Source organism: Rhamphochromis sp. 'chilingali', assembly GCF_963969265.1.
Source record: "Rhamphochromis sp. 'chilingali' genome assembly, chromosome: 2".
NCBI lineage: Eukaryota > Metazoa > Chordata > Actinopteri > Cichliformes > Cichlidae > Rhamphochromis > Rhamphochromis sp. 'chilingali'.
In genome coordinates, this window is record NC_137930.1 from 26,650,766 (window position 1) to 26,707,532 (window position 56,767).

Genomic DNA, 56,767 nt, shown 5'->3' on the forward strand with positions numbered 1-56,767 from the left:
TAGAAAAGCTGGTTCTTCAACCCAAAACCCCATCTGTAACTGGTTTTGCAATAGCTTATAAAACGTTTGACCTCTGTTAAACTCACATCAACACAGTAACCTTGAATGGCTGCTTCTTTTAGCTCAGTCTCGATGCCCTGCAGTCTGAAGATTAAATGCACAGATGACACAACCACCCTTGACCTAATCGGTGGTTGATGAGTTGCTACACAAGGAACTAGTGAACAAAACCTGTGATCTTGTTCTTTGCGCAGGCGAAACAAAAAGAAAAGTAATTATGGCCCGAGAGGCCCCCTCTCCACCCAGCTTATTTTTCGGCTGCAGAAGACGTTGCGTCTTCTGCAGCCGAAAAATACACTAAGACACTGCAGAGAGCATCGCCACAGTTTAATTTCAGGGAGTCAGATTGTGTGTAAGCTATTAGTCTGCAAATAAATGCCCCTTCCCCCCGATTCATTCACACCACTAACACTTAAGACTTCATAAGAAACCTACACATTTTACAAACCATCTACTGCTTGTGCCTAACTATGTATCCTGTGAGAAAGTTAAAGGAATTCCAGTGTAGTGATGCAAACTGCAGTTAATTATAATTTAAATCAAGTTTTGAAGAGGATGATTACACGATGCAGGATTAGACCTGTGTCGGAAAGGTCAGTTTCTCTGAGACTAAACCTTGCTTAAAAAAAGCTTCTTATTTTATTTTAATTTTGAATAAATTATAGATACTAAAGCTCCTGAGCACAGTTGCAACCTTGCTCTCATGTGCCAGAACACAAACACAGAGTTTACCTTGACAAATCCTGCCCAGGGTCACACATACAGACATACAGGAACAAGATCCTCTTAAGTTTTTACCATATATTATAAAATCTCTGTATCCTCTATCCATGCAGTCTCTGGAAGTGTGGCGAACCCCCTCCCAGCCTTCACTTCTGAAATACTTAGCCTCTCCTATATTTTATTTTAACATCCTATCACGTTCCTGATCGTTATCACCGGCATTCAATTCAAAGTTGAGCATGCTTTGATGTGAAGACTGACAACAGACAAGCAGTACACTGGTAATTATGGCACGAGATGCTGCTGTTAAAGTGTCAGTGCATTTTTAGACCAGTGTAAGGGTTTATATAGATGAGCGACTCACTGTTACAGCCTCCATGGCATGAGTCACCTTTCACCTCTCAGCCTGGTTTCCTAGAATATCCAGTCAGGTTTCTGTAAAGGTGTAAAGGGAAACCTGTTTACATGCTACTAAATGGACAGATAGATAGATATCCATAGATATCTTTAAATACTTCTAGATTTCTACAGGTACACCAGGTTCACAATAAAGGCTTCAGACAAAGAATTTTCACCCACTTCATTACTTCCTCATGTTTCAGTTTGTTGTTGCTTTGGTTCACATGTTTTTAAACAAGCCACTTCCTCATAGCATTTCTAAAACTTTAAGAAACCACACTTTTCTCTTGTTTCTTACAATATCACATAACATTACCTGTGACAACTGCATGCTCATAGTCTTACCTTAACTTTCTAAACTTTTTTGTTCTCACTAATTATTTTTTCATTCAGTTAGTGAAGAGTTAATACAAGACCATGGCCTAATTTAGCAGAACTGACAACGTTGCTGTAGCCAGGCCTGTCGAGTGGCCAATTCTCCTTTTGGTTATTTTAACTTCCTTGTTTTCAGCGCAGCATTCATATGACAAGCAAGTTCAATAAAAAGGCACACCACGGCTTGTTTATTTTATTCTGTTTCAACTTTATGCAGTGTTTATACTATAAATACATGTCCAATATAGATGTTATGCATGAATCAGCAACTAAAGGAGCCTGTGAGGGTTCTTCTAGAGAGAAGGAATAAAGGGATCGCAGCCTGTGAAGCACAAAATGACTCATAAACCATGTAAAGAGGACCGCAGTTGGGCTTAATTAAACACAAGTAATGCTCCACATAAACAAAGAAATCAAAGCTTTAAATACATTTCTTAATATATCTAATTATCGCCGTAAACTGCGCACTTTGGCAAATCTTCAGCGATCAAAACCTAAGTGACATTTCACTTCTCTTAAACTGACAAATCCAGTGTTTGCAGTGGTGTATGACCTTAGAAACCAGTGCTAACATAACAATAGGACATTTATTTAAGGCAGGATCACCTGTTGCCTATTTTGTGTCATTATATCTCAAATACGACACTCAGCATGCAAATAACTCTCCACACGATTGGTCCACTAAAAGGAACAGTATCCCGAAGAGTCAGGCGCAAAGGGAAAAATTTAAAAGAACAGCACTGTCTTGTGCAGAGGACATTTATACCCTTTCATCCTTATGCTTAAACTCAAATTGTAAATGATTAAATACTAATGCTTGGCCAGTAAAAATCATTAAACTGCTCTTTAGCACACTGAATGACAAAAAAAAGTGGCTTTATGAAAAACAAAGTGTGCTTTTATGCTTGCTTTTTTGTGAAGTGACAACAAGCCACAAATGTCCTGAAACTCAATGGTTGAAAAAAAAAAAATTCCCAGTGAAAAGCTGAAATCAGTCCTTCTGCTATGTAGAAAAACTAAAAAAAATCCAGGCCTTATAGAGCATTATTTGTGTTATCTGTCCATCTTACACATCATTATGAGCAATAATTGTCAATAAACGTGACGTGTCTGTATAGGGTTTTTTTCCCGAGCAGCAGACATTTTGACATGCCATGACAGGAAGCACACAGGTGTGTTAATGATGGTTGCATTCCACTTAAGGGAGGCGCTTCCGTACGGCATGCTGCTTCACACTGGCAAGGCTTACTGGAAGAGGTAATCCAACTGGGCCGTCATTGACTAAGTGTTGTGCGATTCCTGCTGCGACCACTCTATCCTGCTCAACTTTATGACATCATAAAACATCATCAATCAGAAATGCTTTATTTCATTATATACCACAGAAATATGCTCTGGTATTTGTGTTCCTGTCACTGAACAGCCCTTCTCAAACGGTCTCTCTGCACAGCACGGGACCTCTTCTGTCTATCTGCAATGTTGTAGCCAAGGCTCTGTTTGAGGGCAGGGAAGACAACCCCAGACTGAGATGTTCCACACCTGGGAAATGATATGTGGATTTAACTCTGGGTGACTAACATGCTTGGCTTTTTTTTCTTTTTGACTCAGAAACCTCGATCTCTCTTGCAAAAGGCAGCTCTGGGCTATTATGCAACCAAGTTTTGTGAAAATTAGCACAACAGGGCTTTGAGGAATCTGTTTTGTGCACTGTGACAGAATACAAAATCAGACAAAATTACATACTGTTTTTCTGGGAATGACTGAAGGCCAAGTTTTGGTAATTTGTTTTCTTCTAAAGACCCGCTGAAACACACAAAGAAAATTAGAAACTGTTATCATAATTTTGCTGCTTTGAAGGCTTTTGTATGTCGCTGATGATGAAAATGATAATGCCACTTCACCGAGTTCCATCTGAAAGGTAGGCCTTAGCCATGATGTAGTTTTCTGGGGTGATTTTCTTGTTTGAAACGATGTCTCTGAGCAGTGCTTTCACACGCACGATCTAGATGACACAGGGTTGTACTTTAAGTAACTATTTTAAAAGCCACAACAAACAGAGCTACTAAAACACTGAATAGCTAAGCGTTGCCCTTCAGGCACTTACCTCCTGAGACTGTAAGCTGTTAGCATTATATAGCTGTCGGATGATGATCTCACACTCCTGTAGTGTGGGGGCCCGTGGGGGCTGGGAGGAACTGCTGTTAATTCGGAGAGGCTGCAGTGAAGTGATGAGGCGCCCATTGGCCTCCGTGCCATGGTCCTGCCTGGCTGAATCCAGAATTTCAGTGCTTGCTCCAATGCTACTGCAAGTCAATGAGATAATGTCATTGAGGGCGATGTATAACATGTATAAGGCAGTTTAGGTTGAGAATACCTGGTTGTTAACTCCCCCCACCCCCACCCCCTCACAGACAGGGGACTAGGTTCAATTCACTAGCCCACTTTGCTTCCAGCAGGATAATTCATGATGTCTCAAAGCTCAGATCATTTGAAACTGCTTTCTTGAACCTGACAGTGGATTCCTGTACTCAAATGGCCTCCACAGTCACCAGATCAAAAGCCAACCTGGTACTAACAGGTCAAGAAGTTTATAGACATGTAAAAAGGCACATATTCCAGAAATCAAAGGGCTCAGACTGCAGACCAGACCAACAAATAACTAATTACATACTGGCTTTTGCTTCTTTACATGCTTCACGTTCATATCCTCATGCTGTTTTATAGTGTTAATTTAACATGCACTATAATACTTGTGCACCTACATCACTACCTAATATGAGACAGCTGACATCTTGTTTTTCTGTAAAGTGATTAAAACACAGAGCTTGAATTAGTGTTCTCCTGCTTTTGATGGTTGCCTTACAGTAGCCTGTTATCTGAGCTTATCTGAGTATCTGCTTAGTAAGTTATTAATGAATGGCTGTTGTGCCATCATATCCATATTACTGCATCTGAATCTAATTTATCCATCAGTTCTTGTGTGCATAGCTTTGAAAAAAAAAAAGGGGGGGGGGGGGAGCTAAGATCATTTATGAAATATAACCACACCTTGTAAATACTGAGCTAGATAAGTAGCTGAAAAAGGCCCACCACTCACCCGAGAGCCTGGTCCTGCAAGAGTCTCGTGTCCTGCAGTGGCTCCTCCATGTACAGTCCAGTATGGGCTTGACTGCCCTGAGTGGGTGGTCTACAGTTTTGTCGACTGTGTGCAACTCGTAGAAGAAGAAGGATCAGACATTAAGTTTAGGTGGCACATTGAAATTCACCTAAATGAAAACCTAATAAGTCATTACATGTGCTTAAACATGTTACCTTTTCTACTTGACTTAGGAGGCTCCATTATCACCTTATACTTCAACTCTGCAACATCCATAACAACAGAACTTTAATGTACTGTACACTGCAGGTGGGCTTAAACAACCAGTAAGCAACCCATGAGTCAAAACAGGCCTTGCTGCAGCAAGGATGCAACGACGAATGACCGGGGAGTCTCCTGGTGGGTGGTGACATGTTGTTATATGGAACAGCATGCGGCTCGCTCTGCAAAGTGACACCGGATATCTGCCCACCTCCCACTGAGAAATCATTAAAACTAAACCCTGGAGTTGCCATGCGTCCACCATACCTAGCCTGACCTTGTCTTGCCGCACCTTGTCAGGAGACAGGAGTCACAGACTCTGTGAATTCTTTAGATAATTATTTGACTTTGTGAGCCATGAAATAGGGTGGTTTCTTGAATGCCACAACCCTTCAAAATTCCCCACAGGGAATAATTGAGTGCTCTATCTGTCTAACTATCCACTATTAAAAAATCTCAGAAAGGCCAAATTACAGCATTAATTAAAGGCATGTGAAAACTTACTTTTGCTTACTTCATTCATTCCACAAAGCATTCTGCTTTTACTGCTTTTAAAAAGACCTATGGCAGGACTGCTGTCACTGACTTCTATGCTTTTACAAATAATTAACTTACACATACAAGAGTTATGAATGCACTGTTTCTTCACCTTTATTCTCCCGTCTGAGGTTCTCTATCTCTGCGTGGAGCTTCTTCAGTGTTTCCTTGTGCTGTTCTTGTAGGAACTGGACGTTTCTTTGCAGTGAAGCAACCCGGAGGTCCGTGCTGCCGCTCTGACAGGACGTCTCTGCCGCTGCTCTGCCCGCTGGCTTGATAACAGGTAGCGGGAGCCGCTGTTCAGGGTTAGCCGGTAAGCGTCGTAGCGAGCAAGGCTTCTCTAGCCGCCCTACTCTGGTCCAGTGTGGCAAATGGCGCGCCGGTGGCAGGTTATGACTTGACATCGCTCTCCGCTTTAGTACTTCAGGCCTCCCCTGACTGAAATAGCTCGCTGTTTCACCCTTCCCATTGTTTTCCAGTGAAGAAAAGTTAGCTATAGGTACTCCTACTTATAACTATTTTCACGCTCATTTGGCACGCGCTCAATCATACACAACGTTGCCGTGACAACCAAGATTCCTTTTTTTTTCTTTTTCAGCCCTGACGTCGATCTTTCAGGCCAGCTGCGCATCCTTTCTTTTATCTTATTTCCTCTTCTAATATGTATTTTAACTAGTTTCAATTTGTTTTTGCTCAAATTAAATGTAGAAGTCCTACATAATATTCAAGACTGTTTGTAAAACTGTATTTATTATCTTTAACTTAAAAAATGGTGTTTTGCTATTATGTATCCCCCAATGATTTGTTTTCGGTTTTCTTGTACTTTAAATGTATTTAGGCAGTTTATGTTAATATCGGTCCTTGCTATAAATAAAGTTTTTTTTGTTTTGTTTTTTTAATAGAAGCTCGGTCTCCTTGGCTACAACGCTTGGCCAAGGCAGATCTTACGTCCAACCGGAAGTTTATAAAAAATTTAAAATTTACGGAAGCGTAGAGCTGCCACCCAGGCAAAAGAAAAATACAAGTGTATCACGTTATAAGGTGAAAGGTTTATTGTTCTAACAAGATACTTTTCCTGTTTGTACAATATACTATCATGTTTGTACAATATACTTTTCACGTTTGAACAACATAATATCACGTTATTACAATATACATAATTATCACGTTCGTACAATATAGGATCACGTTCGTACAATATAATATTTATATTGTACGAACGTGATCCTATATTGTACGAACGTGATAATTATGTATATTGTAATAACGTGATATTATGTTGTTCAAACGTGAAAAGTATATTGTACAAACATGATAGTATATTGTACAAACAGGAAAAGTATCTTGTTAGAACAATAAACCTTTCACGTTATAACGTGATACACTTGTATTTTTCTTTTGCCTGGGTGGCAGCTCTATGCTTCCGTAAAAATTCGCTGTTTAGTTGTCTTTACTTAAAAATCTACCTAAAAGATTAGACTGATATTTTTGTGATTAGCATGTGTACTTGCCGATTTTCTTTGCCTTACCATTTTATATTGTATATTTACATATGTCAAAACTCACTGTATTGTTTGCTATTTTTATTTATAAATATAACTGAGTTGCATTGAAACTTTGTTCAACTATTAATAAACAAATGATAATTTTTTTTGAAGGTGGTTGTCACCTTCTCATAACCACCCCCAGTTTTTGAAAGCCTGATTGAGTTCAAGATAAAATTATTTATTTTATAATTGAACCACCTATAGACAGTTTGCAAGTTTTAAGCATGTGTATGATTCTGAGCTAAAGATGAAAAATCACATGTATTTAGTTCCAAGGAGAAGAAGGAGTGATAGGTATCCGGGGCATCATCAACCCCAAATTCATGATGTGTAGAGCACATGTTTTAGGCGACTATTAAACCAGATATTACTAACTTTGGGTTAGGTCTGTTTAGAAGAACCTACCCATGTTTTTCTTCCTGATAAATGTCCTTAAAGGTGGGTTAAATTTTCACAAAGGTGGTTCTCAAGCTTTTTTTTTTTTAATTTTTATTTTAACTGAGAGCACTCACACATGACTGAAAGCTGCAAAGGAAAAAGGTGCCATCATGCATTTCTGGTAGCACCAGTTTCTGTTAAGAGGATCGTGGTTTATGATGGTTTACGTCACTGTGTTTGTGGTTTATAGACTCAACCATTAGTGAGGTGGCTGTTTTCATTTCTGTAAAGCTGCAGTAGCTGTCACTGTGAAGGTGGTTAACTCTGCTGTTATCACTACAAGGGAAGCATTGAAATAAAACTGAGATGTTCCCATGGTTTTATTCTGTGCTGGTAAATTCTAGCAAAATACAAAAAAAAAAAATTTTGTTTCCTTTCATGTTTACGGGTTGCATAAGATGCTACTGGGGGGCACTTACTGAGAAATAGGTCAAAAGCCACAGAGTCCCTCTTGCACTGCCAGCCTCTTAAACACAGGGGGCCTTCTAATAAAAGTAGTCTTGAAAAGCAAGTAAAGAATGCCAAGTTTTTAAACCCGAATCGATTTAGTTGAAGAATACAAATGTAAAGCTTCAGGTCAAGTAAACCAAGTCACCACAACAGTTAATGATCTTTCCTTTCACTTTATTCATGATGTAGCTTCCAAACAGTAAATATTACATCACACACACAGGGACACTGAGCTAGTGTCTGTTATGGATATGACAACATTTAAATGCTTTTGCAACATTAAACAGACATTGTGGATGACTGAGCTGAAGGCCTTGTCTTTGGGAATGTATAGGTGGTATGGTGCTGTTCTCTCCATGCCAACAACAATAACTTAAATTACAATATTTACAAGTTTTACAGAATTAGTAACGTAAAAGTTTAAAAAGAAATCATTTGGGTACGTTGTTTAGCAAACATACAAAACAAATTAACCAAATAAGTGACAGGTTTCCTGATCGAGTGCACCAAAGTAAAAATTACTCTTCACTTGCACTCTCTTAGGCATCTCGAGTTTTGCACCCGTCGTCTTCATGGTGCTTTTGAGTCCTACTGGAGACAAACATCTTTATGATTGTATGGGACAGTAAAAAGTGACACATGCTTGAGGTTTTGTTTTTGTTTTTAAATTACGAGGGATCTGAACAGAGCAGCAAGTGCAGAGACAGGGAGCCCGTAGATGATTTGATTTGTGGAATGTACACTTAAACATCTGCATACATGTAGAGCAAAATCTGCATTTCACAGAAACTTGACAAAGGGCAACAAAGAAAATGCACACAAAGGATATGTTGATGAATCTCTCCTCCATTCTTTTCTGCTGACAGGCGTCACTGTAAACGGTCTTCAGACGTGACCACACAACCCCACCTTCATTAACTTGTAAAAGCTCGAGAAATTACACGTTAGGGGAAAGAAAGTACTACAGGTCCTAGATGTGCCACTTTTTATTCCTCAAAGTGGTATTTTACTTTTAGCTAACCACATCCACGCATTCAGTTGGAGTCAAAATTAAAATATTTCCCATGTTACGGAGCTGTCACAGCTTCATCCGCTGCACCACAAACAGCACTGCTTCACAAAACCAAAGCATGCAAACAAACTCTTCTTTAAAAACTTTTGTTTTTAAAGCAGCTGAAGGAGATTTTTCAGCTGGACAGCATTTTAGGTTGTTGGGATGAATGTCAAAAAGCTCAATGTAAAAAAACAAATAAAAAAAAAAAAACCCCACACAAATCTTAGCACTTCAACATGTCACTTTTCAGAAGTCAAACAAAAGGTAAAAAAAAAAAACCTTACCCACTACAATAAAATAAAGCACAAACACAATCAATGCATTTTTTTTTTTGTTTTCAGTGTAAAGAAATCTCTTTTCCATTTTCTTCAAATAGAACTCTCTCATAGCTTATATCATCTCTTTGTCAACACTCCCACATCTAACATTACATTTTGACAGTAAATGTATTACAACTAAAACTGCATTAAAAACGTATATAAGCAGATCTCCTGTCATAAACAAGTCAAAGTATCTACAAAAACTGGACACATTTACCATATTCCACTCACGGTCTTTCTGTACAGTACTTTAACAGTGCAAAAACATTCAGACTTCAGCCCCAAGATCAGCCTAAATGTTAAATATCTAACATTCAGTCTAATATTTATGCTGTTTCTCTCCAGACAGCCCCTACATTCAGATTTGATTATACTTGCTAAATGAGTTGACAGATAAAAGATTAAAAGACAGAAAAAAAAAAGTGGAATTCATGTGAAGGCATAACCAGCCCCAGCAGCACCTAAGCTTCTGTATACCTGAAGAATATAGTCCAGGTTATTGCAGCATTTTAAACATGATTGTGATCAAAGATGCTAAGAGACCACGTTCAGCCCCTTCTGAATTAAAAGCTATACCCACGCTTTAGCGCTGGGTAACGAGTGTTTTCTGGACCCATTCTCTGCCTTAATACCAGCCACCTTTTAGAAAACTAATCAAATTAATCCCTTCGACACCGCACGTTGCAAGCAAAAAGGCATGGTCTTTGATATTAAGCAAGTATAGAATCATTAAAGTGTCAGATAGTTTTTTCTTCTTCTATATAGCAGTTTAGTTACCTAAAGTTAATCTAAAGCAAACACACATACACAAAAAACAAAACTTTGAAAGAAAAAAAGAAAAAAAAGAAGTTATTTTGGCAACGGTTTTGAAACAGTGCGTGTGCACTTCTGGTCACCAGTTGTAGTAATGCCGCATACTGTACACTTCCTGTCAGCAAGAAAATAATTACATAAACCCCAAAAGAGGAAAAAAAAAAAAAGCTTAAAAAAAAAAAAGAACACAAACAACACAGGAAAGCAAACAAGGGGTATAAAACAGATGTAGATTTGATGAGGATGATAGTCGGACAATCCAACTTTTTTTTTTTTTTTTTTTTAAATCAGCACATGTCCACAGCACTTCCCCTCCAGTTTGTGATCCTGTGTGACCATTTTGTCTATAGTCCCGCACTGCAAGGTCATAGCAAGGATATCTGTTGATCTTCAAAAGCTATGCGTTTAGATAAGTACCATATGTGGCTAATGTGAATACTTGGAAATAATTGCTCCTGAATGCGATACTTGAAGTGAGGGGAGTCTTCTTGGCATTTTCAGAGCTGGAAGCAAAATCCTCTTTACGTCCAACACGTGTTTGGAGAACCATGAGAGGCGTGTGGAAATTTGGTTAGTAATGTGCGGGGCGCAAACGACTGTCATACTTTCCACATTCCCCAAAATAGTGCAGGGCTATCATATACAGAGCCCTGCCTGCAAAGCTGTGAGGCGCCGTTCAATGCACTCTTTACCTGCAGACACAAAGCAAAGGGAAAGAGAAAAAAAAAGCACAAGTCATGATAAAGCAGCCTATCATACTTGACTTTATTACCACAGGACCGATGAAACACTTTGAATTTATCTGCACAGATTCCCACCAATGAGAGTATTAGCTCAAGGAACATTCCTGAATTAAATGGTGGTTCTTAGCTGCTGATGCTGAGTGGAGGCATTTTCTGTTACTGTGATACGGTGATACTTACATTTGCTAACACTGATGATGTCATCCTGTCCAGTGAGCAGCAGAGACAGGCCCTCCATCAGTAAGAGAGCTTTGTGGTAGCGCAGGACTGATGCTTCCCCCTGGTGGAACATCTCATCCAGTGCAGCAGCCTGAACCTGAGAGGACAGAGTGCTCAGGTCAAAGGTTTGATCTTGTTTTGAGTAAAATATTATATTAAATAATATGTCAAATGCTAACCACACAAAAGGGGGGGGGGGGCTGTTAAGCTTTTAATGTGGCAGAACAGTTAAGAGCTGACCGGAAAGCTGGGAGAGAAAGTAGGGGAAAGACAAGACAAGCCGGATTCAAACCCAGGCCTCTACAATAATATTACGGCATATGGGTTGCCTACTCAACCCTGGTGAGCCAAAAAAGCACCTTGATAAAGATACTTTTAGATCTAAAGATTCTTTGGTCAATTTCCCCCTATGTTCTCCTCTATTTCTCAATTATCCGACTTTTCTTTCGGTTTACCATCTGCACAGTGTGGCTGAACAGCAGGCGTTCTGCTGTGATGGAGGTGATTTGGTCCATTAGGCGATGCTTCCGGGTAAAGAAATGCTCCAGACGGCTGTTGAGTGAGCGGCAGGATGCCACGCTGGACTTGTACAGGTCATTTAGTTTTCTCACAACTGTATATGGAGAGAAATTAAAAACAAAAAAACAAACAAACAACTAAATACATGAATCATAATTTTATATATATATATATATATATATATATATATATATATATATATATATATATATATATATATATATATATATATCCTGCACATGGCAATTTTTTGTTTTTAAGACTGCCACTGAAAAAATGAAAAGGCTCATACCTTGTTTGACAGTAGCAGATGGGTAAAGCTTGCCCTGTTTAACTTGCTCCATTGCTGTGTGTAAGGCATTGGACAAGAGTTCTGCAGTTTTAAGGTAGAGAACCAGCTGTTCTGCATGACTGAGGAGGCAATCACACGTAAAGTACTTTAAGTTAAACTCAATTCTAAAAGGACAAATGACACATTAAACACAATCGATACTTGTAGGATAAAAATCTGAATCACAGGTTTCTGTTTAAGAAATATTCAGCATCAGAAAATTCACTAGAGGCAGTCAAAAACCATCAAACGCAACAACTACATTTACACTTCAGATTAAAGTCTTCCCAAGAAAAAAAAAAACAAAAAACAAAAAAAAACTTGAGAATGCCAAAAATCTCATCCTCTACAAATGAGAGTGCCTCAGGCTTTTTACTTTTGCCATGGTGTCCTGAGCAGCAGGCACTTGGGCAGTTTTCTCTTTTCTATTTGCTCCCAGCACTCTCTGGGCAAAATGCAAATATTCTTCATTTCAAGCTGAAGTACACAACAAAAAAAGTCCCGGTGCATAAAAACACAAAATGACCTACATGATGACTCCTTCACTACAACCCGCTGCTTTTACTTTAGTTTTTGTCCTGCAGCAAAGATGCATTCAAGCATATAAGCTTACAATTACATTAACATTACAGCAACAAAAATAAAAAATAATTAAATGTATTCCAATTTCTTTTTTCCATAGTAAGTCTCTGAGGCACCAATACAATTTAATAAAAATGTCCAAGACCCCAGAGGCTTATCACCAAACGCGGCGTAAAGCCAGGAAACCGCCAAGGTATCAATTCATCCAACAAAGAGGCACAGCCACAGCAGATACGGCCTTACCTCCACTCTCGGCTCAGCGAGCTTATCTGATCTGCTACCAGGCTCTGCTGCTGAAGGAGAGAGAGATGAGAAAAGTCCCCCTGCTCCCCTGTCACTGTAGCACCACGGGCAGCAGCCACCTCCATTAGACACAGAGCAAAATCCAATGTGAACCGCAGCCTTTGCACAGTGTCTGTATGCTCCTGCTGAACTCCGACAGGCACGGAAGAAAGACAGGCAGAGAAAGGGAGGGGAGGGTATAATGACAGAATTTTAAACGGTGGACACCAGAATGAGGTTTTGCATTCAATCTCCATGGGTGAAAAAAGCCCAGGATTTAAAAAGAGACAGGTCATTCAGTGCTTTCCATAAATCCATTTCAGCTTTTACCTTAAATTATTTTTCTACAGTGTCGTGAACTAAAAGGAAAAAAAAAGAAAGAAAAAAAACCCCCAAAAACCTCATTGACAATGTTTTCCATCCTTCCTTATGGCCAACACTCTTTAAAGGGATACTGAGTATTCTTTAGTTCAAGATCACCCTGACTGATGTACACAAGAACAGGAAAAGTCACTGCTACACACAAGCTCTGAACACAGAAGACTCCATCCTCATTACTTTCCAGAGGAATCTGGCATCTCACCTCCATCAGCGTCTCTTCGGGCAGCTCGGGAGCCTCGAAGGTGACGCGACCACCCATGTTGGCTGTGATAGGATCGGGGAAACTGTAACGAGGACTGGAAGAAGCCTCAAAGCCATCCAAACAGGTGCCTGTCGGAGGGTGACGGCTGGTTAAGGAGCCTGCAGGGCTGCCTGAAGTGAATGAGCCTGCAGTCAGGGAAAGAGACGGCAGAAATGTTACACTCAATGCCCGAGGCAATCATTTTTCATCAGTGCAGCTGGCTTTCATGTTTCCTGATTGTTCGTACGTACGTACATACGTACATACGTACATACGTACATACATACATACATACATACATACATACATACATACATACATACATACATACATACATACATACATACATACATACATACACACACCTACTCTTATGCTAACCAGAACATTTAATTTCCACGTTACTTAAAATGAAAAACTCAGCTCTGTACTGCCCGACTGTGAATCATTGTAATACTGCCATCGTGCTGCAGATGCGATTTGGAGATGAATTACTTGTATTCAGCTCTGTCGACATGTTTTCATGCACAATACCTGAGTATTTTCTCTGTCTGGAGGTAAAGGGTGGAGTGCTGCCACTAGGTGGAGATCCTACAGTGAAAACCACCTGTGCTGGGCTGCCAGAGCCTCCCCCGCCACCCGGGGATCCTTGAGAAACAGAAGGAGGGAACAAATTTGACATTTTTCTCCCTATGAATCACTATCAGTTCCAAACCTTTACATGCGTCAGTGGTTAAACTGCAGAACAATGTGTGTTTTTTCGTTCATGCAACAGTCATGTCTACCTGTTATATCTATGGCTTTTTCAGAGGTCAGGTTCTCTGTGCTGCCTCGGTCACCTGCAGGTCCACCGGGTCCAAACGCAGCCATCAGCAGCACGTCGGACAGACCACCGGCACTATGAGACCTGCTTCAAAGAAACATGACACAGAGACAAGGTGTTTATTCATTTCCTTCATTTTATTAATTAGCCATATCTATCTACATAGTCTGTAATATAATTTTACATCATATTTGGATAATAAAACAGTACACTATATAATAAAAAGTCCAAAGAATAAAGAAAAGGTAGAGAAAGATTTTAACTCAGCAATGTGTGCTTTTCATTGCCTGTTTTAAACTAATTTTACATGACACAAGCTTCTCTGTGTACCCTGGTTCTTTGTGGATTGCATCATCGGGGAACATAAAACAAAGAACAGCAGAAACAAAACACGACCTTCCAAAGCTCTTGGTATCATCATTCCATCTGTGGATGCAATGAGGAGAATGGGTGACCGGTGTGGGTGCTTGGTGTACCAGGTCTCTGAGCTCTGCTGGGGCAGTCCTGCTGCAAGGAGAGCCTATGACCATACCCTGCTGTGTCAGGAAGGTCACCAGGTTTGGAGAACTCGGAGTCTTGGGGAATTCAAATGGTGGGATGGTCTGGGCGAAGAGGAAACATGGCGAAGAAAAAGGTTAGAAAGGTTGGGTTAAACCAGTTGGTGGTTTTGTCTTGTCTTGCGTACATAAAGAAAAAAACAATTTTTCTCTCTGTTTGACACACAAAACACAGACCTACCCTGGAGGGGGAGCCCAGAATAGTGGGGAGAGGATTACGCTGCATCAGCTCACTCAGTCTGGGAGAAGAGTGTAAGGGGCGGACAGCCATGAGTCCGGCTGAGGGAGTACCCAGAGGGTCCGAGTGCTGCTTTCGGATTTTTTGCCTGCCACCACCAGTGGCACAGTCCAACAGACAGGGGGCACTGTGGAGCCTTGTGCCAAGTCCTGCCCTCTGTGGTTGCTGCTGAGAATTCAGCCTGGGTTCAGTGTGCTGCAGAGCTGCAAAGTGGGACAGAAGGACTGCTAGACAGCAGGTGGCAATGCAACATGAAGTGTCAGACAGGCCTAGAAAACAACAAAGCTAGCAAAGATGGACATGTCCTGTCTAACTCCCCCGACAGCATACATGTCTGGGAAGAGAAGGTTCTGTGCGAGGAGGACTTGAAAGCAGCTGGTGAGAAAAGTATGTGATGGCGGTTTCATTTTCTCAAGCAATAACTTTTAAAACTTCTGACCACACTAACCCAAGAGGAAGAACACCACCACACTGTATTTCACCTCTGTCTGCAGTTCAGTTTTCATGCCAACCACTGGAAATCAATAATAATTTTAGAGGTTAAACTATTCAATAATTTATCATCATTTGCTCTGCTTGGTCTTTTTGTTAGTGGATTTTAATTTAACCTCCAGTTAAAGGTTAGAAAACTCCTCATCGCATGTTCACACAGCCCCAGTTTATGCCTTAAAATGTCTTTGTCTGCTTAGAAGCCCCACATATTCAATTTATAAATACTCAAAAACAAAGAAAAATCTCAGCAAGTCATCGTGCATCAAAAGCTTAAACAACTCAGATAATTTCTGCTATATAAATGACAGAAGTAGATTTATATATACAAGTTATAAATGACAGTATTAAGTACAACTGAGCTTTAAAAAACAAACAAAGAGAGAAATAATCTCACTTTTCAGATTTCCTTAACAGTTTTTGCTCCTCTAGAAATCATTTGCACCAAAACAAACTTTCCCTGATCTGCTTATAACTAATATCTATAATTTATAATATGGTTACAAACAGACAAAAGACCAGCTGGTGTAGTTTTAATACCTTTCAAATATCGTCACTGGAGTTTGGCACCAACCAGTTAGCTCCAAGCTTGCACTCTATCACTCTACAGCTTCCATATTTTTAAGCCAGGTTGATGCAGAAGCAAGTGAAGCATGGCCTTCAAGTTACCTTGAGGAGAGAGCTGCAAAGTTCTGGCACCTCCCAGGGAGAACCTGCGGGTGGTGGTGGTGGTGGTGATGGTGGTGACAGCCCCCTGCCCATATGGTGGTGAAGGTCCAGTCCTAGCACAGCCCAACAAGCTTCCACTGCTGCAGCGGCGCACTGGTGTTGACAGCCTAATGAAGTGAGTCTTATGAGTCACTGCACTTCCATCAAGAAGTTTAAAAGCTAACCTGTAAATTTAGTTTTGCAACAGTGGAGTTTATACATTTATAAATGTGTGTGTGTGTGTTTCTTGATGCAGACCGTGGCGAACCATCCTGTTTGGTAGAATGGAGGTTTTGCTCCATACGCTGGTAATTCTGGACCTGAGTGGGGACTGGAATAGGCAATGACTGACCATGGTTTCCATAGCTACTTCCCGAGAACTCGCTGGGCCTGACAACAGTGAGAATAACCGAGGGTGCCAAGGGAACAGTTAGATAAGAGAGGAGACAGTCCGTGTGCTTTTGTACACACATGCGTAGTTAACACTTTCCAGAGGAAGCAGATGTGACTTATTAATTTGCACAATGTTTACGTACAAACGACACATCGACTAACATCACAAAACAAAAGATTAAGATGACAGTTGTGGAGTAACTGTGTATGTAATAGAGAGATAAACACTAGGACAATTAAGCTTGTTAAACTAATAAAACTGACTTAATTAAAAACCTGACAGTTTATAGTGAAGAAAATTTTGTGCATGAACCTTCGGTGCTTTAGTTGAATCCAAATTACTTTACCAGCTGCTTCTTTCTTGCACCATGTAACTATACAATAGGGGAAATAATTACTTGATATTTTGTTGAATTTGTTCACTTACAAAGAAATACACAGTCTCTAATTTTGAAAGTAGTTTCAGCTATTAGTCTAACTATTCGGATATATCGCAGAAATTACTGTGAAGCCAGACGTGAGGTTGTGCTAAAAACATTGAAACCAAACAAAGGAGGGTAAACAGTTTTTAAAAGAAAAATATAAAGGTAAAATCAAAGGTGGTCAAAAACAGCCGATTCAACCCTAGACTCCAGAGGGTTAGGTGATGGAGTGGCCCAGACCAGACCTCAGTCCTTTAGAAAAATCTGTGGATAGAGCTGAAGCTTCGAGTTGCCAAGCAACCTGGAGGATTTAGAGAATTTCTGTAAAGAGGAGTGGGCCAAAGTTGATGGTTTCAAACCTGCTGACCAACTGCAAGAAACCTCTTGCCGCTGTGCTTGCCAACAAGGGTTTCTCCATCAAGTCAAGTTTTTCTTATTCCATTCAGTGACACACAAATGCACTTAAACCTTTTTTTAATAATGTGTTTTTTGAATTTTTGTCCCTCCTTTAAAATTAAACTACAATAAAAATTTGAGACTGTTAATATCATTGTAGGTGAGCAAACTTGCAAATTCATCAGGAGATCACCTAATTAACTCCCCCACATTTACCACCATAAGAAAAAATTTGGCTGTGTGCAGTTACCTGACAGGACTTGGTGATCCACTGTAGGAAGGCGAGTGCGGCGGTGTTTTGGCTTGGTTACACAGACCAGCTGATGCTAAAAGAGAGCTAATTAAAGTGGAGAAGAGAATAAAACCATCACAATGTTATTCATGAACAGTTTAGAGGGCGTACACTTTCACAGCTAATATAAGTGTGATTACTAACATAATTTATCTTCCTCTATAAGCCCGATTCTGTAACAGTGCCAAAGAAGTGCATTTAATTAACATATCAGCGGCTGTGCTGGATATTAATGAATAACTAGCTTTTGCTTCTCACCCGCTGTTCATTAGGCTGTCCTGCAGCACTTTACTCTCACTTGTCAGCTCACCTGCTGAACAAAAACAAAACTGTTATAAACTTGAACAGCCTCATAGCACAGCGCTTCAGCTTGAGAAATGCAATATAAATGTCAGTCTATGGAAAGAAAAAAGGCTACAAGATGAATTCAAGTCTACTGAAGAGCTCCATGTAATGTTTATGCAGGGACTCGATGAAAAAGAAAAGTTTTCTTACTGGTGAAGTGAGCAGGCACTATCACAAAGTCATCTGTGTCACAGGAGGATGAGTTCTTGCTGCTGCCGCCACCTCCAGACGAGTCCTTAAGGAGAAAACCAGTGGCCTCCTGGGTGGGAGAGGCCAGAGCTTTGGCTCGCAACTGCTGAATCTCAGCAAGCGACTGCTACAGAGACAGGGAGACAGAAGGTGGCATATTAAACACAGAGGAGGAATGTATAAATTAGTCATCAGAGAAGGGAAAGGTGAGAAAGTTGTTGCTTCTATGAATGCAAATAAAACTTTACACTCATCAAAAAAAAAGTAAATACAAAAATCTCTGTTTTCCTCCAGAGGTCGCCGCTTTGGGAAATTAGTGCACATAAAAAAAATGATAAATTTAAAAAAGTTTTTGGCTTCTTTGGAGATCTTTTGGTGTTCGTGCTCATCCCCTCTGGGGGAAATGCTGGAGGAAATATAAGAAATAACAAACACAAACCGGTGGTGAGGCGAGGTGAGACGTGGAAGAGCTGCTACAAGAGCTGGCTGATGCAGAGCTGGGCAAACAAGTCATGGTCACAGTAGGAGTTGCTGAAATGAAATTCAACACAGTTGTTAGTTTCTGAAAAAAGAAACTTTGTGTGTTCAGAATTAAAGTCCACAGGACTTCCAGGTGTTATAACACCCGTTCTATCTTTACGTGACTGGCCTGACTATCAGATCTCATCCTGTAAACATTGCTTCAGTCACCTTGTTTTATTTTTAGGGTTATATTTTCTATTGAAGCAAATGGAACATATTTTGTATTTGTATCTATATTAGACCTAACTAAGGAAGTAATGCTGTTTATTCTTACTTACTCTTTTTCACAGATGAGCTAGCCTCCAGGAAAGGATGACAAAAAAAGTCATCTACCAGGGAGAATAAATATAATTAATGAGAGGAAGTTCACAGTTTTCCTCTGCATGCAACAAACTAAGAAACTGTAACAACATCTTTTGCATAAGCAAAGTTTGATCCAAACTTGCACGAGTGAAATATGTCGAGTATGAATGAACGTTAAACATTTTCTGACCAAAGTCCATGCGGTCTTTGTGGTTGCGCTGCAGCAGACCCAGCAGCAGCTGCCTCAGGTGGCTTGAAGTCTCTCTGGGAATGCTGTAAAACAAATACAACAACAATCAGTCTTTGCTTCATGCAAATGATTAAAAGGTCACAACTCTACATACAGCAAAACTCCACCTTCAACTCCTACACTTCAACTCTTTATAGATTTTCTAGATTAAGACATTTCTGAGGCAATTTATGTGTATTAGCAAACAAGAATAAATGAATGATTTATGGCTTTTTTCCAGGTCTTTGATAAGCTGACCTACAATATGGCATCTTAATAAGCCACACCTTTCAGATTGGTTCTGCACTAAACATCCAAACAATACTTATATTCTAAGAAATACCTTTATAATAAATGCAGAAAACTACGACATCATTTTTTTTAAAAAAACATATCGTCATTTCAACATAATTTCTTACTTGGGGCTGAGATTCTTGTTTTTTTCATAGAACAGCCGGAGATCTTGGGGACTGCTGGCCTGAAGATGGCAAAAAGTCACAGATATATTGGAAAAACATAAGAAAGTCTGTAAGAGTATGCATATACACACAGAGTAATTATACGATTACACTATTCTAGTGCATTGCTGTATACATTTTTATTATATCAGGTTTTGTCACTGCACTGCAAACAACACACTCCATTTACTTGAGTAACAACTTTTATGTACACATATCAGAGAACAAGGAAAACACAGCAGGTAATTTAAAAATGCTTTTGGATCAGTTGAGGAACAACACGTAACAGGTTTTGCTATATTACGCTTCATTTTAACACCATTGTCAACGTCCACATTTGGCATCTTTAATCTACATTTAGCCCGATACAGGCTGAGGAAAAACAAAAGGGAGAATTTTTTTTTTTTTTTAATGTGTGATGTTAGAGCAGTTATAAGGAATTCAGTAGAGAAGCAGTGCATGACTGTAGCTGCCAAAGACAAAGAGAATAAAGAAGTCACAATGCTGGAGTTGTTGTTTTGTCCCTGCTGGTGTGCAGTCTGTACTGCTAGTGCAAGAATGCCCACAGATTTGGAGCAAATGACAAAAGCAAAAATATTTTCTAATCTGTGTGCTAGTTATGACATCCTCACAATGAGCTGATATTCCAATGTTTCAGGCACTTTTGATTTGAGGTTTTTATCCATATCCTATCACATCAGGGATGCATGTGCCTGGTTTCAGTCTTAAAGTTCAAAGTTCAACATGTCAGTGGTCCAAAACATGCAGTCCTAAATAACAATCTCCAGCAAAAAGATTATCTGAAGGTCTTGAAATAGATGATAAGCCCCAACATAACAGTTTAGAAAAGCCTAAAACTGGAGCTCTCTTAAAGGCGCAGAGTGGACACACCAAATACTGGATTGACTTCAAGTTCAAGTTTGTTACGGAAGAGGATCTGGGCCACCGGAGGGAAAAAAAAAAAAAAAAAAAAAAAAAAAAAGTGGGCACATCTTCTTTTCCAGAACTCTGAGGAAAAAAAAGTCAGAATTCAGCATTCCGACTCTTTTTTTTTTTTTTTTTACAGAATTCGTTTCTCAAAATTCTGAGATTAAAGTCAGAATTCTGACTTTTTTCTCAGAATTCTGGAAAGGGGAAAAAAATAAAAAATAAAAATAAACGTGCCTGCCTGCCTCCCCCCCCTGGCTTGGCCAAGAATCATTCTGGATATTGTAAACTTTTATTTTACCTGAAAAGGAGCTTTTCCAGTCAGGCACTGAAACACTATTGTTCCTATACTCCACAAGTCAGCCTTGGCATCATAGTTTTGGGACATAATTACTTCAGGAGCCTGGTGAGAAAAATTAAAAAGGGGAGGTGAGATCAATTTTAAAACTTTGAGGGACAATTGATTATTAAATTGATATTATATTCATCCCTGTATTGTTTTACAAATCGCATTTAGTTAAAAATGTAACAAATAAATGAATGAATAGGACTGCAACAATCTCAAACAGCTAAAATCACCATATTTGAATCTGCCAACTGAAACATTTATTCACATTTAAACAGTTATTTCCATTTCATCAGTAAAAATTACCCAAATTGTGCTTACCATGTACATAGGGGATCCACAGAGCGTGGCTGCCATCATGTTGTTCTGAAGGTACCTTGCAAAGCCAAAGTCCGCTGTGGACATAAACGTCCAGAAGGGAAGGAACGGCGGGGATACAGAAAAAAAGGGAAAAGAGGAGGATGAGTAAATATTTGGTGCCAGAAAGGAATCCAGGTGTACCTTCATAATATTTACATTGTGGCAAAAAAAATCATTTAAATAAGAGAAAAATGGAAAAACAGACTAGCAAAACAAACGAAAGAATATGCAATACTTGAGCGATAATGGGCGAGTCTTGGCGAGCTTATGATTTAGTTAAGCTCATGGAAATTTAGTATCATCACACTGGAGTTTACTTTGAATTATGACGTAATTAAAACACTTCTTAACCACAGAAGATCAATGTAGCACACTGGCTTGTTGATTTTATTTTTTTAGATGCATTGAACAAACATAGCCTAATACTGTATTCCTATACAAGTTTTTGTTATTTAATATAATACAATGAGAGAACACCTCAGCGTCGTACATTTGATTGCTTATGCATTATTTAAATGCTTTGTTGCGGTTTGTCAGGAGACTTATTTTTGTCAGTAAGGCTTTAAAACTGACGTAAATTTCTCCATCTTAGCAGTCAAAGCAAATCACATTTGGCTTTTTGCAGGCCAGTTCTGGCCCTTGGGCCTTATCTTTAACACCTCTGCACTGGGTCATCACACAATGATGACCCAGTGCAGAGGTGTTAATAAAAATCTGGCTAAAGGCAACAGAAACTTTGCCTTTAGTCAGATGAGCTCCTAATACCAGACACCGTTTCAAGATGGGGCCCTGACTCACTTTTGGAGCTAGCCTCGTGTGATCATTTAAGTGTTTCTTTGCTTGTTTGTAGTATTAAGTCATAATTTTGTAATCCGTATATACAGTACATTTTATAAACAAAAACTCTTAAATGTCTAAAATGCACTCAGCCTCTTAAACGAATCAACAAACCGCTTGCGAAAAAACCTTGTGTAGGTACAGCGTGTGCGTGTGTGTGTGTAGTCAGCTTGTTTGAGATTGCGGTGGCTTTGCTATGCATTCAGTCTCTAGAGGGGAAAAAATTAATAGGCTAAGGGACTAGTAGAGCTTCCAAACAGCTGAACACACTCGCTCTCACTCACTTGGGAAAGATACTTCATAATTATTCAATTTAATGCAATTTAGTTTTATTTATATAACATCAAGGCACTTCATATTGTAAGGTAAAGGCCTTACAATATTAGAGCCCCACCCAAACGATCAGACAGCTTCCCATGAGCAAGCATTTGGCGACAGTGGGAAGGAAAAATGTCCTTTTAACGGGAAGAACTCTGGCTCACAGAGGGGCAGGCATATGCCACGACTGGTTGGGGTGATGGGAAAGAGAAAAGAAGGTGAAAATAAAAAAAAAAACAAGGAGACTTTAAATGAATGAAACACCATTTCTTCTTCTTTTTTTAAGTCATTTCCTTTTAAGGCACATTGTGAATTATACCAGCATCTCTGATCTGTTGCCTTGAGCGATGTATACAGTGAAGCTGTAACACTTAACAAAATAATCAACCTCTGTGGGAGAAGACTTTAAACGGCTGGTGTCCACTGCTGTCTCTCCTGACAAGACCATGTTTTTCCCAGAAAGTTTTAGTATTTAGTATTTATTTATTTATTGTCATTGTCAAGAACAATGAAATTGCGTTTGGGGCTTCCATACAACCCAAAAAAAAAAGAAGAAAATAATAAATACCCCTTAAAACCCAAGTGTACATATTTAACCCAGTGTGACTCCAATGCAATAAGACAATCCTTAGCAATAATGTTCGTAGAAATTCAGACAAAGACCTGAGAAACATGACAAAATACAACAATGCAACCCATTCAATATTATTGTACTGTGAGATATGATATCAGATATGATAGTTATCTATTTAAGAAAGAGGGGGGGGGGGGGGCAGGAGGGGGAAGAGAATAAAGATATGATGCACCAATGCAGACCAGTTCATTGCTATTAAGAAGTTGGATATGGTTATTGTCCGTGAGAGGGGGGCAGAGAGTTCAGGAGCCTCACAGCCTGTGGATACAGGCTGTTGGCCAGTCTGGATGTTCTGGCCTGTATAGACCTGTACCTTCTCCCTGAGGGCAGCAGATGGAAAAGGTGGCGCGCAGGGTGATGTTGGTCCCGCAGGATACTGTGCACCCTCCTCAGACAGCGAGTGGGGAAGATATTACTGATCTCTGGCAGACTTGTTCCAATAATTCTGCCAGCTTCTTTCACCACCCGCTGGAGTGCTTGCTGATCGGCCTTCCATTTATTTATGAAGCTCACATGCTGGACGCCACTCGGACAGCCAGCAATTAGTGACATACAGCTAAACATGTCACGCTTGGTCCGACTGGGTATGGGATCAGAGAAAACTACAGAGTATGACATTATTTTGGTAAAGTTACACACCTGCTCCATAGCCTTAGCCAGGAATTTCAAATTTACTTCAATGTCGCCTGCTCTGGCACCTGGAATACTTCTGACTGTGTCCACTGGGGTTTCTAGTTTCATGTTTTTAAGAATAGAGTCACCAATAGCCAGACACTTATTGATTACTTTCTGTTGCACCAATATCATCTTCTACCACATCAATCAATTTTAAACTGGATGACACAAGTGCATCTTGTAGTTGTAGAAAGCGTCTTTGCTTTGCGGCATTTTTAAACAGCGTGCACTCTCAGAAGAACAATAGCAACACTGCAGAGGTAAAATGTGAAATTCTATATGTAATCAATTTCTTCAAACAAGTTTAGCCTTCTGAGCTTCGGGTAATCAATTACCTCAGGGAAATCATTATGAGATCCCATTGCAATAAAACTGTCTATAAAAAAAGTTGATTACGTTGTAGGAATTTCCATAAGGAGCTTTTGAGATTGAATTATTTTTTTGCTCCTGTAAATTGTTCTGCTGCTTTAAATCCCACAAGTTTTATATTTTAAATGTTTTGCCATCACTTTAAAAAAATGTATTCTTGTTTGGCATATTAATCAACAGATACTACAGAGCTTAAAAAAATCTTAAAGTCTCCTAAAGTGTGTTGAAATGCTTAAAAAAAACAAAAACAAACAGTATGTATAATCGCCTTAAAGACTCTCACATAACCAAACCTACCAATCTTGATGCAGGTGTTGTTGGAGTGTGACTTGCATCCTGGTGGGTAAGAAAGCAGGATGTTCTGTGGCTTGAGGTCCCTGTGAATTATTCCTTTGGATTGTAGGACCCTCATGGCTCCTGCAATCTGCTGCAGGAAAACCCGAATAGTGTCCTCACTCAGTGTGCCCTTAGCTGAAGGAAAAGACAAAGCAAATATCAATTAATCACTAACTTTGATGTGAATCCTACAGGTTACGATGCAAGTAGAATTTTCTTAATGAGGACACAACATGATGATATCGGTAAACCTATCACGGACTGAATGAATCTCTCTTAGTTTATAGTTGGAATACAATGATTTTATGCAACAGATCATTTTAATACATTTCCTAAATTATCTGCAGCGTGTGTTTATTCCTGGGTTCTCTAATATCACCCAACTGTCATGTCCTCTTTTGTGTCTCCAGCTCAAAATGATACAGTATTGCGTTATGGACACTTCCTTGTCTACAATTGCTCCATGTCCACATCCCTTCCAGCAGACTTTTAAAGACATGCTGTATTCGCCTTGAGCTGGAAGCAGTCTAGGTCATTTATTACAATGGGGAGAGGATCCAAACCCATTTTTCAATCATGCTGGCTATTAATAGAATAGGATGGGATTTCTATTTAGAGTCTGGGTGCAAAATTACAGGAAGTTTGACGGATATCACAAATGGATTGATGGTCCTGGCTATTTGAAGCCCAGAGAAGTTTGGTGAGGATACGACGAAGCTGGGAAAATCTGTAGTGCTGAGAAATTCCCAGTTTTCTACCATTCTGACTCAAAAGTGAGCACAAGGTGGCTCTAAGTATATGATCAAACACTGTACTGTGTTTATTAAAAGACAGAAGAACAATGCAGAGAGGTGTCTCTGGTCTGAATATTCTTTAGGCACTTGTTACGGCCCTAGCAGGGCCTCTCTCCTGAAGGTGCCTGTGTGGGCGTGTCCCACTACCTCTTCTGCCTGAGGTGCCACCTTTCCCTTTTGTGCAGCTGACTCTCGTCAGTAATCAAGGAGATTTAAGCCCAGGGAAAGGTGAGCTCTGGGCCAGAGTGCCAGTAGTGGGGTTACAGCTTGTGAGCTGAGTGGTTGTTGTGTTTGCAGCTAGTGAGCTGTGTCTTTGGTGGTTTTCAGCTAGTGAGCTGCTCTTTCTTTTTGGCTTACGTTTTACTTTATTGACCAACGCCTGAGTTTTGTTTGTTTTCTGAAATGGTGATAGCGGCTTGTCCGTCTCTTTTAGTTAGTATAAATTGAATCTTTAATAAAATTCTTTAATTTAACCCTTTTGCCTCCTTTTTCTGACCTGGTCACTTTTTGTTACCTCCCTCTCCCCGCCTAGACCCCTCAGGGGAACGTAACACACTATTAAAACGTTTGGGTCCAAATCTGTTAGTGACAAGCCAAATCTGCTGCTGCTGCTTTCAGGGCTAAACACGAAAGCCTGAAGTCTCACAAAACAAAGATGTGACCTGAGTGTTGGGAGGTGACAGAAAAATAACTGTCATAACCAGCACCTCCCTTTGAGAAATCACTCTGACAAATTCTTTAACATAAACGTTTTGTCACAAAGTGCTTTACTGGAGGCTTTTACTAATTTAAGGTTATAATTAAGACTATTGATGATTTGGCCATCATTGCAGAATCCATTTTTTTAGTTCTATGGTTGCTCTGCTGTTCTCTTATTTCTGAAATTTAAGCTCTTTCCTGAACACATGTCTATGCCAAATATCATCATTTACATACATATGAAAATATGCCAAAAGTCCAGTTTTCATCTCGCTTGCTAGGAAACGGATATAATCGTTGTGTTCAGATAAAAGAAGGGCATTCAGGGCCTGCTTTAGATCTAGAAAGACTTTTGAGCAAAGATTTTATTCCTGATTTAACTGATTTTTTGGATTAAGAAGCATTTTGAGTACATTGAGCATAAGTAGATAAACTGTTGCACTTACAGTGTAAGTAGTCAGCGAGATCGCCGCCGTTGCAGTACTGTGGTTAAAAATAGTGACAGGGCAGGAATGAAGGGGAGGGGGAGAGAGATGAAAAGGAATAGCATTAGAAAACACAGGTAGCACCGAGGACTGAGGTGTAACCACAGTGAAAAAGACTCTGAGATCACACAGCCTCTGAAGCAACTAGAAAGCAGCAGAGATCAGAGGAGTGATTTGCCGAAGAGTGATGTGTTTACAGATTTATACCCTTGTTCCCATTCCCAGCATTAATATGAATGAACCCAGAAAAGGACGGGCTGTGACAGGTGAGGCCGTAAAATGCTGCCTCACAAGTAGTTTAATCTCTCAGACACACAGATCAGCATAAAGAAATCTGCTTTTGACTTATGGTATAGATCTAGACAGCAATTGTATATTTTTATTTTAATGGCAAAGTACATGACAGAACACATTTGACAGCAGAAGATTAAAATGAGGATAAGAAATCCAAAGTTCTTCTGCCTGGCTGTCAATGTCGTGTACACTCACTAGCTACTTTGTTAGGTACACCTGATCATCTGACCACAGAGAGTGATCCACAAAAAAGTAAATATTCAGCGAGCGGCAGTTCTCCATGTAAAATACCTTCCTGAGGCCACAGGAGAATGACCACTTGGTAAAACCAAGGTTTGCAGAAGACATCTGCAAACCTCTGAATGCATATGTCGAACCTTAAAAAAGGTGGACTACAGAAGCAGAAGACCACAGTAGGTGCCACTCCGGTCAGCTAAGAAACAGGATACTGGGACTTCAAGTAAAGGGGGAGGTCACCAAAATTGGACAACAGATAACTGGAAAAATGTTGCTGGAGCTGATGAGTCTTGATTTCTGCTGCAACAGTCAGATGGTAGGTTCAGAATTTGGTGTAAACAATATGAAAGCATGAATCCACAAAAAAATCAGCAGCATCTGTGTGATGATATCAAGTCGATATAGACCTAACCCTCTTGAATCTATGCCACCGAGATCTGAGCCAGTTCTTAAGTCAAAGAAGTCAGAGATCGAACCTGGTACTAGCAAGGTGTACCTAATAAAAAGTTTAGTGAGTGTATATGTATTTTTACAAAATACATTAACAAAAATAGCAAGCAATTTTTAATCGCTTTGACAAATACTATAAACAAAATTTACATTGATAAAACATAGTCTGGCATGTTCCCTTGAAGAAATTATTTAAAATGCACAAAACAAGAGTATGAGCATCAAAAGCATCAAAAGCAATTTGAGAACTCACAACTCCCTCCATTTATGGACTTTCCCCCTCTAATTCATAATCAGGACAACAGCATCAAATCACAGCAAAAAGAGTAGTGGCTGTTAGCCATTTAACCCCCCCACAGATGCCAGAGGAGACAGCTAATTTTAGCCCTGTTAGAGTTCAGACAATACAGCGCTGAGCAAACAAAGCCAAACATCCCAGCAAGCTTACCTCCATTACCAGGTACACTGAGCTGGCAGTTTCCTAAAGAGAAGGGAGATAAGAAGAGTGGGGGTAAACATACACACGCCAGTGGCAGACAAAGCAGAAGGAACAGATGGTTCCTGTACACACCACTCATGTTAAAGCAAGCTAACGAGGTGACTTAGACTAGAAGTATCAAGCAGCTTAAACAGCTGCAGAAAAGTGAAAATAAGTGGCTAAAATCCAGATACAGATACCGACAAGTCTATAAAAGTTGCACAATGGGAGGAGGATTAAAACACCAGGTCTGTATAGGCAGAACCAACTGATACCCCTGAAACACCCATTTTCTTTTTTTCTTTGTTTCTTACACAATAAATATGGAGGTGGCGTGGATTAAAAAAAACACACAAAAAAAACCCCCCACTTGAATTGTATGTCTGCCATCAGAAATTAGGAATCCGAGTGGAAATAAATACCAAACAAAACAAAGACAAAAAAAAGGCACTGGCTATTGGCCAAATGATTTTATATACCACCCAAAAATTCAATTAGTGCATCCTTAAAAAGCAAAATCAACAATAAAAAAAAATAAAAAAAATACTAACAGAGAAGGTGGACTCTGTCCTCAGCAACATTAACAAAGCAACGGGCGACAAGTGTGAATCAGTAACAAGCGAGTCATATTTTCTCACATCAACACCAAGATAAAAAACAAATAATGGATCATTTAGAAATTATTCCTTACTGAGAACTTAGAACCACAGAAACTCAAACATCTATTGTGCACTTTGGAAACAGTCCAAAACTTATTTTAAAAAAAGGAAAACTTTGTGAAGGGTAGTCAAGCCCATTTTAAAAAACCTCTCTTATCTCATGGCAACAGACGACTGTAGTCTCTCTCTGACCTCGATTCAGTATCTCACTAAAGCCAGCAGTCAGAGGCCAGACTGTTTTATATAGTTCAGCTGAGTCAGGCTTTCTGAATAGTTGTCGTTGGCTTTATTAAAGATGGACGGCCAAACACAAGCAACCAGTGAGTTTAGGGGCGGTGGGGAAACACTAAGCTAGGTAAATAACATTCGATGAAATAGTTAAATAAGAGGTTTGGTGTTGTTGCCGTTTGCCATGGCACTGTAATAGCTTACAATAAAAAAAAAAAATCTGAACTACGTCCTGGGTTATAATGACTCAGTCACACTCGAGTGAAAACTGGACTTTGGGGTTTGGCTCAGCTGATTGCCAACTGATTATATTCCCAAATAAAACCAAGGTTGTCATTTGGCAGTTCAATAAAATTTCTAGATTTCTTTTTCAAATCTGTGAGACTCATGTTGGACTTCGTGTGAACTTCAGCTTCAATTTCAACGAATCGCTTTATTATCAGAAACAGATTGCATGCGATTGCCAACTTGGCCCTGTTTGAATGAGTCTGAATTCTTTAGCCAATATTCAGTTGTACGCTGACAGCAGGTGAAAGGGTTTCTTTTTCTATATGTCACTAGATGTACAGCTTGAGAAGATCTTGACAATGGTGTTATTTGTGGCCATGGCTCTGACTGGCTAGTTGACTTTTTCAACTGTCAAACAATGGTTTAATATCAAGACAGATCAGTCGATCTGAGTACAACAAACAGATTCAAAGGTCTGGACCCAGATGAGTAACACTAACCCTTCAAAATTGAAAGCCTACAATACACAAATATTTGACTTGCAAACCCATCTTCAGTCCCTTTCATTGCTGGTTTCCAGAGCTTGGTTTGGTGTCAGTTTCTTTAGGACCTAATTAGATAGATGGATGGATTGCCAGCTAAGAAGATCAGCACTGTCGTGCCACAACAAACCTGTAATCTTAGAGCCCAGCTCCAACTATCCCCAGCCAGCACGGACGATAAAGAGAGAACAGGGTATTTTTTAAGGTTCTGCATGTCCAGAGAAATGATTGTTGCTAATTATTTCAGTGCTTTAGTGTGTAAGCAGCAAGCAGCTCATATGATAGCATGCAACACTGTTCTTCCATTATGAGCAAGCTGTCAAGCTTAACCGATATGGGCAGAGAATGATAGCTCAAACCTTCAGTCCGCTAATGAAACTTTCAATATGTGCACAGTTTTCATTTTCTCTTCACACAACAGAGAAGGAGGATCTCATCTCAGTTCTTAGAGTCAAGGATTCACATTTCATTTAAAAATAAATAAGCAGATCACAATGAAACAACCTTCAAAACTTCTTTGCAACTTTTTAAAATTACAAACATTTTTAAGAGATTTGTTCCAGACCAGTTTCTTCAAAGACACAGCATCAGCTACCTGCTGTTAGTCTGCAAGAACAACGCAGCCTTTGAAATTAGCAGAATTTGCACATTTGATGTTTTTTTTAAACCAGATGGCAGTTTGTTAATCAAGAACTACAAAGACAGAAGAAACACCTGGTGAGTTCAGATAAGAGTTTGTGTGTGGAAGTAAGGAACATTATATCTAAACTAACTAGCAGGTGCGGCCATCACAGAGACATCACTGAGAGTGTGGACTCTGATTAAAAATGCAACACCTTTTGTTTATTATGGTGAGCCAGGATATCTGCTTCTCTAACCATGAACAACTGGTAAAGAAGCATTAACACAGTAGCCTGTGCCCTGATCAACTTGTTTCTGCCTACACGCACAACTTAAATTGCTACACTTCAAAGAAAGACTTAATAAAAGGAGGCCATCAAGAACAGGCCACGTAGCAGCAGAGAGAATTTAAGCACTAGAAGGGTTGGCCAAGTTCAACGGGCCAAAAAACCAGAGTCGCCAGAGCAGAAACAAACAGTTTTAAAACAAACAAATGTTGGAAAGCCTCATTTAACAAATAGGTAAGCCATAACTGTGCAACTAGCATGAGACACAAGTGGGTCATGTGGAAAAGCCACATCCAGCAGCCCATCTGCTCCGCTTTCAGCTGCTGTCTAACAGGGAAAAATGAGAAACCTTAACATGTGATTTTGACACTTGTGAATGTGATGCTACATACCTGAAAGTCCAGTAAAGCAACAATGTTCTCATGCTTGAGTTCCTACAGAAAAGACAAAATACTTCAGGTCACATATCGTTATCATCATCACATTTCTTTTTACATGCTTGTTCAGGTCAGGGCATTCTTGTAGTCTGTGAGAAGCTTCTGAGTACTCATTTTCACTATAACAAACTCTGCGTTTAGTAAGACAATCGTGCTGAGATAACCACTCCTCATATTTCACTAACACATCTGGCACGTGGCCAGCTGTGAATACCATATTACCACAGGTTCAGATGCCAGGTGACAGATTTAACTACGAAAACATACATCAATCAATCTGATGTTGAACACTAGGCAGGGGGTGTTCTTTTGTCTCTCTCTGAACTTGACTTACCTTCAGTATTTTGATCTCCTTCCCCAGCAGAGTCTGAGATTTGGCTAGGTTCTTCTTGTTGATGCATTTTACTGCCACCTCCCAGTCATGTTTCTGGAGCACAGAAACTCAAGTCATTTGAAGAAAGAAATAAAACACTGCAGAGAATGAGGTGTGCTCGAATGTCAGAAAGTGTCTGCACTTTGTCTCACTGCACTGCCGTCTGTCAAATGTATGGTTTGGTAAAAGGAAATGTAAAGTGTCACACTATGGTATATTTGTTTGTTGACTACCATGAAGTGTTGGCCTACAAGGAAATGACTTGCTGAGAGTGTAAACAGCCAGAAGGTCTGATTGCTAAGGGTTTTCTCCTCTTTTTAAGGCAGACTCCCATGCACCATATTTCATATGAATCACTGCAGTGACCTTGGCAGTGGATTTTCTGACCTTGCAGCAAAATTAAAGGCAGTTCACTACCGTATTGTAAAATGCACTGAAAACAGCGGATGAAAATTATTCTGTTCACTTCAATTTTATTTATATAGCACCAAATCACAACAACAGTTGCCTCAAGTCTCTTTATATTGTAAGGTAAAGACCAAACAATAACACAAAGAAAACCCCAATAATCATATGATCCCCTATAAGCAAGAGATTTGGCAACAGTGGGAAAGAAAAACTCCCCTTTAACAGGAAGAAACTTCCTGGTCTAAAAGGACCAGGCTCAGGGAGGGGCAGCCATGTGCTGCATCCGGCTGGGGTGAGGAGAGGAGGACATGCTGTTGAGAGAGCCAAATATTAACACCTGGGGCCCGTTCTTCGTACGTCGCTTACTACATCCAAGATCAAATGACACATCCAAGACCAAATCATCGCGCTAACTCTGAGCTCGCTATTCCGGTTCCCCGAACACACCTGTTGTTGACGATTAGTATAGCTGGATGAAGTAATGTGAGATCACTGGGTGGCCCAACAGGGGCTACGCATCGATAGTAGAAACATTGATCGGCAACCCTTTGATTGGTCGGCGAAAATGTCGAAGGAGCGCGCTCGGTATTCTTCGGCAGCAGAGCAAGAACTCTTGAGTGAGGGATTTTAGGAGTTTCAGAGTCTAATTAAAACGCAAGGGAACACTGCAAAGGCTGCAAAAGCAAGGAGAGAGGGCTGGCAGAAAGTTGCTGACAAATTAAACTCGTAAGTAATTTAATAATAACAATAATAATGGAGTGGATCTATATAGCGCTCTTCAAGGCACCCAAAGCGTTTTACAATGCCACTATTCAGTCACTCTCACATTCACACACTGGTAGCTGTCACAGCTGCCCTGGGACAGAAGCCAGGCTGCCATATCGCGCCATCGGCCCCTCTGGCCAACACCAGTAGGTGGTAGGGTAGATTTATCATATCACACTATATTATCCAATATTATATTACATTATATTATATTACATTATGTTATATTATATCCCCTTTCACATTAGAGCCACAACAGGACCCACTAGAACATGGGAACAAGTAAAAGTGAAATATAAGAATATTCTACAGAATGGTAATATTTATCACTTATATTGCTTGTCGTCTCTTGGACAGAGACCCTGAAATAATCTGTTTGTTTGTTTATAACAGCAACCAAGAAAAAGGGCAGCGCAAAAAAAGACAGGTGGTGGTCCTGCACCCCCTCGTCAACAAGTTGGTTAAGTGAATAATACCCTCACGGGAAAATCGATATCTCTCTATGAGCACACTGTCGCGCTGAGCTAAAGGATCCTGTCTGTCCCGCAATATACGCTGAATTCTGAGGACTCTCCTTATCAATCTTGCACCTTCCGCAATGGGTGGCTCGCGTATACGGACAGGACATGGCTGCAACAGGCTTCCCAAATCCACCTTCGCTTTTATAGCCGTGGTCTCCCATCTTGATTACACGAAGTAAATTGCAATTACTACTCTGAAATCTGAATTACATCTGTAATAATCACATACATGTAATAGAATGTTAATAGTACATTTCCCTTTTTTAGGAAATGACCTGTATGTATCTGTGTGACATCAATAAAAGGATCAAGTGCTGCATTATCTTTAGTTACATTGATGTTATTTATTTATGGTACAACAGTGGTAAAATATCGCTGTTGCTTTCGTATACATGAAGCGGAAATACCTGAGTGGCCGCGATCTAATCCTGTTTACATAAAGTAAACCTGCTCCCGAGCAGGTTTACGCTTACGGCTCTGTTGCTATGACAGCAAGTCCCGGATGTGCTTCGAAGAACCGAACGATCCAGGATCACGCGAAATCGTCAACAGTCAAATCCGGCTAACTTACTTAGCGAGGTACGAAGAACGGGCCCCAGATATTTAAATGCATTATGGGAATCCCAGCAGCCTAGTCATATAGCAGCATAACTTTGTGTTCTTCTGCTATCTGTACCTGAGCTGTGGTAACGCACAAATTTCCCTGCTGTAGGATCAATAAAGTTTTAGCTTATCTTAGGATTCAGGTCCACTTGATCCAGCCCTAACTATACGCTTTATCAAAAAGAAAAGTTTTAAGCCTAGTCTTAAAAGTAGAGCTAGTATCGGTCTCCTGAATCCAAACTGGAAGCTGGTTCCACAAAAGAATGGCCCGAAAACTGAAGGTTCCCATTCTACTTTTAAATATCCTAGGAAAAACAAGCAAGTCCGCAGAGAGCGAAGAGCTCTAACGGGGTGAAATTATCATCTGTCTGCCAATGTAGTAAAGAAGCAACATAGATGCTTCAGGCCCACATGATCCCCTGAGTGGATTACACGTCTCAGGATGGAGCATTTCCATTTCATATCCATCCATTCTGGGTGTAGTACATGTTTGAACATGTCTATTTCAGTGTGGAGCTTTCTAAGGAAAACAATACGTGTCTGGTGGCCTATATTTACATTAGCGACGCTGACACACAACATCTGCACCACAAGCCAGCCACAAAAATAAAGGCAGTCACACAATAACCAGGCATGCTTTCATAAAATGTGTCGCAAGTATTTAAATAAAGTATTTCAACGTTTTTTAATACAGCTTTGTTATTTCAAGGAACATCCTGTATGTGAGACTAGGCCTCTTAAGGGCGTACAATGACAACAACTACACCAGATGGCGACCTACATTTAACAGCGCAACAAATCTGCCTTAAAAAAAAAGACAACGGATTTCTTTATAGCAGCAATAAAACGTATTATAAACTTGCAAAGGGGTAATACTCACCTCTCGGTGTCTACCTTTAAAGACCACAGCAAATGCGCCATGCCCTATCAGGTCCTTCCGACTGAACTCAAATTTCCCCACCGTCTCCATGTCGAGCCAAAGTCTTTACTTTTACACTACTAAGACCTGGACAGATGACCAGGAGACCTCAGGTCACCCTTCTTGTTAGAGAGTCCTTTCTCCTCTGTCAACTGGGGCCAGCTGCAGCGACGTTCAGCCCCTCTTTCTTTTGCCATAGGCTGCCTACCTTTCAAACCGGCCTCTTCTCTCATGTTAACACGGATACGCTTTGAAGTTTTTATTTTTATTTAAATCGTGTTACTTCTGACAAAGCCGTGAAGCAAGCTCCATCTTTGACAGTGCGGCCAACATGAAGTTAGCTAACTTAACGAACGACTTTCCTAGCTGCTGTCTCGGTGGTGCCACCTTAAAAAGCAGCTCGCTGCGTTTTGTTTATATACAGGAGGTCCTGACTTCTGTCGCCTAAGCGTCCGTACAGGCGAAACGAGCCACGGTATTAAACTCAAAAGAAAAAAACAGGTCTAAATAGCAGAGACCATTGCTAACCCCCCTTAATGCACTGCAATTAGCAGCTGACTCGCTGAAGTCACAACATCGCTCGTGCCGTCGAACGCAGTCTAGCTTCTGAAACAAAGCGCATGCGCATTGCGATTAAAGCTGTGGGTTTGACGTCACGGAGCGTCCCTAAAATGAAAGAGTAGATTTGCTTTAACTTTATTAAACAAGATCAGACTGGAAAAAGAAGACGCTTCGTCTCAGTATAAAACAATGCATCAGATAACTATTATGTGCGGATGCGTGCTAATGTGTACGCTGGAAAAATAGGCCGAAGCAGAAAACGAGAGAAAGACAGGTCCACTAAAGCCTTTGTTTACTTAGTTATTTCACACGGAAAAATGGCAATCAAAAATCTTTAAAGAAAAAAAATGTTATGAGGTCTTTTTAAAAAAATTTTTTTTATTAAACCATGGTCTTCATTAGAATCCTGTGCCAAATAGAAATAAATTGAGCATGCGAATATTTGCAAATATCACAAACCCATGTTTTTTCTTCATTAGATCATGATGAAACATGTCCAATGTTTAAAGTGAGAAATTTTATAAGTTTTAAGACCAAAATTAAATCATTTTGAAATATTTTTAAAAATTAAAAAAAAAAAAAAAAACAGGCCGAGGGGACGTATGCAGCATCCGTCTGAATGCTGCACATACTGCATTCATTACAACAGCATGGCTTCGTAATAGAAGGGTACATATTTAGTGCATGAAGCTAAATACTGGACAATGATAACCCAGGACTGTTGAGCAGCTAGAATCCTCCAATACCATGGAAACTGTGTAACATTTACATTTTTCAGATAAAAATAAAAAGTAAATGCCCCCTAAACTTAATAACTGATTGTGCCACCCTTGGCAGCATCACCTGCAATCAAGTGTTTAAAATAACTGATGACGAGGGGCTCACATCGCTGTGGAGAAATTTTGTGTCACTCATCTTTGCAAAATTGTTTGAATTCAACCACATTGGAGGGTTTTTGAACATGAACGGCCTGTTTAAGGTCATGCATCTCAATTTGATTTCAGACCTTTACTTGACCACTCCAAACCCTTCCATTGTTTTTCCTGAGCCATTCAGACGTGGACTTGCTGGTGTTTTTTGTATCATTGTCCTGTTGCATTACCCAAGTCCTCTTGAGCTTCATGGCAAAAAAATTGAGACAAAGAACTGAGAGAGAGCAGAATTCATGGTTCCATCAATTACAGCAAATTGTCCAGGTCCTGGAGCAGCAACGGAGCTCCAGATCCTCACACTACCACCGCCATGTGTGACTGTTAGTATGATGTTCTGTTTATAAAACACTAACAGGACTCAAACCTTCAAATACTTCAACCTTTATCTTGTAAGACCACAGAATATTTTCCCAAAAATCTTGGGGATCATTGAGATGTTTTTGGCAAATGTGAGATGACACTTCGTCTAAGGTGAAATTTGCAATGACTTCCATGAAAAAGACATTATCTGGATGGAAGCATACACTGTTTTAAAACCTGTATATACCTTTCAGCAGTGATTTTGCCTTCAGGCCAAATAAAAGACCAAAAAATATTGAAATCATAAGAAATAAATGCAAAAAGTACAAAATGAAATATGAGGTTTCTAGAGAATGATCTAGAGGACACAAAGGACGGTGACCAATACTTTAAAGTAATATGAAAAAGGCAGCTTTCACAGGGCTCTATGCAGGCCCATGCTTCAGTAGCTTGTAAAAGCAACTTTAGCTGCAATAACTTGAAGCAACTGTTTACATATGACTTTAATACACTCTCATATTCCCCTGGAGGAATTTTGCCCCACGCATCTTTACAATTTTCCTTTGGTTCATTGAGTTTTGTGGGCATTTGCTTATGCACAGCTGTCTTAATGCCAGTACAGAATTTTAATCAGATTGAGGTCTGGACTTTGACTGGGTCACTGCATTACAGCAAGAGTCATTTTGGCTCTTTTCTGTTGTAGATTTGCTGCTGTGCTTTGGCTTTAGCTGTCAGGCTGACAGCCTCACATTTGACTCTAGAATAATTTGGTATATATAAGAGTTCATGGTTGAGTCAGTGATTGCAGGGTGCTCAGACCCTGTGGCTGCAAAACAAGCCCAAATCATCACCCCCTCCTCCACCATGCCCGACAGGTGATATGAAACATTTGTTGGTTTTCTCCAAATATGACGCTGAGCATTGTGACCAAATATCTCCGCTTTGTCCACATCTGTCCAAAAGACATTGTGTTAACAGGATAATAGTTTTCACTTACAGCACAATAAAGGCCCTGTACTGTCCATTACACTTTAACATCTGATTCAAACTGTCATGGGGCAAAGTGTGGGTGAAGCACTGGTGTCATGGATCGCTGTGTGGCAAGCAGGAGGAGGACCCAAATGCAAAACTCACAGACACGGGGATGAACTCGAGAAACACACACTGTTAAAAAAAAAAAAAAAAAAAAAAAAAAAAAAAAAAACGTGCTGTTTTTACAGGAAAACCCTGGCAGCTGGGGTTACCAGGGACTTCCTGTAAAAACGCTTTACAGATGCAACTTGTAAATTGATTTACAGTGAATGAATCTCAGATTAAAACTGTTAAATCTACAGGAAAAAGAAGTTAATTTCACACATAGATGTAAAAGATACAGGAAATAGTGTATTTATATATCACAAGTAATAAATGCTTTTTGTGGATCCATAAACTGCAAAATTAACAGGGAAATATCGTACAAAGAACTAATTTAAAATGGTAGAACTACAGTGAAACTGTGCATATTAAATGGAGCTGCTCTGTAAATTATACATAAAATCTATGCTGAATATTATATGTTTTAATGTAAAATTTTAACCATAACCCAGCAAATTTCTTACTGCTACGCCTACACCCAAACATGCAAAAATACATCTTGAGAAAACACAAGAGAGGAAAATATCACTTTTGGGAAATTTATTTTGCAGCCACATTAGCAAAATGACAGCAAATGGATCCATTTTTCCAACTAACACAATATGCAAGGCACACAGCAACTACACAATTCAATCAAAATATAGGCTATAAAAGCTGTGGAACATTCCTGCAAAGCAAGAACCATGTTCATGAAACAAGCATTTGTTAGACCCTCCACCAGAAAAAGTTAACTAACCTGTTAGGACTTTAAAACAAAAAACACATATTGTGTCAAAAATGATCATAATCACCGTGCAACGCAACACGCACCCTGCTGTCACCACAACCATGGCCCTGGTCAGAAAACATCAGCAAAACCACGTGGTGAAACAAACCTACACATGTGGTCTAGAAACACTGCAGTAGCAGCATGTTGTTTTTTTCTTTTCTTATGTAAATAAAGAACATTCCTACAAAGAAAGAACATCTTCATGAATTGGCTTCATGCATTCGACCAGTAAAAGGTTCCAGTACACATTGTGGAACAAAATTAACAAAGTAAAACTAACAGTCCACAGAGAGTCAAGATTTAGGCTTAGCGCCACTCGTGGTCGGCGAGATCCTGAATCAGGGTGAGGACTCGAGGGTTCACACTGAGACGACGCTTTGAGTTTTTGTTCTCTACTTTGGTTCCTTTTTCTGGGTTTATGGAGAAGAAACACCTGTAGAATAACAATCATATAAAAGTTTATTAAGCATTTTTATAATTGATCAGTTAAAATACACGTACAAAGTAAGTAAAAATTAAGAGAGTGTGTGTGTGTGTGTGTGTGTGTGTGTACACACACACACACACACACACACACACACACACACACACACACACACACACGGCCATGACCACGTTCAAGACAAAGTATAACCAAAATGCTGTGGGGAAGTGAACAATGCATGGTCAAAAGTATTGGCACCCTTCACGAGTGTCTTCTGCAGTGATATGTCACACTTTAGCATTGTTAAAATCCAAAGCAAAGGTTATAGGTAGTCAGACGTCAGTTAACGCTTGGTCTAGCCCTGAGTCTCGGCCAGGCTTGGACCCGGATTCAGACTGTTAATGTATTTAAAAAAAAACAAACAAACAAAAAAAAAAAACAACAACAAAAAACAGAAAAAAAAAAAAACAACTGAAACCGGCTCCAAAGCCGACCGAGACTCAGAGCCAGACCTGGACTCGAACCACATCAAAGCCAGACTCCAGATCCCAGAGTCTCAGTTATGAGAAATAACAAAGCCATATTTGTTCACCTCTGAAGAAACTCTAAAGTGGACGCCAGCTCAGATGGATAATGGATGTTGAAATTGTAGTAGCTCCCGAACATGAGGCACAGTGCAGAAATGAAGGAGGATATGTTTGTGCTGACGAGGTTCCGATCAACACTCAGCATGTATCTTCTTGAGGAATAGCAGGACTGTCCTGTGAACAAATTATTTAACAGGTTATATCAATAAACACGGCAGTCACATGACATTCTATAAAAAGTGCACTTAAAAAAAAAAAAAAAAAAAAAGAGAGAGCTATGAAACAGACTTACCACACACACGATAATAGTGGGTGTCAGAGGCACTTGCTCCAGTTGTACCTCATCTGCCAGACATGTATCTTCAACACAGAAGCATGGACTCCTCCTTCTCTTCAAAGTAGCTGAGCAGAAGCAGGACCATCTCTTTCACATCATCTGAGCAGCCACTCTGCGGTCCCCTCTGAAGCCTTGCATAAGTCTGAAGGAACACCTTGCTTTTGCTGACAGCAACTGTGGTCAAGTAGTCCAGTAGCCTTTTCCCCTTCAAATCCAAATTACGTGTGAATGTCTCTTTGAGGTCAATCCCAGTAAGTTCCTTGAAGTGGACAGACATGCCAAGTTCATCAAACCAAAACGGCCACTCCTCCCTAAGGCATTTGATACTTTTCCCCTGATTGACATGCAGACGTTGTGTGTAGTAAGTGGACTTCATTAGACTTTTTACCTCTTCTGGATTGGTGTCAGCTTGCTGGAACATCACCTTGAGTTTTTCCATCTTTTGCTGTTGGCTCTCTGGAGTTTCTTCAAGAGGCAGAAATTCTACATTGCATTTAATGCACCCGTATGTATCCTGCATGGCTGCTCTTTCTTCTAAAGGGATCTCGTCTGTGTGGTCTGAGTCAGTCTGATGTTTTCTTTTTCTTATTTTGGGTGTTGAAGTGCGCCTTACATTTTCAATTCTGTTCTGCAACTGTTTGACAAGTGAAAGGTAGCCTGCGCCAACAATCTCACCCTCTATTAAATCTTGCAGAGAATTGGGATATTTTGCCACCATTTTTCTTGCAACGTCAATTGAATGTTTTCTACCTACATGAGGGCATTTTTCCATCATCTCAGTCACAACAATCCGGACCATTTGCCTCCTCAGTTTTGGGCGAGGCCTTTTCCCCCTCTCAAGAAAATGCATCACTTCTGCAGGAAGTTTACTCCATGGAAGTTCAAAGTTGTCATCCCATTGTGCGTCACATCCTGGGCTGCTGGAAGAGGTCGACGATAGACTTTGGGGTGAAAGTGAGAGCAATGACAGCGACTGGGTTGATGAGGCTTCCACAGATGATAGCAAGCTGTTCTCTGGAGTTTGGTCTTTCAATTACAAAACAAATACAATTATGATTCACACTGTATGTCTGTTCATGACCATCTCTGCTTTTGAGTTTGAATAGTTGTTTGTTGTTTTTACTTACATTTCTGTTTCCAAGCAGAAAGAAGCTTTCTTGCTTGTACAGGTCTTAATGCTGTCATCAAATCTGCCTCCGTTACGAAGCGTAGATCATCACTTGTCTCAACTCCAATGGACTGCAAGTGCTCCTCCAGGATGTTTTTGTTCACAGCTTGAAGTTCTGGTAGGACTTCCGTGATGGCGACATCTAGGAAGGTTCGCTCTGAGTCACTCATACTTGCACTGAAGAAGAAATGCCACATCCAAACAAAATAGAAAATCACATACAGTTCATACACTTGATGGAGCAGGGTGTGGATTACGTGACACTTATATTAATGTTAAACTATTTACAGTGAGAAGTGAGCTATTAGTTGGACATTATTTTGCCACAATACTATGCTTTAGTGGAATGACTCGGTATTCTTGAAGAATGTATGATACCAAAGGATAGAAATCAGGCAGGTCATTAATGTTGATACACTGTAACCCAAGACTGTCCTTTGTCACAGAATACAGATTGTATTCTGAGAGGAAGATGCCTTTGTGGATATCCATTAGAACATACACAGATGTGTCATTTTGAATCAAGATGAGTAGAAGTTCACCAAACTCCATACACTCGTCATTTCTGTACACAAGAAACTGTCCCTTTTTATATGCAGTGCCCTTGTACTGAATGTCTGTGGTAACTGTGGTATTGCTTTCTGAAAAAGCTAACTCCCTGACCGCATGCTGAATAGTGTCACTGTAGAGGTTGGGATAAAACGCACAGCTCTCCTTGACTTGCAGCAGTTCACGGCATTCTTGCCCTGCTAAAAGATAAGCCTGATACATCTGATGACGTGTTGACAAAGTTTGACAAATATTTTTGAAGCTTTAAGTGTCTGGCACATCTTTTGAAGTAACTGTGTTTACATTCAAACCTAAGCGTCCATAACCTCATCAATGGACCAAATTTCAACAACAGTGCTGAATAATGGCGCAAATAGTGGTGCTTGGGTTTTAGTTTAATTCCAGGAAACAACATCTCTCTCATCTCCAAATATTCTTGGATCAAAATGTCAGCGAATGCTATCTGGGACAAGGAAATGCTCTGAGCACAAATAAGATCCACAATGTCTTTCAACTGGAGAGCTAACTGCCATACTTCATCCTCATGGTTTTGTACTTTGTCACCAATCAAAACTGGCAGCAATCTCAAAAGGTTCCAGTTTTGAACGGCTTGCCCTGATAATTTGGATCCGTCAGGTTTGACAGTACATGGCTTTGTAAGTGCTTCGGATCCTTTATATTTAAACTGTTTAATGCGTCTGTTTAAAAGGGAGTATGTGAACCATTTTTTATTTTTTATAATGTTCTTCAGGTACAGTGCTAGATCATATGACACAACTCCTTCAAAGAGGTCATGACCTAGACAAGGTGGGAGACCAGGCTGGGATACGTGAAAAGACTGAAGGGTATTGAAGATGGAGTTTACCTTTATTCCTCTGACGTCTTGGATAGTTTCAGACTGGAGATCAGCAACAGCCGCGTCATATGTCTCTGGAGTGCGTGGAGGACCACAGGCATTCGGATCAGCATAAAACTCACTTCGTGTTACTTCACAGTACCTGCAAAAATATTGAGAGCAGCTGAAGTTTTCTGTAAACCCTCCTATGCAATGAGAACCCAAGTTGTCCCCAGCAATACAGTAAAGACCCCCTTTTACAGTTTCTCCATCTACATCTATTCCATCTGTCTCCAAAGATTTCAGATCTGCCAACAACTCTGAGAAAACTTTGGCTATTCCAAAACGCTTGAAGTCATTCTCAACACACAACAAGACTAAAAACATGTTATCTGTATTTGAACGCAAATGAATGGGTAAATTTGCTAATGACAGATAGACTGCAAGAAGTTTGTGCGTCTTTTTAGCAGAACCCAGGGGATTCACTACCTCAAATGAATCTTGGTACAAAATCAGTTTGAGGCTTTCAGGGTTTTCATTAAAGAACTGGTGACATTTGAAAATTTTGCCATCATATAAATCCTTAAAAATTTCTACATCAGGACCCCCAAACTGTTGTGACTGTGTATTCCTCCATAACTGTGACTCTAAAAAGCTCTTCAGGGTTTCTCCAACTGGTATGTAGTAAGCACATTTTTCTGTCATGTTTTCATCCATTCCCAATGGCACTTTCTTGGGTTCTGTGTATTTAAACATTTTTTTGAATGTTTGATTTCTGGTGTGTGTTGTTCCTAGTTGTCCCTGATGGCAAGCAGAGAACAAATCTGACTCTTTAATGCAGTCACAGATTTTAGTGACTGCTTCATCTGATAGGTTCATTTCATTTTTTAGTAAACAACTTACCTTATTAATTGTGTAGGCTTGACCCAATTCATGCACATTCTGCATTTCCTCAGCAATACTCTGTATAGTAGAGGCAGGAATTAGCAGCTGTCCTTGCAGTTTAAGGTAAAAGAGACACATGTTTCTGAGATAAGAATGACTATCCTTCTCTGGCATATCACTGGCTGAACTAGCAGATGCCATGGTTTCATGTGTGTTTTCTGAATATTCTGTACTGTCATTTGGGGGCTGAGGACGAGATTCCTTGTACATGTCATCAATACCATCTGGAGAACAAGCTTTATGCTTCCTACACATGTGAGAAGTAAATGATGACTTTTTTGTAAACATATGCTTACAACCACTTACTGGACATGACACAGACCTGCCCTCTGCAATATGATCGTTTAAGTGAGACACTAGCTCTTTCACTGTTTGAAAATGGCGGGCACATAATGAAACCGCACATTTTAAATCTGCAACAAGAGCTTTAGGAGTAGCTTGAAGTGCAGGTGCATTGTGCACACGATAAAAATGCCCCTTGAAAGCAGAGTACGTGGTGAATGTTTGGCTGCAATTGGCGCCAACACATTTAAAAATACAACAAGGCTCATTCTTATGCACTCTGCAATGTAGTACATAGCCTCTTAATGTGACCAATACCTTTTTACAAAAGACGCAGATGATCATTTTTAGTATTTCAAAAGTTTGCCTGTGCTTTTCAGCTGAACTAGCATGCTAGCGCTAGGTTATGAGCATTGGTCTAAATATCAACTGGTGCTTTTATCTCGAAAAAACGTCGCCAAGATATTGAACTTACCGTGCAGACTTTCTGACGAACAAACACAGATCCTCAAAAAACACTTGAAATCGTATGTTTGTAATTTGTCCTAACAACGTAGTTGCTGAAAGTTCGACGTTTTCTTCTCTAGTGCTGGCTCCTTAGCTAAGTTCGTGAACTAGGCGCTCTTCTCCTCCCGCCCTCACGTCATTATCCAATCAGAGACGAGCTTCAGATGCACATTCAAAATTAGGCGCGCTCAGTGCAACGTGAGTGGCCTGAAGTAGCTTACAGCTCTGTGGAGATGAGGCACCATAGAGATCCTATGGGAGGCACTGTAAGTTTGTTTAGCCTTTAATAATGAGACATTGCTGACCTAACCCAAAAAAGTATTCTAGTCTAAGTATCACATTGCAATTAAAAGAAACATAAAGAATACAAGCATTATGACAGAAGCATTACTTAGTCGTTAAATAATAATTTCTTATTGGTTACCCTACAATAGGCTGCAAATAGCCCGAATGATTTAAGAAAAAAACATGATGTAAACAATTTTAATTGTATATTTTTATATAGCCTATAAATGGAGAGGCAACCTCTCAGGTTCACAATGACATCTTCTGTGAAAACATTTTTATTAGTCCTATCCATGACTTTGCATCATTTCATGAATCATGTTAAAAGTAGGCCCAGTACATCCATGCAGTTGTAAAGTGACTTATAGGTCATGTGTTTTTAAGAAAAACTGACTAAAACTGTGATTTTTACAGTATTTGCATGTCAAATTAACATGATTGTTTGGTTATGAGTATTACGGTGTTTCACTGTTTTTATTCACAGTATTTGTAGTTTTAACCAATAAATTTGATTATAATCACACATTCATGTTGTAAATATAACAGGAACATTCTGTTTAAAGGTTTACAATAATTCACTGTGATCGAAACAGGAAAGTTGTGTTTTGGGGTTTACTATACATTTCTGTAGGGGTTTTACATGGTTTTTATGTCAATTTCACTGCCCTTTTTTACAGTGCAGCTTTAATGCTGGCACGGCAGAACACAGGAAATACAAAACTAAACTGGGGAAAAGTAAACTAACACTCGCAGGTAGACACAGGAAGATCCACACAACATGAGGGAGAACGCGACGCCGAACAGAGGGAGACGCAGACAGAAATACACAGAGGGTTAACGAGGAAAGTGGGAACACACGGGGAACACACGGGGAACACAGCTGACACAGATAACCATAACGAGACAGGGCGGGGTGAACATAACACTGACGGGAGACAGGCAGAGTCAAACAGGAAGTACAGAGGTTCAAACAGGAGGAGAGAGAGCACGGGGAAAACACAGACATAACGGGCTGAGGAAGACATGGAATAAAACACGAGGGCTCACAGTTACACAGGGGCACACAGGAGGTAACCAAATAAGGAACATCTTAACAGAAGAACCTAGGAACCAAGGCATGACTAGGGGATGAAATACAAAACATACAAAAACTGAGAATACCGGGCCCACATGGCCCGGGTCCATGACAACTGGACAGGTTGCCAGTCTTTCATGGGGCTAACACAGAGACACAGAGAATCATTCACACTTGCATTCACAGCTGTGGTCAATTCAGAGCCATCAGCTATCCTCACACACATGTCTTTGGACTCTGGGAGGACCCAGAGAGTACCCACACAGGCACAGGGAGACCATTTAAACATCTAAACAAAAAAAACTTCAAAAAAATAAATAATAAAAAAAATAATCATAGTTTTTCTTATCTTATTACACATCAACCCTAGGTGTGGATGTGAGGTTGAATAGTTGGTCTCTTTTTCTGTTTGTGATGGACTGGCAACCGGTCAGCACTCTGGGGCCCTGTGCTTCGTACGTCGCTTACTACATCCAAGATCAAATGAAACATCCAAGACCAAATCATCGCGCTCGCTATTCCGGTTCCCCGAACACACCTGTTGTTGACGATTAGTATAGCTGGATGAAGTAATGTGAGATCACTGGGTGGCCCAACAGGGGCTACGCATCGATAGTAGAAACATTGATCGGCAACCCTTTGATTGGTCGGCGAAAATGTCGAAGGAGCGCGCTCGGTATTTTTCGGCAGCAGAGCAAGAACTCTTGAGTGAGGGATTTCAGGAGTTTCAGAGTTTAATTAAAACGCAAGGGAACACTGCAAAGGCTGCAAAAGCAAGGAGAGAGGGCTGGCAGAAAGTTGCTGACAAATCAAACTCGTAAGTAATTCAATAATAACAATAATAATGGAGTGGGTTTATATAGCGCTTTTCAAGGCACCCAAAGCGCTTTACAATGCCACTATTCAGTCACTCTCACATTCACACACTGGTGGAGGCAGCTACGGTTGTAGCCACAGCTGCCCTGGGGCAGACTGACAGAAGCCAGGCTGCCATATTGCGCCATCGGCCCCTCTGGCCAACACCAGTAGGCGGTAGGGTAGATTTATCATATCACACCATATTATCCAATATTATATTACATTATATTATATTATAATATGTTATATTATATCCCCTTTCACATTAGAGCCACAACAGGACCCACTAGAACATGGGAACAAGTAAAAGTGAAATATAAGAATATTCTACAGAATGGTAATATTTATCACTTATATTGCTTGTCGTCTCTTGGAAAGAGACCCTGAAATAATCTGTTTGTTTGTTCATAACAGCAACCAAGAAAAGGGCAGAGCAAAAAAAAGACAGGTGGTGGTCCTGCACCCCCTCGTCAACAAGTTGGTTAAGTGAATAATACCCTCACGGGAAAATCGATATCTCTCTATGAGCACACTGTCGCGCTGAGCTAAAGGATCCTGTCTGTCCCGCAATATACGCTGAATTCTGAGGACTCTCCTTATCAATCTTGCACCTTCCGCAATGGGTTGCTCGCGTAAACGGACAGGATATGACTGCGACAGACTTCCCAAATCCACCTTCGCTTTTATAGCCGTGGTCTCTCATCTTGATTACACGAAGTAATTTACAATTACTACTCTGAAATATGAATTACATCTGTAATAATCACATACATGTAATAGAATGTTAATAGTACATTTCCCTTTTTTAGGGAATGACCTGTATGTATCTGTGTGACATCAATAAAAGGATCAAGTGCTGCATTATCTTTAGTTACATTGATGTTATTTATTTATGGTGAAACAGTGGTGGAATATCGCTGTTGCTTTCGTATGAATGACGCGGACATACCTGCGTGGCCGCGATCTAATCCTGTTTACATAAAGTAAACCTGCTCCCCAGCAGGTTTACGCTTACGGCTCTGTTGCTATGACAGCAAGTCCCGGATGGGCTTCGGGGAACCGAACGATCCAGGATCACGCGAAATCGTCAACAATCTCATCCAGCTAACTCACTTAGCGCGGTACGAAGAACAGGCCCTGGGTCACCCAGTGTCAGCCAAGATAAAAAAAATGGATAGAGCCAGACCGCACAGAGTGATAAATCTGTGTTGGGATTGATGGAGGCATATTTGTAACTACCAGAGGAGGGCAGTAGAGGACCGTAAAAAAAAGACCAGTATTTTAATATTTCGTGCATCTCCACAAATACATCAGGACAAAGTCATATTTTATTCCTATCGTTTATTTTATGTGGAATAATCTATGGCAACACTCACTTAGCAAATGCAGTCAATAGCACTATTACGAAATAACAACAAGTTGTTAAAATGGCTCTTGGGTGGCTGAAGTGGAGAAAAATTGTGAAATAGTAGGAATAATGTTGTTGTTTTTTTTGTTTTATTTAAAAGATTTTTTTTATTTATTTTCATTTCCTAGGAAAAACCTATAACATGTTTTGGCTAGATATCAGCCGGTTACTGTATAATGCTGCTGCAGCACTCTGCAACAGTGCTGTTGCATGAAATCATTAATTAGTCATGGTGGTTTTCCTGAGCCAAAAAAACAATCTACATTCACAGAGATGTACAGGTCTGCATAATGATGCACCCCTGACAGCACGCTGGAGCTGGGTTCATGCTGCCTTTTTTTTTTTTTAAAAGGAAAAACTTAATTCAGTTTTGACTCGTCTCCCCCTTTAGTGTATTTTTACTGTGACAGAGAAGATTGGCTGTACAAGACAGCTGATGTATCTCTCTGCACGCAACCCACTAGCCACCATCGCAGGTGTTGCCTCGGCGGGGATTTGCTCTCTTTTTGAATATTTTAGCATGCTCTGTGGTTCCCACAGAATGATTGATTGGTTCTTCTTGGCCCACATTAGGGTTCTGCACACAGGCTTTCAGGTGTTCACTCTGACTAAAGAAAAGACTTCTGAGTAGGATGTTTCTTAAGATAGTTGCTTCTAATGCAGAAGTACATCCTGTTTTTTTCTTAGATTTTTTTGCATTACCTTTAGAGGTTTAGGATAAGGGTCTCACTTAGGCCTTTAGTCCACATCATTCCTACCAGTTGAAAGAAATAACTGTGATTGTGTACCATGCTGGCTGTGATCTTATAAATATCAGATGCACATATCTCCCATATCTGTATGTTTTCTTTCTTTCCTTTTCTGACTGGGAAATACTGAGCTGTACACACCTTTGTTTATTAACAGTATCACACAATATGACTAACATGATGCTCCCTTGACTGTATGCCAGAGGACAGGTGTGTCTGCCAAGCTCTCTCCTCACTTAGCTAACATCAGGTGATGTGCATTGTGTCTCGCTCATCTCTTCAACCTTTCACACAGATGGATAGCTTGCAATTTTGCTGTGAAGGTCACTGGTTTTTTAAATCCATCTTTGCTACCACTACGCACTTGATCAGCATAACAGTTTTGTCTGCATAATGCAAAGCTGTGCTTTAGTTTGTAATCCCTGCCAATAGGTTAGGCCACATAATTAAACTGAGAATCTGAAGGAAATTCAATACAATCTATTAGAAGTGAGTGACCCAAGTGAGACTTTGGTATTCGCGGGCTGCATGTAAAGCTTTTCTATAGCATCACGTTCCAGAAGTCATTCACTGCTTATGTTGGCTTCTGTGTAGTAGGGTCCAAGTACTGTGCATGCTGGATTTACTAAGAAACCTGATGGATTCGTGTCTCCCTCAACAAAATACAACATTCATCTCATTATCTAAGCACTCAGTGATATGGATGAGTTGAGCCGAATTAAAGAGCTGACATGTCATGAGCGTCACCAGTGGCACAATATTAAATCCATCTAAAAAACACAGCATCATTCACTTTGTGCCATGTGATCAGCTTTGGCAGTTCACAGTGTGCCCAGTACAAAAATGGCCAACTAACCGACTGCAGTGATTATATGAAACAACGTTTTCACAGGATCCTCTGCAGTACTGTGAAAAACGAAGTACAATCCATGATTCAGTAGTTTGTAGTTTGTTTGCTGTACGACTTTATTATTGTGGAAGAATTCTGACCCACTCTTCTTTGCAGCTTTGGTTCATTGAGATTTGTGGGCTTTGTTTATACACAGCTCTCTTACGACAGCATTGTAATCAGGTTAAGGTCGGGACTTTGCAACACTTTGATTCTTTTCCTTTTTCAGCCATTCTGTTGTAGATTTTTCTGCTGTGGTCAGGATCATTGTCCTGCCGCGTGACCCAAGGTTTAGCTTCCAGACAGTTTGGACTCTAGAACACTTTGGTATAAGAGGAGTTCACGGTCGACTCAATGACTGCAAGGTGTCCACCACCACGCATGGCAGTTGTTATGAGGTGGCCTCTTCTCCCTTTCACTGCTTTTGTATCTTCTTCTTCTTATTATTATTTTGTGCTCAGACCTTAATATAAGCTCTGCTTTTCTCTTAAAAGTAACTGTGGCAGAATAAACATAAAAATACTGTCATTAGTTTTATCCAAAGGCAAAAACTACTCACCCATCTGAGACTTTTGTGCTCAGACTACTAATACGACAGTGTGTCTTCACGCATTGCTAATTTTCTCATCTACAAACACCAGCGAAGTTGAGGTGAAGTCTCCCAAGTGCCACTCTGTCATTCTGTCACACCACACATCAGCAGCCGTGACGGCGCTTCTTCGCAAACTTCGGACTTTGCAGAAATGAACGGCTGCATCCTTCCTTCCTGCCATTTCCCCCGGCTTGTGTGGGAGCTGAATTCAATATGACCTATAGTGGAATGTGACAGCAGAGGGCTGCCACAGCCCAGCCTGACAGGTCTGCCAAATGACTCCCTCTCTCTCCCTCACACCATGCACGCTTGAGCCAGCTCCTTTTGAGGCTCTTTCGTTTTTTCTCCCCCTGAACTGCAATGCCATGCATCAGCTGAGAGCCAAGCCTGTTAACAGGATCACTTCTCCACAGTGCAGCGACTGCAGGAACAGTTTTACATGGCGGACACACTCAATTACATATATACACGCTGTTTAATTCCACAGATCAGTTCGTCCACACAGACCATTGGTATTGCATTTGAACTTAGCGTGGTGTCTCGAAATGTGTGAATTTAACAACTGTCTGGGTCGCGGGGCCACAGACATCAGACAGAGATGATGTAATGTATTCGTAGTTGTTTGGATTCTTAGCCGATTAATCTCACAGTTACAGTATACACTTTTATCAAAATGATATTTGGACGGTGTTTCATCCCTCCATTGGTGTGTTGGTGTTTCTGTAATTTCTTTATTTTGTTCTTTTTCTTGTGGAAAAACATCCAGATAAAGTGAGACATATCCTGCCTGCTATATTTTATGTGTGATTGACATACAGTCAGTTAGGCGGTCACCTCAGGGGACAGAGAAAGCTTGAAAATGAAATAGTTTAGTGTTTGGCCAATCGATACAAGCTGTGATGCAGTAAATGTAGAATTGCTGATAAAAATGTAAATTTAGAAAAGCAATGACTTCATCATCACTTCATCATCTGGCTCCAGCTCAAACTGGGTCAGCTGGGCCAGCTGTTAAAAAAATGACCCGTCCTGCTGCTCCTGCATTTGCCCCCGGGAGCAGGTGCTCTCCTGGTGGCTGATGAGCCACGCTAGTTAATTAACACCACTCAAGCGTGTACAGCAAAGCACAAAGGAAATTGTGTTTATGCTCGTAATCTCAGGACACAGCACAGAAAATTCACACAATAATCAAGCAGAAACATTTTTGCGGGGGAAATAATGGCTGCTACATTTACACAAAACAAGAAAACAAAACTTTTCTCAAGACAGAATGAAGGCTAGTGGAGGTCATCTGTACCCAGGAGGTTAAATTATTAGCTGTAATTTTGAGGTGAGGGTGAAACTTGTCACCATCATTGCTGGCCTCATTGCCAGTGGCAGAGCCAGACAATTCTTATATTGGTAGCCAGACCGAGACCATTACACTCACTGGGTCACCTCCGAAATGTAGTTATTTTTTTTTTCTGTGTGGCAAAGCCCTCCAGGCCAAAGTGTTCTGGTCAGTCGCTCTTAGTATTTGATTTGGCACTGTGAGGACACATATCTAATAAACTTTTAAAGAAAAATCTGGAACTGTTGTCGGAGCCCATCCATTTTCTTAATCGCTTGTTTACGTCAGGGTCACTGTTAGTCCATCACAGGGCAATTTAGAATCACCAGTTTACCTAGCATGCATGTTTTTAGACAGTGTTTCATCTCTCCTGTGAAAGGAAGCCAAAGCACTTGGAGAAAACCCACACAGGTACAGAGAAAACAGACAGAAAAGCTCCTACCTAGCCGGCAGATTCAAACCCAGCACCCAATCTTCCTGTGAGACCCCCTTCTAACCACTGCACCACCCATTTTCTGAAGTTATTTTTTATTTATTGATAAACTAATGTAATCTAAGCTAATAAGCTAATGTATCCAATGGCCTAGATTATATGTATGCAGTATGTCAGCGGTCCCCAACCTTTTTTGCGTCACGGACCGGTTTATGCCCGACATTATTTTCACGGACCGGCCTTTAAGGTGTCGCTGTCCTTGGTTTCTTTCTTTATTCCTTTCACTGCCTCGATCACCTGCTTCGACACTCATCCACAAACATCCTTTATTTCGACACATACGCACCATGCGCTCAACGGCAGCACATTTACATCAGTCAGACAGCGCACACAGTCATATAAGATACACACACACTTAAGCCAAGCCTACTCATATTAGTAACTATGCATACACAAAGTCAGACTCAGGGAGCATCTCGCCACACATTTTTTCTCTCTCTCCTTCTCTTTATTTATGAACAAGTGACGTATTCTCTCCACCTGTCTAAGCAACGCACACAGCATACATCCCTAGTTATACACAAACATCTATGGGTACACTGAGGTTCATTACATGGAATATAAATGGAGCTGGCTCCAGAGAAAAGAGGTTAAAAATATTTAACCAACTCAAAAAACTACAGGCAGATGTTGTCCTATTACAAGAGACCCACAGACCTCTTAGAGGTTCGAATGAACTTAAAACACCTGAGTTTCCTAATGTGTTCTCAGCTTGTTATAATTCTAGACAAAGGGGAGCAGCAATTTTAATACATAAAAATATTAATTTCACAGTACTCGATACAGTTATAGATCCAGAGGGCAGATTCTTAATCATTAAACTATCTATACGTGATAAAAAGCTATGTATTGCAAGTGTATATGGTCCAAATGTTGATGATCCCTCATTCTTTCACGGTTTTTTCAGTGCACTCTCTGAACACTTAGATGGCACACTTGTTCTTGGAGGTGACCTCAACCTTGGACTAAATGAAGACATGGATAGGCTCAATACAGCGGGAACTCAGCGTAATTGGCAGTCCACAAATATAATCAAACAGTATATGAGCGACTTTGGTCTTTGCGATGCATGGCGCTCCCTTCACCCCACCAGTAAGGAATATACTTTTTTCTCACATGTCCATCACTCCTACTCTCGTCTGGATTATTTTTTGGTCAGCAGCTCACTGCTGAACGACATTTCAGACACTGAGATTCACCCTATAGCTGTCAGCGATCATGGTCCTGTATCTTTAACACTAATGCACAAGAATAATACTACGCCAAGAAAAAACTGGAGATTTAATATATCACTACTTAAAGATGAAGACTTTATTAAATATTTTAAAAAAGAGTGGACTTCATATTTGAACTATAATGACACTCCCGAAACATCAGCTTCTGTTCTATGGGAAGCAGGGAAAGCTGTGATGAGAGGTAAAATAATTTCTTTCTCATCACATAAAAAGAAAAAAGAAAACAAAAATATTCAGGAATTAGAAAAAAACATCAAATCACTAGAAGAAGCCTACGCGTCCCACCAAGATCAGGAAACATTGAACAAAATACGCAAAACAAAACTAGAATTAAATGAGATAATTGATAAAAAAACAAAATTCTTAGTACAAAGACTACGCCTACAAAATTATGAACATGGTAATAAATCCGGTCAATTTCTAGCAAACCAGCTAAAAATAAATAAATAAAAAACAACTATATGTGCTGTTCAAGATTCATCTGGGAACACATTATATGATCCGATACAAATAAACAACATTTTCAGGGATTTCTATAAAACGTTGTATTCACCACAAATAAACCCATCTAAAAAAGAAATTGATCAGTTTTTGGACAACATAACTCTTCCAAAATTATTGGACACTCAAGCAATGGCACTGGATTCACCACTGACACCAGGTGAACTCCAGGAAGCCCTGATAAGTATGCACAATAATAAGGCTCCAGGTCCAGATGGCTTTCCTGCAGAATTCTACAAAGAATTCTGGTCGATTCTAGCACCAGTTTTCTACAGAACGTTGTTGGAAATTAAAGAAAAGGGCAGACTTCCATCAAATATGAATTCTGCAAACATTAATCTCCTGCTAAAACCAGGCAAAGACCCTGTATATCCCTCAAGCTATCGTCCAATATCCCTTATAAATGTAGACCTTAAAATAATCTGCAAAGCTCTCTCAAAGAGACTGGAGAAAATAACCCCCCTCTTAATTCATCCTGACCAAACTGGTTTCATAAAAGGTAGGCACTCATCAACAAATACACGTAGATTACTTAATTTGATAGACTACTCATACAGTAAAAACCTAGAAACTACAATATTCTCTTTAAACGCAGAAAAAGCATTTGACAGAGTTAACTGGAAATTTCTATTTGCAACTTTACACAAATTTGGTTTTGGATCCTCTTTCATAAACTGGTTAAAAATATTATATAATTCCCCAACAGCTTGTGTTAGAACAAATGACCAGACATCCTCCAGCTTCTGTCTCTTGAGGGGCACCAGGCAGGGATGCCCACTCTCCCCTTCACTATTTGCAATTTTTATTGAACCACTAGCAGCAGCAATTAGACAGAATTCAGTAATTAAGGGCATAAAATGCAAGAACGTAGAACATAAAATCAGCCTTTATGCGGATGATGTGTTACTCTTTCTCCAAAATTCACAAACCAATATCTCTGGGGTGATTGAATTGATAAACTCTTTTGCAAGAATATCAGATTACTCAATTAACTGGTCAAAATCTACAGTCCTACCGATTAATTGCTCCTTCCATAATTCCTCTTCTACACCACTGCAATCGGGAAATATAAAATATTTAGGTATTAATGTTTCTCCCAAGCTTGCAGATCTAACTAAATTAAACCATATCCCACTTTTAAAGAAGGTAGAAGATGATCTGGCTAGATGGAAATGTCTACCCATATCACTCATGGGAAGGGTTGCCGCTATAAAAATGATGGTCTTACCAAAAATAAATTATTTATTCTCAATGATCCCAACTAAACCGCCACAAGATTGGTTCAGATCTCTAGATTCATGTATGTCCAAATTCCTTTGGAAAAATAAACCCCCACGTATAAGCTTAAAAACACTACAAAAGACCAAGGATAAAGGAGGACTAGAACTGCCTAACTTTCAGCACTACTTCTTAGCCAACAGGCTTCAGTTTATCTCAGGATGGCTAAAACACACCCTCTTAGATGAACCTTGGCTAGATGTAGAACAAGCACTCTGCAATAATCTAGAGATCTCAGACCTACCATTTATCAGCTCAAACATCCAACGACATGAATGCTTTAAAAGCATCAACATCAGCTCTTCTCTGACAGCATGGTGGGAGTTTCTAAAATTGACGGCGTCTTCATTAATCCCATGCAAACGTACACCTATCTGGAACAACCCTGACATATTACAAAACAATAATATGATAAACTTTTCAGATTGGAGTGGTAAAGGAATCAAATATTTAGAACATATACTAGAAGGAACAGAATTTATTTCATTTGACGGACTAGTTACACAATATGGGATCAACAAGAAAAGATTTTTAGAATATCAACAAATTAAATCCATAGTAAAAAAGAAATTTAAACCGGGTCAAGTTGAACTACAAACACCACCAAGTGTGGTTCAATTTCTTACTCTTAAACCCCCCAAATTACTATCCAAAATATACAGAATGCTTTCTAAAACAGATGAATCAATATCACTTCCTATTGCAAAATGGGAAGCGGATTTATCAGTTAACTTAGACCTAAACTTCTGGTCTCAGATTTGCTTAAAAACCTTTCATCTAATTAGAAATCCCAGTCTTCAATTAATTCAATACAAAATATCACATAGAGTGCACTATACAGGTCATTGGATGTTCAAGATGGGCTTTACGTCTACCAACAACTGCTCACACTGCCAAACCAATTCACCGGACAATTATATCCACGCTCTTTGGTTCTGTCCACCAGTTCAGAAGTTTTGGCGCGAGATATGTGAAGACTTATCGAAGTGTCTGAAATGTAACATTCCAACTTCCCCCTTAGTGTGTTTGTTGGGCAGCTTAGATAATGTCACTTCAGAAAAGAATATCGCCCATATGGTTTTCACTGCCCTATGCATAGCCAAGAAAACAGTCCTCATGAACTGGAAAAATAAAAATAATCTTAATTCTAACCAATATAGAAATTATCTATTAGATTACATTAGTCTTGATACAGCCTCTGCCACCACATCAGATCAATTGCTCTGGGCTCCTTTGATCAGCTCCATCACCTAGTGGGGGTGGGGGGTCATAGTTTGGTCCCGCCTTCACTGTTGTGATTGGTGTGGGGGTAGGGACAGGCTTAGGGCGTCCGGGGGTTCCCCGGAGGCATCTTCCTTGGGGGGCTCAACCCGGGGTAGCGGTCATGTCCGGTTAGGGGCTCTGTTGGCTCTCCGGTGACTGTTTCCTCGCGGCTGCGTGCAGCGGGGCTAGGGGAGGGTCTGTGCTGACGGACGTGGGTTACTGACCTGGTAGCCTGGCTGCCCCTGGGTGGGTCCGGGATGGGCGTGAGGTTCTGGGGGCGCTCCGTCTCTGGGCTGGGATCCGGACCGGGCCTCGGGGGCTTGGGTCCTGGTTGGTGTGTTGCCGGGGTTGTGGGCGGGTGGGTGCATGGGGGCCCAGCCCTGGAGCAGGGTGCCGCCGGTGCGTCGAGCCACCTGGGGGGCTCTTCAACTGGTGGGGGAGATTGTCACATCTTGCAGGAGCTTTCCTCTCCTCAGGAGCTGCCTCTGCAGGAGGGGGAGATACAGGAGAGGTGGAGGAAGATCTCAGCCTGGGTGTTTATTGTCTTATGTAGTCTGGAAGATGAGTGGATGGTGGGGTGGGTGCAGTTTTCTCTGTGGTGGGGTTGGGTGGACTGTCCCGGGCTCTGTGGGGCCGGGCGGCGCTGCTGCACTGGGCCCGGTCTGGATGGGCCTGGGCCCCCTTTCCCTGGTGGGTCGCGGAGTATGGGGGTGCCTACTGGGGTCAGCGGGGGAGCTGGCCCCAGGGAGGGGTCACTTGCCCCTCCCTTCCTTCCCTCCCCATCTCCAGCTGCCTCCCTTTTCCCGCTCCACCACAACCACCCACACATGCAGGGCCTTGGAGTAGGGGTATGTCACCAGGGTGCAGAGGAGGCTACCCCCCCCCCCCCCCCCCCCTCTGTCCCCTTCTGGCTGCCTC

At 40.4% G+C, this 56,767-nt stretch overlaps 2 protein-coding genes and 2 long non-coding RNA genes across 7 annotated transcripts; all 4 read right to left on the reverse strand.

Moving 5' to 3' along the window:
- Positions 1-680: 680 nt before the first annotated feature.
- Positions 681-6,015, reverse strand: ccdc74b (coiled-coil domain containing 74B). Of its 3 annotated transcripts, none has more exons than XM_080875249.1 (7): positions 5,565-6,015; positions 4,870-4,917; positions 4,655-4,769; positions 3,662-3,860; positions 3,459-3,559; positions 3,301-3,360; positions 681-1,218 (listed from the first exon to the last, which is right to left on the reverse strand). In XM_080875249.1, exons 1-7 carry the CDS (start codon positions 5,854-5,856, stop codon positions 1,185-1,187), a joined length of 849 nt encoding a protein of 282 aa, XP_080731375.1. In that variant the 5' UTR covers positions 5,857-6,015; the 3' UTR covers positions 681-1,184. The 3 variants fall into 3 exon arrangements, with proteins under 3 accessions (XP_080731375.1, XP_080731374.1, XP_080731373.1); XM_080875248.1 differs by lacking the exon at positions 681-1,218 and adding an exon at positions 1,427-3,096 and having other exon boundaries at positions 3,662-3,857; XM_080875247.1 differs by lacking the exon at positions 681-1,218 and adding an exon at positions 1,427-3,096.
- A 2,038-nt stretch (positions 6,016-8,053) lies between these two features.
- ulk1b (unc-51 like autophagy activating kinase 1) lies at positions 8,054-35,180 on the reverse strand. Of its 2 annotated transcripts, none has more exons than XM_080876059.1 (27): positions 34,528-35,180; positions 31,312-31,404; positions 30,933-30,974; positions 27,946-27,978; positions 26,478-26,514; positions 24,500-24,673; positions 21,331-21,404; positions 20,965-21,066; positions 19,698-19,756; positions 19,240-19,322; positions 19,025-19,075; positions 18,664-18,755; positions 18,186-18,351; positions 17,949-18,000; positions 17,649-17,735; positions 16,446-16,577; positions 16,149-16,315; positions 14,934-15,193; positions 14,592-14,797; positions 14,158-14,279; positions 13,907-14,020; positions 13,334-13,518; positions 12,712-12,896; positions 11,848-11,966; positions 11,492-11,649; positions 10,998-11,133; positions 8,054-10,766 (listed from the first exon to the last, which is right to left on the reverse strand). In XM_080876059.1, exons 1-27 carry the CDS (start codon positions 34,615-34,617, stop codon positions 10,711-10,713), a joined length of 3,075 nt encoding a protein of 1,024 aa, XP_080732185.1. In that variant the 5' UTR covers positions 34,618-35,180; the 3' UTR covers positions 8,054-10,710. The 2 variants fall into 2 exon arrangements, with proteins under 2 accessions (XP_080732185.1, XP_080732184.1); XM_080876058.1 differs by having other exon boundaries at positions 17,949-18,003.
- Positions 35,181-37,968: 2,788 nt separating this feature from the next.
- On the reverse strand, positions 37,969-40,575 carry LOC308388731. Its single transcript, XR_013970163.1, has 3 exons — positions 39,566-40,575; positions 39,279-39,447; positions 37,969-38,695 (listed from the first exon to the last, which is right to left on the reverse strand). It is a non-coding gene; the product is annotated as an uncharacterized lncRNA (long non-coding RNA).
- Positions 40,576-40,619: 44 nt separating this feature from the next.
- On the reverse strand, positions 40,620-45,763 carry LOC308383897. Its single transcript, XR_013969236.1, has 4 exons — positions 43,066-45,763; positions 42,193-42,325; positions 40,738-40,955; positions 40,620-40,636 (listed from the first exon to the last, which is right to left on the reverse strand). It is a non-coding gene; the product is annotated as an uncharacterized lncRNA (long non-coding RNA).
- Between the last annotated feature and the right edge of the window lie 11,004 nt (positions 45,764-56,767).

What these genes read in the sequence shown, in the direction of transcription:
- ccdc74b (XM_080875247.1), bottom strand. Translation starts at nt 5,856, where the DNA reads ATGTCAAGTCATAACCTGCCACCGGCGCGCCATTTGCCACACTGGACC. An exon ending in TTGCAGGACCAGGCTCTCGG is followed by an intron (nt 3,861 to 4,654) that starts GTGAGTGGTGGG and finishes ATTGACTTGCAG; the next exon opens with TAGCATTGGAGCAAGCACTG. An exon ending in TACCTTTCAGATGGAACTCG is followed by an intron (nt 3,361 to 3,458) that starts GTGAAGTGGCAT and finishes TGTGTGTTTCAG; the next exon opens with CGGGTCTTTAGAAGAAAACA.
- ulk1b (XM_080876058.1), bottom strand. Translation starts at nt 34,617, where the DNA reads ATGGAGACGGTGGGGAAATTTGAGTTCAGTCGGAAGGACCTGATAGGG. An exon ending in TCTCGCTGACTACTTACACT is followed by an intron (nt 24,674 to 26,477) that starts GTAAGTGCAACA and finishes CTTTTCCTTCAG; the next exon opens with CTAAGGGCACACTGAGTGAG. An exon ending in CAACACCTGCATCAAGATTG is followed by an intron (nt 21,405 to 24,499) that starts GTAGGTTTGGTT and finishes TTATGTCCACAG; the next exon opens with CGGACTTTGGCTTTGCAAGG.